The sequence below is a fragment of the Bos javanicus genome, chromosome 13 (assembly GCF_032452875.1).
Source record: "Bos javanicus breed banteng chromosome 13, ARS-OSU_banteng_1.0, whole genome shotgun sequence".
NCBI lineage: Eukaryota > Metazoa > Chordata > Mammalia > Artiodactyla > Bovidae > Bos > Bos javanicus.
Window position 1 is genome coordinate 57,899,868 of NC_083880.1, and position 65,462 is coordinate 57,965,329.

At 47.8% G+C, this 65,462-nt stretch overlaps 1 protein-coding gene across 1 annotated transcript; it reads left to right on the top strand.

Annotated features, from left to right (window-relative positions):
- The first annotated feature begins 1,246 nt into the window (after nucleotides 1-1,246).
- APCDD1L (APC down-regulated 1 like) lies at nucleotides 1,247-51,859 on the top strand. Its single transcript, XM_061437046.1, has 4 exons — nucleotides 1,247-2,006; nucleotides 42,005-42,143; nucleotides 44,480-45,032; nucleotides 48,609-51,859. Exons 1-4 carry the CDS (start codon nucleotides 1,751-1,753, stop codon nucleotides 49,371-49,373), a joined length of 1,713 nt encoding a protein of 570 aa, XP_061293030.1. The 5' UTR covers nucleotides 1,247-1,750; the 3' UTR covers nucleotides 49,374-51,859.
- The last annotated feature ends 13,603 nt before the right edge of the window (nucleotides 51,860-65,462 follow it).

Here is a 65,462-nt window from a genome sequence, read left to right on the forward strand (position 1 = left end):
TATAGCCTCAAACAGTCAGGGCCAAAAGAGCATGCAGTTTTTTTAAAACTATCCATAATTGTAAATTTTTAAAATTTAAAGGCACAAAGTTGCCACAAACAATCACCATTATGCAATTATAAATAAGCACACCCCACCCCCCACCCACGTTACCCCTTTCACCGAAACTTAATATGTGGCACGCGGCCTCTGTCTGCCGGGGAGCTGATGGCATCTCGGCTTCAGCAAGGCCACCTTGAGCCTCATGCTGTTCTCAGCAATCCATAGAGACCAGAAAAAAATGTCATTTTCAGGAAGGGAATTGATCGTTTCTCTCACATTTCCATTTGTGTAAGATCACGCTGTGGCCTCCTTCCACACTTGTCGAGTCTGTTCCTCCAGAGAAAAGAAAAGCTAAGGACATCCCGGGGATGGGGGGTCCCTGGCTGAGGGGTCCCTGGTGGAAGTTGAAGGGTTCCGGAGGCCCAGGGTAAAAAATCAAAAGACGGGGTGCTGTCTACTGACCCCCAGGGCCAAGCAGCCCACAAGTGTGGACAGGTGGGTCTCTTCAGAGGGCAGGTCAGCTGCCTGGACACGCACCCTGGGCACAGACATGTCCCCACGTGCCCAAGTCCTCCCCAAGGGACATCCTCCATCTCTCTCTCTCCCTCTTCCTCCCTCTTTTTCATTCTCTTCTTCTTCCTCCCTTTCCCATCTGCTTTTCTATCTGCCTCTCTTCTCTGCCTTACTTCCTTGTCCCTGTCTTTCTCTCTCCCTCTCTGCCCTTTTCTCTTTCCTTATCTTTCTTCCCCCTCTCTCCTTCTAGCTTCTCTCTTCCACCTCTCGTTTGGTTCTATCTACTCTCTCTTCTTTCACTGTTAAGGACAACACAATGAAAATGGACACCTTGATCTACACATCTCAGCCCCCCACCAACCCCGCCTTCACGACTTTACTTCCGTTCTTCTGGTGATCCCCGCAGGTGGGAAGCCCTTCAACTTCCACTTCTCCAATCCAAGTGATTCTGTCGCTTCTTCATTCATAAATCCAATAACTTGGGAGGTTCCTTCCCCAGATGCTACTCCTGTCCTTCAAGTCTTCCCTACTACTAAGTTGCTGCCTGGGGGAGCCCAGGCCCTCAGGTCAGGCCCTGAGGTGGCCTGACCCATCCATCTCCCTCCTCCTTCTCCCAGCTGCCTTGCCTCTGAGCAGCCACCCTCAGCTGACTCACTCAGATGGGGATTAGGGGTGGGGGCAGGAGGAGGAGTTGGGGGTGGGGGGAACCGCCCTGGTCGGCTCCACACTGTTTGCCCAGATGCTCTTTGGAGCAGAGAAGAGCTAATTACAGGGAGCGGCTGTGGGCTGCTGGGCGCCCCAGGTTGGCCACATTCACTGCGCTCCTGCACTCCAAGTTGACGCGACTTTTCCAAAAGTGTCTGGAAGGCCTGAAGAGAAGCCTTGGGGGTCTGAGGGCCCAGTGGGCACAGATGAGCTGCCCCCGACCCTCTTGCCCTTGGAGGGGACAACCTGCATAGGGTTTTGCTTTTGCGGAGGAGCGCACCGCAATGTCTGGCTTGGCCAGGACAAGAGTTTTCGGGAGGCCTCCTGGCTCACTGCAGAGACTTGGTGGGGAGAGGAAAGAACCAGGGCACGGAGGGGGGTCGACTGGGTTCTGAATGGCAGGAGGAGCTGCGCCAGAGGGCTGGGCGCACTGCGAGGCTGTGCGAGCAAGGCCGGGGGCTGTCTCCACCTCTTCTGGAAAGTTGGACCTATGAGTGCGCTGCTCTCCTTACAACTATCAACAGCCCGGGAGGGCGAGCGCGTGCAAGAGCGGAGGGGGGCGCAGGACCCTCGTGACTTCTTCGCAGGACCCCAGCCGGGCCGCCGCTGTCCGAGGCCGCCTGAGAGCCCTGCGCCGGCGCCTCTTCTCCACACAGTGTGGAGGCGCCCCAGGGGCCGTCCTGCCACCCTCGACGGGATGCCGGCTGCCATGCTCCCCTACGCTTGCGTCCTGGTGCTGTTGGGAGGTAGGTGCCACCCTCCCCCCACTGCCTCGCTGCCTGAGGTCAGAAGGGAGGGAGCTGCCATTTGACATTCCTTGGGCTTCCTGGGGACTGCAGTGTGGGCTGGTGAGCCAGGCCGGCAGTTCTGCGTCTTGCGCGCTCTTCTCCAGCCTCACCTGGCCGGGCACCTGCTTCACCTCCAGCCTCCTCCTGGACCCTGTGCTGGGAAGCCGGGCGCGGAACCACGTGCGCGCCCCTCTGTGCTCAGTGCCCGCGCAGCCTGACCTCCAGGGATCCCAAGCCCACTGGGAGCCCCTCAGCAAGGTGCAAGCTCCACGTCACTCAGACCTGGGCTGCAGAATCTGGTCTTGCCCACTGAATCCTAGATGGGCGGGGACTCAGAGCTGCTGTCCTACAGCAGAGCTACAGAAGAAGTGAGGGGAGGGCACAGTGACCCTCACCCCACCCCTCAAATTCTGGTGCCCAGCAGGCTTGGGGTAGGGGGTCAGGGGACCGGACCCCCGTAGAGGGGACAGCGTCGTCTCCAGAACTAACTGCTCTCCAGCTGCCTCTTCTTAGAGGGTAGGAAGATCAAAATTCTGTTATGCCCGCTGACCGTGGTGTACCACCATTGGCAAAGATGACAATAGTAATCACAGTGTGCCGGGCTCACCCCCAAGCACCCTCACCTTGTGAAGGATTAAGAATTCTATTCCTGGAGTCAGATCACCTGACTCAGAAGTCCAGATCAGCTTCATATCAGCCTGTGTGAACTTGGACAGGCATGTCCATCAGTTCTCTTAGCCTCAACTTTCTCATCTATCAAATGGGCTCATGAGATCCTCACCTCTGTCTGGGGTTATTGTGAGGGTTACAAGAAGGAGAGCAGGAGAAGCGACTAGCACACTGCCCAGCCCCGAGGTGTCTATCCTGCAGGAAGACACACTGCCCAGTTATCGCTGAGCACGCTTTTCTCCACTTACAGGCAAGGAGCAAAGTCAGGTCTCTCTGCAGCTCTTCAATCAGCCCCGAATTTCTCAGCTAGATATCTGAAGAAGAGATGAGCCGGGTCTGAAGGAAGGTCAAGGGAGGATGTGTAGGCAGTTTGAAGAGCTGCAGATGTATCTGCCAAAAGGGGATGTTTACCTCAGGGCTGGGGCGAGAGGTCGCACGGCTGTCCATGGCCAAGGAGTTCTCACTGGGCACAAAAGTAAGTAAGAGTGGAAAGTAAGAGTGGAAGGAAGTGGGCACGGAGGGGAAGGCTGGGCAAAGAGTCTGTGTGCTTGCCCTGTGGGCACAGAGCTGGGAGGGGGAGAAGGAGGAAGCTGTGTCTTCACCTCTCCTCCTCCCAAGTGGTTCCATCCCATGGGGATGGGATGGGCCAGCCCAGTAGGGCACATTTCCCCAGAAACCTGCAGCCTTGGTCACAGCACAGGGCCGTTGTCCTTGGCAGGCCCCGTGCTTCTGTCACGCCAATAAAATCAGCGCCAGTGTAGCCTCGCTCTTGGCTCTCTGGAGTCCTGCTGCTTCGCTCCCAGGTGACCTCTCGCCACCCCAAGTCAGACAGACTCCACAGGAGAGAAGCCGAGAGTACCCGGAGGCCTGGGTGAACAGAAGGGGCGGCTGTGGAGCCTGCGGTTGAGACCCAGGTCTCAACCTTGGGGTGACAGACCCGTGCGGGCTGCCTTCACAGCTCCTCGCTCTGAGCCGGGCCCCATTTTCCACTGAACCCTTTTCCCAAAGTCCTTCTCACCACTGGCTGCATCACCAGGCAACAAGTTCCTTGTGCTTTAGTGAAAGGAGACAGAACCCTTTTAATCCTTCAGATACTTAGATAATTGAGGTACCTGAGCAGAGGCAAGCCTGGACTTCATGTCTCCAGGTTCAAGAAACTACTGTAGGCACACCAACGGCCCCACCACGGGAATGCACCTTCTCACACACACACACACACACACATATACACCCCACCAGGGTTTCTCAGCCTCAGCACTGTTGATACTGTGGTCCAGACCCTTTTCTGCTGGGGGCCATCCCATGCCCTGGAGGACATGGAACACCATCTTTGGCCTCCACCCACCACACGCCAGTAACAACACCTCCCAGCTATGAAAACCATAAACGTCCCCAGAAGCTGCTGGATGTCCCCAGGGGCCACGATTGTTCCCGGCTGAGACCCACTGGTGTGGGCAGATCAAATTCAACTTTCAGATGAATCTGTCAAAAATCACCAGGTTAGGTGGATTTTGTTATTCTTGCTCTGAGCAATCAGGAAATCAAAGGCACAGTAGGACCTCAAGAAAAACAACACAGTTGAAGTAGTTTCTAATCTAGACGTTGATTTTTCCCGCTTGTCCACTCTCCCCTGGTCTCTGAAAATGTCCTCCCTGGGGATGACAGGAGCTGGCTGTGGGTGAGGGTGGCTAGTTACCGGCTGCAGCAGACCCTTGTCAAAACCCTGCATCGCCAGATGTGTCTTGTGCCAGTGCAGTGGCTTCCAGCTTTGGTTCACTCCTCAGCAATTTCTGGCTCTTAAAAATCTCCTTACTCAACAATTTATGCTTGAGGGGGAAAATGAAAAACCACAGCTTCTTTTTTTCCCCCTCTCATTTGTATTTCTTTTTTCTAATTTCAGCCCTGCTTTTATCTCTAGCCATATACTTTGCAATGGCAAGTTATCATTTAGAGACAGATTAACTAGGACAAAATCACAGGCTATTCCATAATAAATTACTTGTGGATATGGGGCTCTGTTTCAAAACTAAGAGTGAAAGCTGGGGAGAAAATGAACTTAGTAGATGGGTCCGAAAAATCAAAGGTGAAAGGAGATAGGTAATTGTATTCATTACGTAAAACAAAAAAAAGTTTTTTTGAATGAAAACTTCCTCTCACCGCTTGGATCATTGTGGCCAGCTATTTCACTTGTATTCTGACTGACGCTGGAATCTCCAAAGTCTAAATAATCAGCTCAAGACAAACAGAACAGCTTCGTTGGTCTCCAAACCATCTGGATGGCAAACTAGTAAGAAGCTATGTGTGAAGAACTATTTGGGAAATGTATTGGATACTCACTATGTTCATGGAAGCTGAAAGCCAAAATGAGCCCCTGCTGAGTCCCTTCGCTGTTCACCTGAAATTATCACAACATTGTTAATAGGCTCTACCCCAACGCAAAGTAAAAATTTAAAAAGGCAAAAAATAAAAGACCTGGTGCAGCCAAGTAAATTAATCAATAAAGTAACTAAAAAGAACCCAATGCCAAAAGAGGCCACTGAGTTCAGTTTGAACTTGAGGGCAGTTCAGGCTGAGCTGGGGGTGATCCGGGGAAGGAACTGAATTCTGAAGCTGGTGCCAGAGGTGGCCATGAGTTGTAGCCGGGTGGTAGGCAGTGAGACTGATCCTCAAACCAGAATGGGTTTCAGAAGTTTATTGCCCAAAGCCAGCCCCCGACCCAGAGTGGGGAGTGCAAGGGTCATGGTGAACAGATGTCCCAGAGAACGTCAGACCTCCCTGTGCGAAGGGCCACCAGGGGTTCAAGTGGGCTTTGGTTCCCTGGGGAAGCAGGACTAGTCCCCCAGGACCTCCACCTGTGCACTGGGAGGTTGGTCGGTCTTGGCTGAGTTTAACACGTCTTGTGTGCTATGGAGAGCTTGAGAGCAGCATCTTAGGAACTGAAAAGACCCGGGTCCCATCCTGGCTTTGTCACCTTCCAGCCCTGTCGCCTATGTCCCCATTAGCGAGTTGGGAATGATGATAGCCCCACCCTCCAGGGATACTCAGTCCCAGCCAGAGCCTCTGTCCTGCTCAGCTGTGTTCATACCCGTGCCTTCTCCTTTGAGCCCCTGTCCGTGGCCCCATTTCCTGTGTGACCCTCCTCCCCGCACACTTCACAGACAGGCTTTCTTCCTCCTCAGAGAAGGTATCACCAGCCACCACCAGGATACAGAAACACTCTGTCAGCCTGTCCTTCAGGCCACGCCCCTTTCCACCACAGCCTATACACACACACATGCTGTTCCTCTGCTTAGAATACTGTTCCCTGCCCCCAGCCTCCCCTTCATCTGCAGATTTGGATGTAAATCCCTAGTCATGAAATTGCTGCAGCAAAATATGTGTGTAAATTCTCCCCAGAGCCTTCCTTTCTAAGGGCTTGCACAGTCAACAACCTCCATGGAAGGGCTATGAGACCCTTTCCCCACATCCTTGCCAACCTTCATCATTACTTTTCTTTAAAAATCTTGCCAGTGGCAATGCCTGGTTATTTATACTTGCATTCCATCAGTTATGAGTAAAGAAGAATGTCTGTATATAACCCCTTTCATTGACTTTCCTATGACACCTCCAGTAATCTCCTTTGCCCATTTTTATATCGAACTTAAAAAAATTTTTTTTCTCCTTATTGATTTGTTAGTGCTTTTTATATAGAGAGAAGTAGCTGTCTCCCATATACATTGCCATTTTCCCTAGCTTTCTGTTTGTCCACCCAAACTTCCTGAAAGAGAATTTACTCTTTGTTCCTGGTCTCTTTCACATTTATTCCGCTGAAACATGCGAAGGCATGTGGTTTCTAAGCAAAATGTGCATTTTTTCACCCAAGAGGAGAATAGATGGCCAGATAGTCTTACTATGAATGACCACATATGGTGTCTGTGTGTGAAGGAGAAACTGACTTTCCTCGGTGGGGAGAGATACAGCCCAAGCACTATGCTAACAAGCATGTCATAAATGATACCCCATGATTCTTGCAACCTCCTGTGCCATGGGCACCATTCTACAGATGACAGAAGCAAGGCCACACACCCAAGGTCGTCCAGCCGGCAAGCCCAGGGGCTGAGATTTGCGGACCATCAAGCTTCCTGCTTCAGCTGCCCTCTCCTGAGGCAGTTCAGCTCAAAGCTCAGGCAAGAGGCTCCCTGCTCTGCTGCTGCTCGAAAGAACTGGGCTTTTGAGCCAAGTTTGGGCGCCAGGAGATCCACAGGCTCTGTGGCATCTGGGCTGATGGTTTACATAACACGACTTAATGGGGAAGATCGCAGCGCAGAGACCACAGGCATGCTAACAAGAACAGCGTTTTAAATCCCCAATTAAATGTTAATCTGAGAGTTGTTGAAGAGGGAAGGATCCTAATTGTCCATCTGCAAAGGCTGCAGAGCTGCTGGGCTCTGGAATTCGGCTTCCCACATTCAAATTCCAGCTGCTCCATTTGCTGCAGATTACCTCATCCTTCCATGCCTCAGTTTCCTCCTTCATGAAGTCGACCCCAAGGGACTACTGTGAGAAGTCGGTATTACTATCCATGTGGAGTGTTTAATACAGCACCAGGCACACAGCAGGGGCTTGGTGAGGTCACTCACATCACTGTTAAGGTGACAGACACTGCCCTGCAAGGTCCAATCTGGGGAATATGCTATCCTTCTCCTTGTGGGATTGCGGAGGGGGCAACTGCAAGGCAGTCTGGGATGTCAGGAGTGTGGCTGGGGAGGAGGGGTCAAAGAGGGTGATGGACAGAGTCAGAGGAGGACAGGGATGCAAAGTATGAAAAAGGAGTCAGAAGCCTGACTTCCTGCTTTCAAAGGCATGTGGGGGCTTGGGTTGCCTTTGCCTGGTAGTGGACCTGAAGTGCCCATCCAGTGGGTGGGACGGCGCCATGAATTTCAGGAAGGAGGGATGGCGGGGGGGTCTTTGTGAGGAAAGCTATGACAAACCTAGACAGCATATTAAAAAGCAAAGACATCACTTTGCCAACAAAGGTCCAAATACTCAAAGCTATGGTTTTACCAGTAGTCATGTATGGATTTGAGAGTTAGACCATAAAGAAGGCTGAATGCTGAAGAATTGATGCTTTTGAATTGTGGTGCTGGAGAAGACTCTTGAGAGTCCCTAGGACTGCAAGGTGATCAAACCAGTCAATCATAACGGAAATCAACCCTAAATATTCATTGGAAGGAGTGATGCTGAAGCTGAAGCTCCAATGCGTTGGCCACCTGAGCTGACTCATTGGAAAAGACCCTGATGCTGAGAAAGAGTGAAGGCAGGAGGAGAAGAGGGCAACAGAGGATGAGCCCTGGGTTGGGAACATCCTTTGGAGAAGGGAATGGTTACCCACTCCAGTATTCTTGCCTGGAGAACTACATGGACAGAGGAGCCTGGTGGGCTATAGTCCATGGGGTCGCAAAAAGTCGAACAAGACTGAGCAACTAACACACATACCCAGAAAACGGACTTGTGGACACAGTGGGGGAAAGAAAGAGTGGGACGAACAGAAAAAGTAACATCAACATAAATATACTACCGTGTGTAAAATGGATAGCTGGTGAGAAGCTAGTGTATACACAAGAAGCTGAGCCTAGGGGTCTGCAATGAGCTAGAGGGGTGGGATGGGGGAAAGGGAGGAAGGCTCAAGAGGGAGGTGATATGTATATAATTATGGCTGATTTGCATTGTTGTATGGCAGAAACCAACACAACATTGTAAAGCAATTTTCCTCCCATTAAAAATTAAATTTAAAAAAAAGTAAAAAAGTCAACATCCACTGGGCACCTGCTTTTGTTAAGCATTGTAGGAGCATTATATTACTTCTTTACGATTGCCGTATTGTTTGGACACTACAGTCATTGCCATTTCACACCTGAAGAAATGGAGGCCAACGGGCTAGGGTTCCTAAAAAGTTTGCAGACCAGTGAGCTCTTGGTTGCTCAGCAACCATCCACAGCATGTGAGATACCAACCCAGTAAGTCCACACAACTCACTGCTCCCTGGTGGCCCTAAGGTACTAATAGTCTGTCTACATGGTTAGCTCAGGGACCAGGAGACCCATTCCCCATCACAGAGAGGAACCAGGGAAGGTGGGATCCTTCACAAATGCCAGGGAGATCCATGGTGCTACCTGTTGGTCTCATTAACAGTGGAGGGTTTGTCCTGAGTAATCCTCTCCCGCCACCCCCTTCTCAAGCCTTCTTCTGTTTGAAGCCAAACTGCAGTGGACAAGTGCTGGGTCTGCCTGCCTAGGTTCCTTGCTCCCTTTTTCTGCTAACAGCAAAGTTTCCCTTACTAACTCCAGTTCTGGAGGACTTGTGAGCCAAGCTGCCTCCCCTCCTACCTGGGACACGAATCTCAGGCCTGTGCCCACAGCTATCCCAAGAGCTCAATGTGCATTACAAAATCTGAGCTGCCCTCTCCAAACCTCAATATTAAATTTTATAAAAAGGGAGAAGCAAAGCAGTCAATCACACCTAACCCTCTTCTTGCCCCCAAATACGAGTAAAAACAGAGCTCAACACAGAGATGTATTTAGCTTGGAATTACCAGTGACCACAGCAAAACAAAATTACTTGTCCTCTGAAATGTACAATTAAGAGTTGTTTTAACATGTGTTTTTGGTGGTTGGGTGTGGTTTCTAGATAGTTTGAAACTGAAGTCTACTGTTTGGTCCGTCAGCTCTAACCGGGTTCAGATGGGCTCCACTTTCCTTAGCAGCAACCCCCAGTTAACTGAAATGAAGACCAACTTGCCAGGGGGTGAGAGTGCCTGGGCTTTTCCAGTTGATGTTTGCCCTTCTTTTTTTTCTTACGATAGTTTTACATTTCGTCTGCCTTTTACAGGGAGGTCAACTTAAAGTAACCAATAAGACCTCAGAAAACTGTTAACCTGGTGATGGAGTGACTAGCTGCATTTTCCTGGTAAACCCCACCCCAAGCCTTCAGGGACTAGAGATGCCTGTTTGGGGCCAATTCAGAGATGTATTCATCTCTGCCACAGTGAAATGCCATCATGCTTAGCAGTGAATTCCTGAAAACTTCCTGATGCTGACTTCTTGAAAACTTGGTGTTCCAGGTAAAGAGCTTAAGCCCAGTCCCATTATATCAGGCTCTCCATTATTACTGCTGGCAGGGGCCTCGGGGAATAGAGGTTAGGATACCGAGCTTCCAGAATCCTTTAAGGGCTTCAACAAAACATGGAATTGCTTGGAATTTGCATATTCATCACCACAGAGCTTCTCAGAGTGTTTGAGGCCAGAGCTGCTGGAGTTCATTATTAAGAGGGTGAAACATAGTCCCCTGTTTACACAGATAATTTGCTCAGAAAGTTCTTTTTTTTAAATCCCACTTAACTACAAACTTCTTTGTCTCTCTCCTCCAAATTCTAATTTAGAACGAAATGAATGAATATGCATTTACTATGTTTTTGGATAACTTGGTATAATTTCAACTCCAATGATGGAAACATTTCTTCATTCAAGTATTCTTCAAGGGGTGTTCAGTGGATGCTGACAGTGTGCCAGGCACTGTTCCACGTCTTGGGGACACAGGCATGAACAAAATGGGCCTGGTATGGCCCTTTTGGGGCTTGCCTTCTAATTGAGTGGTGGGGTGGGGTAGGGGAGCGCAGACAATAAATAAGAAACAAGAGAATGACTGATGGAGTGGTACTAAGGAAAGATGGTGACTGGGGAAGTGTGGCTGCCAGAGGAGGTGAATTAAGCTGCGCAGTGGTGTGAGGAAGAGGGGGTATGAGAGAGGACTTGACTAGGTCTGAGGCCCAGGAAAGGAGGTTGAAGATCCCAGAGGTGAGACGAGCTAGAGGGAGGGGCGTCCAGGCCAGGGGACACCATGCTCCTGGGTCACATGCTCTGAGAACACGGGGGCCTGCTGTCTTGGTGGTGGGGTGGGATGTGGAGCAGAGCCTCAGGAGACCACGCCGGTGAAGGTCACAGCCAGGGACAGGTAGAGCGGAAGGCTGGGGTTTGGAGAACTCTGCCGGACACAGCAGACACACCAGCCCCACCTGCAGACGAGAAATGAACGTCCACCCAACCTTGGTGACTGCTGCTGAGGGTCTTGACCACAGCACCCAAAAGTGGTCCTGACGCAGGTGAAGGGCGTGAGCAGTCAACGGGGTCTGAAGCCAGGAGGAGGCCAGCCTCCCAGGTGGACACAGGATGGAGATGAGACTCCACAGAGGACAGGGAGATGTGAGAGTGGGGCCCGTGGCCTTGGTGAGGGAAGGACAGCAGCTGGAGGTGACGTCCACCAGGAGGTGATGAAGGTCAGGGCACCCTCCAAGGATGAGAGGTTTTGTCCGAGGGAGGAGGACCTGTGATCTCCAAGCAGTACCGGCTTAGGACCTGTCATCAGGGAGGCTGGCATTCGAGTGGAAACCAAAGTTCTCAGGGATGGGAGGTGTGGGTTTGGCTGGTCTCCACGTCCAAACTGGACTCCACGTCCAAACAGGCAGCCAGTTCAGGCAGACACCTTTGAACTTCCTCCTCCATCCCTCCCAGCCCCTTCAACCCTTTTCCTGGCCAGGTGTGTCCCATCAGCTCCCGCTGGACAAATGGCCTTTCTTTGTGCATGAGGGCCACTTCAGGATAACCAAGGGTGTGAACAGAGTCCTTCTTCCCTTCAAGAAATTATATCCTTGTTAATCAGGAATGCAGTATCTGAAGCCGCACTTAAGCATCGTCTAATAGGTCCCCAATTACTGAAGGGGTGCATTTCGGGGGGGCTGAAATTTCAGCCGCACCACCACCAGTCTGATTATCTTGCTGCTTCCCTCCCCCTACTGAAAACATTTCATTATTGAGCAACACACTTTCGAAGCTAGTTTACATTGTCTTTGCTTGGCTGACCTTATAGCTATTGAGTTGGAAAATGTGGTTTGTATTGTAAGGCCTCTTAATAATTTTTTTTTTTTTAATGAGGGACTTTTCCATTGCAAATGAGACAACACCATATTTAGCACAAAGAACGCCTCTGTCTGTTTTGAAACATAATTTTCATTAGCTAGGTTTTTCACCATAAAGAGGATTTAAATTTTGTTTTAAAAACAGTCTGCCCCCCACCCACCCACCTGCAACACGTATTTCTGTGTATCCCTCCATAACAAAGGTCTAGAAAGACAGGCAGATTGATAGTAATGGTCTGCTGGGAAAGGAAGGAGGTTGAAGACTGATTAAAGGGAATTCTGCTGCCCTGCCTTATTCCTTAGTAATGCCAATACACTAACCGGGGGTAGACAGAGTCCTGCCTCCACCAGCCCCGCAGGCAGGGGCCCGTGTTATGGGTTGAAGCATGCCCCGCACCCTACCCCCAAAATTTGTATGATGAAGTCCTAACCCCCAGAACTCCGTAATGTGCCCTTCTTTTTGGAAAGGGTCTTTACAGAGTGATGGCATTAAAGTGAGGTCATGGGAAGGGGGACTGTAATTCAAAATGGCCGACGTCCTCATAAAGAGGGGAACCAACTGAGGACGAGGGGAGGGAGTCGTCTACAAGCCCAGGAGAGAAGCCTCAGAGGGAAACCCCCCTGCCACACCTCCACCTGGGACAGCTGGTCTCCAGAGGGAGGGAGAATCCATTTCTGTGGTTTAAGCCCCCGGTGTGGGGGGCTGGGTGATGCTCCCCTGGGACCTAATAGAGTGAGGCATGGGGGTGGGCGGGGGTCCAGCATCCTCCTCCATGAAGTGGGGCATCAAGATTGCCCCGAGTTGGACAACAGGCCCAGCCCCCACCCAAGCAGCTCTCACACCGGCGCCCCCTCCCCAGTCCCTGTCTGCAGTCTGCACAGGAAGCCAGGCAATTTTGGAGGGATTAGGACCATCGCATCTCACGCACCTGGCCCCACACGGTAACCACGTTCCCCTATTCTGTCCTCGAAAGGCCCACTGAGACCTTAGCACTGCTGGCCAGGAGTCCCACGTCCCCACCAAGATCCTACGATCCCCCTCAGCTGGATCCCCACACGGGCCCCTCCTCTCCTCCGGGGCATCCAGGCCTCCGTGGGGCTTCTCGTAGGCGTGCCCTGCCCTAGGCCCTGCCTCTCCCTCCTCCCCCTCCTCCTCCTGCCTCCCCCTCTCCCCCCTGCCTGCTTCCTGGCCCCCTGCCGGCCCACCCAGCCTCCCTCATTCTGACACCCCTCCCTTCTCTCTGGATATCCCTCTTCGGTCATTTCACAGGCTTCTATCCCTCAAACCAGTGCTGGCCAACGGAAATTAGATGCTGGCCACGTATGTAATTTTTGGCTGCCACGTATTGCACGTGAATCCTAGCTCCTCGACCAGGGATGGAACCCATGTCCCCGAAGTGGAAGTGGAGTCTTAACCACTGGACTGCCAGGGAAGTCCCCATATGTGTAATTTTAAATTTTCTAGTAGCCACACTTTTAAAAGGAAAAAAGAATAAAATGAAGTTGTGTAATTATATAGTTTGATTCAGTGACTCGATGGACATGAGTATGAGCAAGCTCCAGGAGTTGATTATGGACAGAGAAGCCTGGCATGTTGTAGTCCATGGGGTCACAAAGAATTGGACACAACTGAACTGAACTCATAGTTTGATTCATATTTAAAGACATTCTTACTTAACCCAAGATATCCAAAATACTATCGTTGCCACACACAACCAATATTTTAAAATTATTGAGAGTTGGCATTATTTTTAAAATAATGTGCGATAATATTCAAAATTTGGGGCATAAAATTTCCATCAGAAATCATTATATATTTAAGCTTTATAAAATTTACTGTTGAAAAGGAGAGGCACATGCTTACCCAAGTTGTTCCAAAGCTTAAAAGTGTTCTTTTAAGTAACTGAACTGAATTTTAGTTTTGAAATATAAGCTAGAATCATGTTTCTCAGAAAAGGAGCGTTAGATAAAACTGGAGAAAATCTGAATAAAGTATGTATGGACTTTAGTTAATAATGATGCATCAAGATTGATTATGTAATCGTAGTAAGTGTGGGCTTCTTAGGTGGCTCAGTGGTAAAGAATCCGCCTGGCAACGCAGGAGATGCAGGTTCGATCACTGAGTGGGGAAGATCCCCTGGAGAAGAAAATGGCAACCCACTCCAGTGTTCTTGCCTAGGAAATCCCATGGACAGAGGAGCCTGGCGGCTATAGTCCATGGGGTCACAAAGGGTCGGACATGACTTAGTGACTGCAGCACAATGACAACACGCACTGCACTCACATAAAATGCTATTAACAGGGGAATTGGGGCTAGTGTAGATGAGGACTCTCGACTTTCTTCCCAGCTTTTCTGCAATCTGAAACTCTCCCTATACTCTCTCCTGCAGCCTGGATCCCCAGAGGGGTCCCTGTGAGCAGGTCTGAGTTCAGACCTAGCAACGAAAGTGAAAGTTGCTCAGTCGTGTCGGACTCTTTGCGACCCCATGGACTGTACAGTCCATGGAATTCTCCAGGCCAGAATACTGGAATGGGTATAGCCTTTCCCTTCACCAGGGGATCTTCCCAACCCAGGGATTGAACCCAGGTCTCCTGTGTTTCAGGTGGATTCTTTACCAGCTGAGTCACAAGGGAAGACCTTACACACTTGCAAATTCACACAGTGACTTTTGTTTTTCATATAGTTTGACTTGCCTACCTTTTTTTGTTTCACTCAAAGTAAATCAGAATCTTATTAACATCTCCTCAGTGCCACTCATAAGAAGCCCTTTCCCCTTTCCCTAGCCCCTGATCGCAGACATAGCCTCACCCATCCCTGCCTGGCGCCAGGAAGACCCCTGAGGGGTCCCCTGCTCCCCCACCCCTCTCTCCACTGCAGGCCCATGCTCCCTCAGTTGCTTCTGCCTGAAGCACCTCCAGGGCTCCTTTGCCTCCAATACGGCCCCACCTGCCCAAACCAGCCTGCTCCACCCAGGCAGTCTCCGTGCCCTGTGGGCCCTACTCTCCCTGCAGGCAGAGCTGCAGCTGCAGCAGCTTTCTGTCCTCCCCTTGCCCATTTCCAGCTCAGCCCATCCTCAGGGCCTTTGCACGTGCTGTTCCCTTAGCTTGAACTTACTTTCCACATATCATTTCCCCAAACTCCCCTGGACCCCCAGCCAGGGAGCCCTCCTGGCTAGCTTTCCCCTTCACCCCTCAAACCCATCCTCAGCATTTGTTGTGATATTTCATCCCTGAGATTATGTAAACACTATCTGTCCCCACTCACCCAGCACAGCACCCAGCATCCCACCCCCGCCCTCCACTCTGGGGACCCACCTCCTTGCCCCACCGCACACTGTTGATTTATCTGGGATCTGGCTCCCAGGTGGGGCTGTGAACCCCTCCAGGGCACAATGGGTTTTATTCTTCTTCGAGTCTCTCCCACACCTGACCCAGGGTTTGGTGTAGATTATTGCTAAATAAAAGCTGTAATTGCATACACTAAAATTTCTTTTCAGGATTCAGAAAATCAACCTGAACTCATTAACCTCAGGGGTAGCAGGACTGAATAGAAATGCCCCCTTGCCCTCCTCTGCTCATAAAAATATTCATAAAGCGTGAGCGTGGCCACAGCCTGCCTCGTGGCAAGCCCTGTGCTCAGCTCTCCACGGCCCCAGCTCTGCACTCTGTCCCTGTGCCGGAAGTGAGTGATGGGGCTGCATGATCACACAAGCAGTGACCCCAGGGCTGAGGGTCCTGACTCCTGCCAAGGCTGGAGGAGAGCAAGGAGATAGCACGTGTTGTGTGGATGGTCAGGTCAGTGCCGAGGAGACAGGAGACCCTTAGTAAATGCAGCGCATCACAGCCTGGCATTTGATGTTTGGGGTTACAACAGTAATCACATGCATGGACTGAACGTGGAGTACTTTGCCTGTGTTACCTCTTTCTGCACAGTGAGCCTCTGAACCCATTATACAGATGGAGAAACTGAGCTTCTCCCTCAAAGCCACTAACCTGGATTCCAGCCTGGATCTGCTGGGTCCAGTCTGGGCTCTAGCCACCATGGTCCCTGCCTTCAAGGGGCCTCAGCACAGGGGTGAAGCACAGGTGTGTGCTGGGGGCTAGGGAAGCACAGAGGCCCCCTCCTGCTCCCTGGGCAGAGGCATGCCTTCAGTAGGGACGTGATGCACAGTGTGGTTAGATGACACAATGTGATCCCAAGGCCCTGCCGTGCCTTCTTAAGACCACACCCCTTTCACGCACTGATGTGCAAGGGGGCAGCTGTAGACATTCATACACGGGGGGCTATGTGGGTGTCACGCTCTGCTCCCAGTCTTGAAATTCTTAATGCTTTCTGAACAAGGGCCTTGCTTTTTCAGCATGCACTGGGCCCCCAGTTTATGGAGCTGGTCCCAGTGGCCAATGTTCTTGCATGCATCTGTCAGGAGTGGCACGACCCTAGACAGAAGGGTCCCAGCCGCCCCCCAAGCTCAGTCGGCTGAAGATGCCCACGATCCCCAAGTGCTGCACAAACAGCAGTCATCGCTGGGAAGGTGGTAACCAGAACCTCCCTTGTTCCCTCTGGAGACAGTGAAGTGGGGCCACAGGCCAAAGAGGGAACTGGAGGGCAGGCTTGAGACAGGATCATGGGGAAATTGTCACTAAAAAAGTGACATCTGAGCTGAAGGATGAGAAGGAGCTGAAAGGTCCTAAAGAGCATTCCTGGGCCAAGGAGCTGCCAGGGAAAAAGCCCTGGGGTTAGTACAAGCTGGGCATCTTAGTTGTTTCTGGCGGCTGTTACCACATGGCTATTACCATGGACTGGGCAGCTTCAACCACAGATGTGTTTCTCCCAGTTCTAGAGCCTGGGAGGCCCAAGATCAAGGTGCCAGCAAATTCCATATCTACTAAAGGCCTACTTCCCTATCTGCCTTCTTGGTGTGTCCTCGGGGGGCTCAGGACTTTCTCTTCTTATAAGGGGGCTAATCCCATCCTGGGGGCTCCACCCTCATGACCTCATTTAAAATGAATGTCCCCAAAGGTCCCCACCTCCAAATGCCATTGCACTGGGGCGCAGGGCTTCAGCTTATGTATTTGAGGCAGGCACAAACATTGTCATAGTACTGGGTGTGATTACAAAAAAAAATTGGCAGTAAATCAGTGTGTGATGTGCCAAGTGCTGGGAGAAACTAAGAGAAAGGAATTGCAGACAGAGACTGGGTTTTGAAGGACTCGGAAATGGGAAGGATTTTAAATAGGTATTCACTCACAAATATGTTTTTATGACATAATGTTTGATAATTATTAATGCAAAAAATAAAAATAGAGCTTCCCTGGTGGCTCAGATGGTAAACATTCTGCCTGCATGCACAAGATCCAGGTTTGATTCCTGGGTTGGGAAGATCTGCTGGAGAAGAGAATGGCAAGCCACTCCAGCATTCTTGCCTGGAGAATTCCATGGACAGAGGAGCTTTGTGGGCCACCGTCCATGGGGTCACAAATAGACACCTGTGAGCCCATCTCTTACACCAAGAACCAGAACTTTACTAGTATCTCTGTCCTTGTATATTTCTTTCCTTCCTGAATTTTGTGTTTTCTGTCCCTTGCTTTTTTCAGGGTATGTGTACCCTGAATGTAAGTTTGTTACATATGTTGCTTGTTCTTGAGCTGAATAGTTATTAGGAGCTGTGCATGGTCTTCTGCACTTTGGTCACTCCCCATTAGGTCTCTAAGTTGTGTGTGCATGCTGTTCTACGTGGCTGCCTGTCATGCTTTTCCACTGCTGTGTTATATTCCAATATGTAAAACAGTCTAGATTATCTTTCTCTTCTTCAGTCTGTTACATCTGTTTTCAGTTTTAGGCTATTACAAGCAAGGCTCTTATAGACGTTCTTGTACTTGTCACCAGGTACACATGTGCAAGAGTTATAAAATCAGAGTCACGATCTGTTAATGCATCAGGAAACCACACTCAAGGACCCTAATCTGTGCGTTTTCTTAAAGGTTTTGTTTTGTTGCTGCTATTTTTAGAGAAATACCGATTTTAATTCAACATAATAAAGCAAACTCTAGGCATCATTTTTCAACCTAAAAATTGACAAAACTTTTGAAACAAGGGAAAATTTCCCCCATACTTGATACATGGCTCCAGTTACCAAAAGAAAAATGATGAAAATGCTAAAACATGAAAAGAGAAGCCTAATGTTTTTTAAGTATATGAAAAAACTCCCACAAAACCTGTCAACATTGTTCTACAAAACAGCACCAGTAAGAAAGGCATGGCTGTCTCATGGTAAGAATCAATATTGTTTCCTAAATCCCTTGTTTCTGTAATTTGCATGTGTGAATGCTGCTTGCTGATGTAAAATGGATTTCTGACTGTGAGCACCAGCAAACATTTGTAAAGCCCACTGGTCTCACACTGCAAACTTTTAAGATGCTCATGTATGGGAGTGGTTTTATAAAACACCAGGGTTCCCACTAATCTTTACCTACACTTGCTATTTGGGGAATTCCTGATTTTTGCTCATCTTGTGAGTGTAAAATGTTACCTCATTGGGCCTTAATTTCCATGGCCCTGACAGTTAATGGGCTGGAATGTCTCTACCAAGCTTTATTTAACATTCTGTTTTCTCTTCTGTAAGATCCTGGCTTGTGTCTTGCATCTCTTTGTCCATTGTGTTGTCTTTTCCTTAAGGTCTATGGGACTTCTTCGTGTTCTGCACATCAGCCCTTTGCTGGTTCTCTGTGTGGCAGGTGTCTCCTCCTAGTTGGTGGTCTTCCTTTTCACTCCCTTATTTGAGTAACAGGAGTTCCTAACTTTAATGTATTTATTTGCTTGTCTTTCAGTGTAACACTTTTTGCATCTTGTTTGAGAAATCCTTCCCTACCCTGAAGTCATAAAGATATTCTTCCATATTTTCTTCTGAGAGTTTCAGTACTTTGCAGTTTCCATTTGGCCTTCCCTGGTGGCTCAAGAGCAAAGAATCCACCTGCAATGCAGGAGACATGGGTTCAGTCTCTGGTTTGGGAAGATACCCTGGAGATGGAAATGGCAACCCAGTCCAGTATTCTTGCCTGGAGAATCCCATGGGCAGAAGAGCCTGGTGGGCTACAATCTACGGGGTGGCAAAAGAGTCAGACGTGACTTAGCGACTATACAGTAACAACAATTTACATTTAAGTTTTTTATCCATTGTAAGTTGATTTGGGGGCTTGGCATGAGGAAAGGGAAGAATTTCTTTTTATTTTCCATGTGGATAACCAAAGGCTATGTATTGAATAGCCTTCATCCTTGCTGATCAGCAGTCCTGTCCCTTATCAATCTTCTGAATTTCATGAGTCAGTATCTGAAGGATCTATTGTATTCTTTTGGTTAATTTGTTTATCTCTTCACAGAATGTTCAATGCTATAATTACTCTAGTTTTCCATAAATCTTGGTCTCTAATACAACACACCCCCATTTCTTGTTTTTCTTCAATTTCTGACACCTTCGCTCTTTCATATAAATTTTATAACCATCTCGTCAATATCCTAAAATAATAAAATAAAATAGAATCACCTATTGGGATTCTGATCTGAATCCATTGTATCTATGGATCAGTTTTCAGAGAACAGGCATCTCAATATTTCCTACCCATGAATATATATCATTTCTATCTTCTTTAATATCTATCAATGTGTTTTTATAATTTTCTCCAAATATGTCTTGCACATCTTTATGAGACGTAGTCCTAGGTACCTTATACTTCTTATTACTATTATAAATGGTATCTGCCCCCTCCATCTCTTTCTTGCTGTTATAGAATGTAATCAATTTTTTTACATTGATTTATTTTATCCAGCGATCTTGCTAAACACTCTTGCTGTTTCCCATCATTTTTCTGCAGATTTTTACTTCTATTCTAAGATAATCATATCATCCACAAATAGTGACCATGTTATTTCTTATTTAATCCTTAAATCTTTTATTTCTTTTTTTATCCTACTGCTAGGACCTTCAGTAAATGTTGAGAGTAACTGACATCCACTGTGATGTCATCTCATTTCTGATCCCAGCTGGCCAGTATTTTACTATTCAGTTCAGTTCAGTTCAGTCGCTCAGTTGTGTCCGACTCTTTGCAACCCCATGGATTGCAGCACACCAGGCTTTCCTGTCCATCACCAACTCTCGGAGCTTGCTTACTATTAAGAGATATTAGGGTAATGCCCTTAATCAGCATAAGGATATCTTTTGATAAGGATTTTTTTTTAATTGTGAAGAGGTGTGGAATTTTATCAAAAGTTTTCCTGCATCTGTAAAGAAAGCTGAGTCCCGAAGAGTTGATGCTTTTGAACTGTGGTTTTGGAGAAGACTCTTGAGAGTCCCTTGGACAGCAAGGAGATCCAACTAGTCCATCCTAAAGGAAATCAAGTCCTGAATATTCATTGAAAGGACTGATGCTGAAGCTGAAACTCCAATACTTTGGCCACCTGATGCGAAGAACTGACTCATTTGAAAAGACCTGATGGTGGGAAAGATTGAAGGTGGGAGGAGAAGGGGACAACAGAGGATGAGATGGTTGGATGGCATCACTGATTCAATGGACATGAGTTTGAGTAAGCCCCCGGGGTTGGTGATGGACAGGGAGGCCTGGTGTGCTGCAGTCCATGGGGTCTCAAAGAGTTGGACGTGACTGAGTGACTGAACAGAACTGACTTTCCTGCATATATGAGTCATATCATGTGGTGAATGACATTTATAGATTTTTCTAACATTAAACACATTGCGATAGACCCCAACATAGACATAATGCATGATCTTCTTATATACTATGTATTTCAGTTGCTCATTTTTCAAAAATATTTATTTGTCTATTTTTCCGCCTCAGGTCTTTGTTGCGTGGGATCTTTTCTGGTGGCACGTGGGCTTGGTTGCCTCTGCAGCCTATGGGATCTTAATTCCCTGATCGGGGATTAAACCCACATCACCTGCATTGTACGACAGATTCTTAAGCACTGGGCCACCAGGGAAGTCCCTTGCTAATAGTTAATTTAGGACTTTTGCAACCAGGTCCATCAATGAGGTTGTTCTGTAACTTTCCTTTTTCACATCATTCTTAATTTCCCTTCCTCACACTGTCCTCAAAAGGCTTCAGGGTTTCTCTCTCCTGAGTGTCCTTTCCAAAACCGGGAGGAGAAGCAGGACCCCAGGAGAAGCAAGACCCCACATGTCTTCATGTGGACATCAGTTTTTGCAGACACTGGAACTGTAAGCTATGTGAACATAGGAGACAGTCTCTTCCTTTTCTTTCCTTGGTCGGTCCTTTTACCCCCGACTACCTTTCATCCCTGCCTCTTGCTGTAAAGTGTTGCAGTGACCATGGGCACTCAGGCATCAGCTTAAGGAGAAGTTGAGCTGGAGATTCTTTTACTTAGTGAGATGTGTCCATGTGTCTCAAAGCTACTCCCCTGTGTAGTTATAGCTGGCTGAGCATGTAGGGGGGCTGGCTTCCAAGAAGACATGCCTCTCACTGGACTCCCTTCCCACTGTGAGGACGTGAAGGCATGTGTAAATTTGTCCTCTAGCATCAGAAGTTCAAGGGTGGAGGAGAGACAAGGCGCGAGCCGCCCAGAGCTGGGGCGAGGCTAGGAAATGTTTCTTCACATCTCCTAGCCTGTAGGTGAAAGCAGCTTAACAGAGGTTAGGGTTTTCCAAAGTTTGATGACAACCTGGAAAATACTTGCTATTATAAGGAGCTGTGAAGCTAAAAAGAAACATTTCTAAACTATCAATAGCCAAAAATACACTCAACCAACAAAAGCAAAAGAAAGACTGAAAGGCCTTTCCACTCTTCCCATAAAGAATGAAAATACAAAGTCTTTGTCATATAAAGAGGGAATCGAAGCTTGTACAACCCAGACGATGAAGAAAGAAACTGCTGTAGAAGATTCAAGTCATTGATTAGTGAAAATAGTATGTTCTGGGTTTTATAATGTGTGTTCAGTTCAGTTCAGTCACTCAGTCATGTCTGACTCTTTGCGACCCCATGAATTGCAGCACGCCAGGCCTCCCTGTCCATCACCAACTCCCAGAGTTTACTCAAACTCATGTCCATCGAGTCGCTGATGCCATCCAGCCATCTCATCCTCTGTCATCCCCTTCTCCTCCTGCCCCCAATCCCTCCCAGCATCAGAGTCTTTTCCAATGAGTCAACTCTTCACATGAGGTGGCCAAAGTATTGGAGTTTCAGCTTTAGCATCAGTCCTTCCAATGAACACCCAAGGACTGATCTCCTTTAGAATGGACTGGTTGGATCTCCTTTAGAATGGACTGATTGGATCCCCTTGCAGTCCAAGGGACTCTCAAGAGTCTTCTCCAACACCACAGTTCAAAAGCATCAATTCTTCAGTGCTCAGCCTTCTTCACAGTCCAACTCTCACAACCATACATGACCACAGGAAAAACCATAGCCTTGACTAGACGAACCTTCGTTGGCAAAGTAATGTCTCTGCTTTTGAATATGTTGTCTAGGTTGGTCATAACTTTTCTTCCAAAAAGTAAGCGTCTTTTAATTTCATGGCTGCAATCACCATCTGCAGTGATTTTGGAGCCCCCAAAATAAAGTCTGACACTGTTTCCACTGTTTCCCCATCTATTTCCCATGAAGTGATGGGACCAGATGCCATGATCTTAGTTTAACATTTGTCAACTGTATAAAATTTGTAATCTCATATGATTTTTTCCTCATTTTCAATCAATATGTACTTTTATGCCAATTTTGAATTTTTGTATAAATTTGCAGCCCTTTTCTTTGGAGGGTCTTGTAAATTGAATAAACTTCAGGCTCCACAAAACCTGGATCTGCCCTGTGTACACAAAGGACCACGGAGGAGCTCGGGGCTGCCATTTCCTCCTGCTCTTTGCAGGAGATTATGTAACATCAGAATGATCTGCTGCTTTAGCCTTTAGTGGAACTCTTTTGTACAAACACCCTAGCCTGGGTCTTTGTTTATTTGGGGGATGGTGGTAAATTACTGTTCAATTTCTCCGTTATAGAACTACCCATATATATATATATATATACCAGTATGTATAAATGCTAGATCATGGACTTTTTTTAATGAGGTATAGATGATTTATATTGTTGTTGGATCAGAAGCTTCTTTTCAATATTGCTGCAGGATCTGTAGTTATGTCCCCTTTCCACTCCCAGTATTATTAATTTCCCTCTCATCTCTCCCCACCCATCCACTATGCTGCTCTTTCTTTGTTTTTATGATCAGTCTTACCAGAGATGATTCCCATTTATAAAGGATTTTAGAGAATGAACTTGAGCCTTGTTGATTGTCTTTCAAAGCTTTGTTTTCTACTTTATCAATGTCTGCTTTCTTTTTTTATTATGATTATCTCTTTCCTTTATCTTTCTTTGGGCTTACCCTACTTTTAATGTTCTACCTTTTTCAGTTGGATAAGTATCTTTAACTTGCAGACTTTCTTCTTTTAAGTATAAGCCTATAAGCCTACTTTGAAGACTTGCTTTCTCCACATATGAAATGTGTTTTTATAGGGACTATTTTCTCTTTTTGCTCAGTTTTTGCTCTATTTCTTTATTTTATCTGTATTTCTTAATTGAGGTCTGACTGTTTCAGAAGTATTTTAAATTTACAAACACAGATTTTTTTTAATTGTTTTTATTTCTGATTCTTATTTTATTTCGGTTATAGAAGTGTCACCTGTATGATACCAGTCCCTTGAATTTGTTGAGACATTCTGTGGCCTCATATGGGTCAACTTCTGTAAATGTTCCATGTGTGCTCAAAAAAAAAAAAAAAAAAAGGTGCATTCTCTAATTGTTTGGCCCAGTAATAATGTGTATATACATTTAAACAATACATACAAATGTGCACAGGTACATGTTTATGTGTACTGTACACACACCTGTATAAAATGAATCATGTTTGTTGTGTCTTTTTAAGTCTTGTGTATCATTACATTACTACTCTTGTCTGCCAGACCTATACACAATTGAAAGAGCTGTGCTAAAATCTTTCATTAAGATGACGGATTTTTCACTGTCTCCCTATATCTGTAGCAATTTTTGCTTTGTGCATTTTGATGCTGTTTTATAGTCATATCTTCCTGGAAGATTGGATCTTTTATGGAGTGATCACTATCCTTAATAATGCTTTTTCTAGTAATCCTATTTTATCTGATATCAGTTTCCTTTTATTTTGTATTTGGTAAGGACTTTCAATCCTGTTACTTTCAACCTTTCTGTGTCTTTACACATCAAGTATATAAATAACATAAAGCAGAAGTTTTAAACATCCAATTTAATAGTGTCTGTTAACAGGTTAGTAAATGAGATTTGTTTTATCTATTTAGTTTTCAAAATTGTGCTTTTTATGTTTTTTTTTTTCTATTTTCTTGTATTTTTTTTAAACAAGGGTTGTAGTTTTTTTTTTTTTTTAATAAGCTTGGGTTCTGTTTATACCATTTTTTCTTTCTTCAAATTTAGAAGTTATATAATACTATTTATTATTTTAGTGGCTACTTCTGAAATTATAGCATCTTAATATCTTAATCTTTTTCCTGATAGTACAAGGAATTTAGAACATTAACCTGATCATTTCTCCTCCAAATTACATGCTACTGTTTTCCAGTAATTTTGTTGATGTCCTTTTTTTAACCCTACAAAATTACAGATCATAAGTTTATTCAGTTTTTTTTTTTAGATTTACAACATTTTCAAGTTCTTTGTTCATTATATCTTCTTAAAAATTAGATCTTCCTTCATCATAAATTCCTTTGCATAGAAGATCATTTCATACAGTCATAAACACTCTTAGTATTGTTTATCTGAAAGTGTCTTTGTTTCATCCTTAATCTTGAAAGGTTGTTTGGCAGGGTCCAAAAAAGATCTTCACAACCAAGATAATTACAATGGTGTGATCACTGACCTAGAGCCAGACATCCTGGAATGTGAAGTCAAGTGGGCCTTAGAAAGCATCACTACAAACAAAGCTAGTGGAGGTGATGGAATTCCAGTTGAGCTATTTCAAATCCTGGAAGATGATGCTGTGAAAGTGCTGCACTCAATATGCCAGCAAATTTGGAAAACTCAACAGTGGCCACAGGACTGGAAAAGGTCAGTTTTCATTCCAATCCCAAAGAAAGGCAATGCCAAAGAATGTTCAAACTACCGCACAATTGCACTCATCTCACATGCTAGTAAAGTAATACTCAAAATTCTCCAAGCCAGGCTTCAGCAATACGTGAACCGTGAACTTCCTGATGTTCAAGCTGGTTTTAGAAAAGGCAGAGGAACAAGAGATCAAATTGCCAACATCCGCTAGATCATGGAAAAAGCAAGAGAGTTCCAGAAAAACATGTATTTCTGCTTTATTGACTATGCCAAAGCCTTTGACTGTGTGGATCACAATAAACTGTGGAAAATTCTGAAAGAGATGGGAATACCAGACCACCTGACCTGCCTCTTGAGAAACCTATATGCAGGTCAGGAAGCAACAGTTAGAACTGGACATGGAACAACAGACTGGTTCCAAATAGGAAAAGGAGTACGTCAAGGCTGTATATTGTCACCTTGCTTATTTAACTTCTATGCAGAGTACATCATGAGAAACGCTGGACTGGAAGAAGCACAAGCTGGAATCAAGATTGCCGGGAGAAATACCAGTAACCTTAGATATGCAGATGACACCACCCTTATGGCAGAAAGTGAAGAGGAACTAAAAAGCCTTTTGATGAAAGTGAAAGAGGAGAGTGAAAAAGTTGGCTTAAAGCTCAACATTCAGAAAACTAAGATCATGGCATCTGGTCCCATCACTTCATGGGAAATAGATGGGGAAACAGTGGAAACAGGGTCAAACTTTATTTTTTGGGCTCCAAAATCACTGCAGATGGTGACTGCAGCCATGAAATTAAAAGACGCTTACTTATTGGAAGAAAAGTTATGACCAACCTAGATAGCATATTCAAAAGCAGAGACATTACTTTGCCAACAAAGGTCCGTCCAGTCAAGGCTATGGTTTTTCCTGTGGTCATGTATGGATGTGAGAGTTGGACTGTGAAGAAAGCTGAGCGCTGAAGAACTGATGCTTTTGAAGTGTGGTGTTGGAGAAGATTCTTGAGAGTCCCTTGAACTGCAAGGAGATCCAATCAGTCCATTCTAAAGGAGATCAGTCCTGGGTGTTCATTGGAAGGACTGATGCTAAAGCTGAAACTCCAGTACTTTGGCCACCTCATGTGAAGAGTTGACTCATTGGAAAAGACCCTGATGCTGGGAGGGATTGGGGGCAGAAGAAGGGGACGACAGAGGATGAGATGGCTGGATGGCATCACTGACTGGATGGACAAGAGTTTGGGTGAACTCCGTGAGTTCGTGATAGACAGGGAAGCCTGGCATGCTGCAATTCATGGGGTTGCAAAGAGTCGGACAGGACTGAGCAACTGAACTGAACTGAAAAAAAAAATCTAGATTGATGGCTCTTTTCTTCTTCTCTTCAGAGTTCTGCAGATTCAATTGTTGATTTATTTTTATTAATCCTGCTTAGTATTCACTGTCCTTCTGGGTACCAATGATTTGGTTCTTTTATCACTTCTAGAAAATATTGAGACATTTTTTTCCTTCACCTATTGCTTGTTCTGTAACTTTCTTTTCTCTCCTTCCAGGAGATATTATTTAGGCTTTCTCATTATAGCTGCTATGTCTATTAAAGCCTTTTTAAGTTTTTAGCCCCCTCTCTTTCTTTCCTGAATTTTGGGTAATTTCTTTGCATCTATTTTCCAGTCCACTAATTCCTTCTCCAACAGCATCTAATCTATCCCATGATCTAAGTACTAAGTTTTTATACCAACAAGTACATTATTTTATTTCTTAAAGTTCCATTTGATTCTTTTTTGAATCCGTTCGGTCATTTCTATAGGTTCATGTCTGTTGTTCATTTTTTTAATTCCATATTTTACTTCATTAAATATTTCATACATACTTTTATTATGTGATAGTAACTCCAATATCTGAAGCTCTTGGTATGTTAGCCTTTTCTTTCTGCTAACTCTTACTCCATAGTGGATTGTTTACTATGTATTTGGTGATCTTTAACTGGGACATCATGGACAATTTTGGGACCTAAAATGATCATGCTTTCCACAGGAGAATATTCATATTTACTTCTCCTAAGTGTCAAGGGGCACCAGCAACCCTGTAAGTCCTGGTTCCCTGCCCCTAAATGCTGACTTTGGCTTCTGCCCTCAGTAGAGTCTCCACAGGTCCCACTTCAGCTCATTCAGGGGACCAGAGAATTCAGAGGCTTCCCTGCAATTCAGGTGAGAAATGATGGCTTTACCCAGAGTGGTGGCAATAAAAATAAGCATAAGGGTATGAATCCAAGTTAGTGGAGTAACTGCTTATTAACCTGTGCCCCTTTATTTAGCAGTATTTTATAATCACACACAAAAATATGTGTTTGACCACAAACTTTCATTAGCTTCTAATTTCTCTTCCATTGTTCATATGTTAGATTTGCAAAAAGTGAAAAGTCTGATAATATCCAGTGTGGTCAAATGTGTAAGGACATGGATACTTTCATATACCACTGATGGAAGGTAAATTGAAATGGCATTTTTAAAGGGCAATTTGGTCAAATCCCATCAACATGTTAAATGCACATACAAATTTCTTTGTTAGGAATTTCTCTAAAAGACACCCATAAAATTTATACCAAGATGTATTAAAAGGATGTCCAACATGTTGTTGTATGTTTAAAAAATTGACCACAATCTAAATAACTATCTGCAGAGGATTGGTTAACTAAATCAAGATTCATCTATATAATGGAATACTGTTTCGTTTTTTCCACAAAGAGAGAAGGCTAAGATGGAAAGATAGCCCCAATAATTTAAGTGTAGAAAGCAAAATGCAGACTGATGTGTATAGGAAGATTGCATTCATAAAAAAAATTTAACAGCCAAATAAAAAAAACATTTACATTTATATGCAGAGATTGGCGTGAATGCATTTTCTGGGAGGATGCACAAGAAACTTAAAATGATTCACTTTGGAGGGAGCAACAAGGGCTTCAGGGTGGAAAGCAACTTTCGCTTTTCATTTTACACCTTTTTTATACATTTTGAAAATTCCGCTGCAAGCCACATATTGTTTTGTTTGAAGAGTTTAGCCTGTTTTTATTGGACTCTTCTTGATTAGGGCACCACTTTCCCTGATTATTACCTCTTCTGTTTGTGCCATTTCATTATTTCCTCAGATTCTTCCTTCAAAGACTTCCTTCAAAGTCTCTCCAGTTCTAAAAGGCCAGCCTTCCTCAAAGATTTCCAAAATCCATTATTAATTTAAAAATATAGATTCCATATAATATACATAGTATGGTCCTATTTTTTTCATATATATATATATATGAAAACATATATATATATGAAAAAATATACATATATATGAAAACATATATATATATAAATGTTTCCCTGATAGCTCAGTTGATAAAGAATCCACCTGCAATGCAGGAGACCCTGGTTCAATTCCTGAGTCAAGACAATCCGCTGGAGAAGGAATAGGCTACCCACTCCAGTATTCTTGGGCTTCCCTTGTGGCTCAGATGGTAAAGAATCTGCCTGTAATTCAGGAGACCTGGGTTCGATCCCCAGATTGGGAAAATTCCCTGGAGAAGGGAAAGGATACCCACTCCAGTATTCTGGCCTGGAGAATTCCATGGACTGTATAGTCCATGGGGTCCCAAAGAGTCGGACACGATTGAGTGACTTTCATTTTCACTTCACTTTCATATATATATTTTGAATATGCATACATGTGTGTGAAAAGAAAAGTCTAGGAAGATTTAGGACATGGAAACAACCTAGATGTCCATCAGCAGATGAATGGATAAGAAAGCTATGGTACATATACACAATGGAGTATTACTCAGCCATTAAAAAGAATACATTTGAATCAGTTCTAATGAGGTGGACGAAACTGGAGCCTATTATACAGAGTGAAGTAAGCCAGAAAGAAAAACACCAATACAGTATACTAACGCATATATATGGAATTTAGAAAGATGGTAACAATAACCCTGTGTACGAGACAGCAAAAGAGACACTGATGTATAGAACAGTCTTATGGACTCTGTGGGAGAGGGAGAGGGTGGAAAGATTTGGGAGAATGGCATTGAAACATGTATAATATCATGTATGAAACGAGTCGCCAGTCCAGGTTCGATGCACGATACTGGATGCCTGGGGCTGGTGCACTGGGACGACCCAGAGGGATGGTATGGGGAAGGAGGAGGGAGGAGGGTTCAGGATGGGGAACACATGTATACCTGTGGCGGATTCATTTCGATATTTGGCAAAACGAATACAATATTGTAAAGTTTAAAAATAAAATAAAATTTAAAAAAAAAGAAAGAAAAATGTATTGTGCGCCTGCCATGGGCCAGATATTGTGGTAGAGGATCAAAGGGGACCAGGGTCCCTGTGCTCAGCTCTCTTGACAACCCAGACTCTAGAATTCAGGGAGTCACCTGTGTACCAGCAGGGTAATGGCAGTGTGCTCTGTGTGAGGTGATGTGGGTGAGCTTGTACATCACCTTCATGCTTTTCTGTATCTTCTGTTTATTTATCTATTTATTTTTTGCCCTGTGTATGGCATGGAAGAACTTATATAAAAATAATAATTAAGCCATAAAACGCAATCTATCTATCCCTTTGGTCTTGTCTCTCTTCTCCAAACCCCTACACTCGTCAGTGCAATCACTGAGACATTGATGCTAAAGCTTGTTTTGTATCTGGATATCAAATGTAAGTGGGTGTCCCGTGTTGTATCTGCATACACAACCTGCTCTCAGCGCTTCTGCATCTCTGGCAGGGATGGGTGGGGGTGGGGGCTCCTTGGCCCTTGCCTGCCCCTTCCAGCAGGCGGCTTGCCCTGGGACTCTGCCTCTGTCTAACTTGACCTCTGTCCTCCGCCCATGTATGTGCTGTGGACAGGTGTGTGGCCAAGCCAGCTCCTCATGACTGGCTCTTCCTGGATGTCCTGTTGGCTCCTTAAATGACACACGCCCAAAATGGAACTCTCCCCAGGCCCCCTTCTCAGGAATGGACTCCCAGACCCCAGTTTCCCGGCTGAGAACCCACACAGACACACTCCCTCCTCCCTGTCTTCACCCCACATCTCAGCCGCCCTGGCACCTCCTCCTGAGAACCCCTCTTCCCCAGCCTCACCTTCGTGCTGGGATTTGAGGTGGTCTCCCACGGGTCACTGTGAGCCGCCCCACCACCACTGCATACACTCGACCATCCTGACCACAAGCCCGCAGAGCCTTAGCGCTTCGGTCCCTAGCCGCTGTCACTGTGAGTCACCAACAGCAGTTGGCCATATCTGATTCTCCTGTCCTATAATAGGGTCAACCTTTCTCTCCAAATCAACTAACTCATTTTCACTTATTTTAAAAAGTAATCTATCCTTGTATGCTTTAGCCTCGTGCTAACAAAATTCCAGGCTGGATGTGTCAGTTATCGAGCTGAATCGAAATAAGACAGGTAAACTTCAAAGGTAAACTGTCCATCACCTACCCCTGTGCCACCCAGGTGGGCACAGTGCCCTTGGGAAAGCATGCCTTTCAGAATGCCCACTGGCTCTCCTCCCGCCCCCACGAGGCTTCCTCACACCCCCAGAGTGAGGGCGGGCAATCCTCCATGCAGCTCCTGCTGCTCCCTGCCTCTCCCTCTCCTGCCCGCTGGCTCTGGCTCGGCTCCGTGTGCTCTCTGCTGCTCTCTGCTTGGGGACTAATGACTTCCTGCTCAGCCGGCTTGCTTTTCACACCTCCCCACCCCTCCAGCCTCTGCCCAGGGCCCATTACGGCCCTCTCCACCCATCAAGCCGCTCCTGCTCCAAGACTCTCAAGGAGCAGAGGCGGCAAGGCTCCTCTTGGCAGACCGGACCAGAACTCCCACCTCTGTCTCCCGAGTGCAGAACATCAGGCCGTGTGCCCCCTTGTCAAAGCACCTTTGCTATCCCGTGGCCAGGCACTTGGTAGGTGCAATGTGGCGCAGAGACCTGGGCCTGTGTGTGAACTTGGAAGGACCGTGGGGTTTGCAGGGAACACAGTTGGTTTGGATTTGGGGCCTTTCCACCCACCGACTCGTGTGACAGAAGTTAGACACTCTCAGACACTCCTTTTTGGAACCTCTGTTTCCTCGTATGTGGAATGTGGGCAACCCCAAGACCTACCCCAAAGGCTTGCTGTGAGGACCCCACAGATAAATAAACGTGGGTTCTGCAGACTCTAGAGCTACAGGAAACCTGTGTCTTGTTGTCAGTATGGTAACTAGACGCCCAAAATTTAATCCACTGTGGTCACACAGTTAGCCTGACTGTGTCCCCTGGGTGAGCTGCGAGCTCCCTCCCCGGGATGCCTCCCTGGGATGTGAACCCTTGATCCAGGGTGGCAAGGAAAGGTGAGAATTACAAGCCTGTTTACTTAACATTTAAGAAGCCAGCCCATTTCCTGCACCTTGCCTGCAACACTTAAGCCAATATTTACATCTTTGGGATTCTATTTGTATGGTAATTTAAAAATAGGGTTTGGACTTACAGCTCACCTTTCTCCTGAAACTCCAAAAGCACTTTAATTTTCTAGACAGTAAAATAATGCAGTAATTAAATATTACCATTTCTTTTAAAAAAAATAAAATCTAGTAATGCCTAACAAAATGGGTTTTTCAAAACATGATGTAGGTTTTCCCACAAAACTACACTCTCGGGAAATTCCTGATTTTGAATGTATGGAAGAGACCATGAACTCCATCTCAACACAATGTAAGAAAAATTGACTTGTTAAATTGCAATAATTTTCTTGCATTTAAAATCTCCATGCTTCCCAGCGTAGCTGACCCAAAGGCCCTCCCATGCGCGTCTTTGGGGAAAGGCCGAGAGGAGCTGGGATGGTTTGTTTGATTGTTTATGAAGCTTCCCGGACCCCTTTCTCACGGTTCCAAATTGGAGCGTTTGCTCTGCCTTGCAAACTTCTTCCAAAGGAGGCCAAGCTTGGTGACCCCGTTACCCTCGCCCTTGGGTCTCCAAATGCGTTCTTGGTAGGACTGGAGCCCAAGATTCCCCCACGTGGAAGAAGGCATGGCCCCCGGAGCCGGCCTTCCAAGGGCTCCTCCACCAGCGCCAAGGTGGGCGGAGAGAGGCCCTGGCCCTCGGCTGAACGCCGAGGCTGGAGGAGACGGTGCTGGGTTTCAACCGAGGCCGCCCAACCGCCCCAACCAAAGTTCAAGAGGGCCCCCTTGTGGACACTTCCAAGAACAGCCCCGTACGTGGTATACTTCCCCAACGCCGGGGGCTGCGACCCGGGACCCCCCCACACCTCCGGACCGCTCTCAGACCCAAAGGCACTCAAGAGGCGACCAACAGTCTCCAATCCTCTCTCCTCGAAACCTAAGTATTTCTGTGAGACAAGAGGATTCTTGGCCCCTCCAGGCAAGACCTGGTGGACAACCAAGCTTCCCAAGGTGCCTCCCCAAGGTGCCTCCCCAAGGTCCCTTCTGAGCCTCTTTGCGGGAGTCTTCACGGCGAGGACACAACATCTTCTTTCTTACTGAACGTGTCAAAGCCTTGTGATTGCCTTGCCAAATTCCTGTCCTATAGAACAATGGAACCTTCAGTCTTCTGCCAGGAGAGCGAACAAGGATGCAATGCAACTGGAGACTTCTAGACACACGTTCTGTTTCGCAAACACGGACTTGTAACTACAGCCCTCAGGGCAGCACTAGAATGCTCGGTGGGACCCAGGCAGGTTCAGAAGCCAGCAGAGATCTCACACTCCAGCACAGCACCCCACCCCCACGCCACTTGTTACTCCCCTCAAAGCATAGGGCTGGTATCTGTGGAGAGTATTGACCAAATTTGGTATCTGCTGCATGCATGCCCAGTCATGTCCGACTCTTTGTGACCCCATAGACTGTAGCCTGCCAGGCTCCTCTGTCCCTGGGATTCTCCAGGCAAGATCACCGAATTGCCATTTCTTCCTCCAGGGGATCTTCCCAACCCAGGGATGGGATTCACATCTCTTATGTCTCCTGCATTGGCAGGTGGGTTCTTTACCATTATCAGCACCTGGGAAGACCCTTCGCTCCCCACTGCAGTCGCCCAGCGGTGGCTGGGACAACCCCACCCCAGAGGCTCTGGGCCAAATGTCAGGCGTTCTCCTCCTGGGGTCATCAGCCACTCTTCCCTGAGAGAAGGCAGGTGCTGATGAGGCTGAAGCAGGAAATTTGGTATAAATTATGAATATCTACAGGGCCAACGTGCAGATCTGGGAACACAGGCACTCAAGTTGAGCTCAGGAGGACATGTGTCCAAGACACCAGAACATCTGGGTGAAAAGGGAAAAGCTCCCATGAATCACCCGGACGCCTCGGCTGCTTGGAAGCAGCTGGACCTTGGCTGGGAATTCCTAGTTTTCATCCGGGTGGAAGACCCGGCCAGAGAGAGGAGTGATTAGCATTATCATGGGGCTCAGGGAGTTTTGATGGGAACGGTTTTAGTACTGGAACATTCCTAAGCAAACAAACAAATTAAAAAAAAAAAAAAACCTGGCTGATGAGCCAGGCCTGGTGGGCCAGACTCTGTCTCCCAAATCCCCCCTTCCCTTCCCATCCCATAAGCCCTGCATTTTCTCTCCGCTTAGCAGGAAACGCTCAACACAGGCCTTGGGGAGAGATCTACGTGGTCAGCCAGTCCCCTCGACAACATGTTTTCAATTTTGGAAACACAAGCATAATAAAACAGTTGCCTTCTCCAAGCAGCACCTATAACGTCCACCTTTTCCACCCATCCCTTGGTCCAGCCCAAACTGGAACTTTTCATGCAAAACAGGGGAGACAGTGACAAACCAAGCTACGTTCCTTCCACAGCCTTTCAACACACTGACATCTGAGTCTGAGGCCCTCCTGCATCTCAGAAGCTCAGAATCTGTTTTCCTAGGCATGCGGTCCCTCCAGAATTTCTGCTCCCTCAGGAGGGACCATGTCCTGAGGGAGCAGAAAGTTGCTCGCTCAACTCACCAACTCTCCAAACTCACCATGCAAAGGCAGGCACACTTCTCAGTCCCGGGAAGCTGCAGGGCTGGGGAAGCAGAGTGTCCTTTTTCTAGAGCATGCCATTTCTGAGTTTCCCAAAAATACAAAGTCTGTCCTGTCCAATCCCTCCCCCGCAACGCCCCTTCCCTCTGGCCTTGAAGGCAAAGACCCTCGGATCAGATGGATAATGAGATTCAATTACGGCCAAATGAGGGCCATATGAGGGGTGTGAGGGCTGGCCGTCCACACCAGAGGGGGAAGTTTAGGCTCCTTAGAATTCAAAGTTTATGTTCATATTTCTGTGACTTGCTGGTACCGGCACCGCATGTCAATCTGTGACCTTCTCAGGGGAGTTTAAACGGAAACCCTGCGTGGCCTTTGTGCCGTGGCCGCCTTGCAAAGCACGTCTTCTGCTGTAGCGACGCGGTGACGGCTGCCATCTCAACAGCCGGATTCCGAAGCTTGTTGGCCAAACGTCCCCTGTGTGCCGTTGCACGCCAGCATTTCTCAGAGTGTAAAGGGCGGCCGCCTCTAATCAAGAGAGGTTATTTTGGGGTGGGGATTTTTATTGAAAATGTGCGTAAGCTTCCAAGTACAGACATTCTAGGTGAATTACCTCAAGCTCAGGATTTTGAAATAAACCAGAGGGTTTCAGATTTTTTTTTTTTTTTTAAGCAAGAGAACACTTTTTTCAAAGCAGATCTTAATTAGCCTCCCAGGACATAAACCAGAGCAAAGGGTGGGGGGCCTTCGTGGGCTGAAAAAGGCCGGGGTCCCACTCACTGGGTCTCCCCTTCTCTCCTGAAAAAAACATCTCTGGTTTTTGGAAACCAGCTTGAAAACCTCTGATACAGTGAAATCTGATGCAGACATCTCTGTACTATCCAGTACAGAAGGGGCCCCTGAGCCCCTGAAATGGGACCCATCTAAACTGAGCTGTGCTGGAGTGTATATGCACACCCGACTTCGAAGACTTGTGTTTGAAAGAGCGTATAAAATATCTCACCGCTAGTTTTTGTATTTATACATGTTGAATTTATTACAGACACTTTCGGGTCTGGATAAAATATTGTTAAAATTAATTGCACCTGCTACTGTTTGGCTTTTTATAATGTGTGACTCACAGTATGTGTCTATTGAGCAGTGCTGTGGAGCCAGGCTGGAGCCTGCCCTGGGATGAAGAACCATATCAGGGTCCTAGTTTTGCGGGGCAGGCCCCAAGGATCAAAAAGGCTTTAAAGCCAAGGAGCTAGCATCAGGTGCTTATGCCAGATTTGACCCATCCTCAAAACTCTCGGCAGGACTTGAGGCTCAGACTTAAATCTCCCTTTGACTACTTGTCTTTCCTTTCTCCCTACTTGGATAAACCAGGATTCCCTTCCTGCTGGGAACTCCCTTACTTATTATCCTTCTACCCTCAGCCAGATTCTTAGTGATCCCAACAGCTGCAAGCCTTCTTTTTCCTCACTTCCATTTCAAGCCTGACCCTATTAGCCACACACATGATGGAAATCACCAGCCAATTTTTAGGAGGGGAGGCCCCAAGGGATGGGCGAAGTATCAACAAGGAATTTATGGGCATTGATCTCATGGAGCATGAGTCATTCATTCATCCATTCAACTAAAAGCAGCGACCACGACTAGCATTTACTGAGTGCTAACTATGTGAAGGCATTGTCCTAAGTGGTGTCCATGTCTTGACACAACAGATCGTTAGCATCCACTGGACACTGTCCTAAGGGGCTGGGGAGTCGGCAGGGAACAAGAGAGATAAGGGCCTGTCCTCATGGAAAGGAGGGAGAAAGAAAAGAGGAAATAAAGGACGAAAAGAAAGAAAGAGGAGAGGGAGGGAGGGCAGGAGGAGAAAGAGAGAAAGAAAAGAGGGAGGGAGGGAAGGAAGGAAGGAAAAAGAAGAGAGAGACTTGGGGTGTCTGGAGTGACACCTCACTAGCAGTGAGCACCCAGCACCCAGATCTTGGTTTCTAAATACCATTCTCCAATAAAAGGAACCAGGACACCTTGGAGAAATACGTACATAATGAGCCTAGAAGATCTAGTGCCAGAAAGTGAGGACATGCTAAAACAAATAAATAACAAATGCATTTAGAAAGGACCCAGGAAGTAAGTCGATAGTGCTCCTGAGGGCCACAGGGATAATTTGAGCTACAGACTAAATAATGATAGCAATGGATCGTAACCTGTAAAACAAATATCGCTGAGTTCACACTAATACAAATAATAATCGAATAAAGAGATAAGCAAGGAGAAGAGAGCGTGCTTCTTTATAGCACAATCCCAGTTAATAGATTCAGAAAGAAGGGTGGAACTAGCAAATGACCATTTGGAAAACACCACAGTTATAACCTGTAAGTAAGAATCATCACTGGTCATCAATAGATGCTAAAGTTAGCAGGGGGAGTATAATGGCAAACAAGATATTTGCATGATCTCTAAGTATATCCCCATAAGATAATTATTAATTACAAAGAGGAAAATAGTCATTTAGCAGATGCCTCCTTAAGTGAGTGGTCAAAGTTAATATCACCAGTGCTTCCTCAAGCAATGCACTGAGAAGGGCACAAAATCACTTCTTTGGGGTTTGGGCCCAAACCATGTAAACTGAATGTAATCATGAAGAAATATCCAAAAATCCTAAATTGAAGAACACACTTCAAAATAACTGGCCAGTACTCTTCAAAAGTGTCAAGTTTATGAAAAACAAAGACTCAAGAAGCATTTCTGATTGAAGGACTAAAGAGACCTTACTGTGGACTGCGACTGCAGCCATGAATTTAAAAGACACTTGCTCCTTAGAAGAAAAGCTATGACAAACCTAGACATCATATTAGAAAGCAGAGACATCACTTTGCTGACAAAGGTCCAAGGAGTCAAAGCTATGGTTTTTCCCTGAGTCATGTACAGAAGTGAGAGTTGAACCATAAAGAAAGTTGAGGGCTGAAGAATTGATGCTTTCAAACTGTGGTGCTGGAGAAGACTCTTGAGAGTCCCCTGCACAGCAAGGAGATCAAACCAGTCAATCTTAAAGGAAATCAACTTTGCATATTCATTGGAGGGACTGAGGCTGAAGCCAAAGCTCCAATACTTTGGTCACCTGATGTGAAAAGATGACTCGTTAGAAAAGACCCTTATCCTGGGCAAGATTGAAGGCAAAAGGAGAAGGGGGTGATAGAGGATCAGATGGTTAGATAGCATCACTGACTCAATGGACATGAATCTGAGTAAATTCCAGGAGATAGTGAAGGATAGGGAAGCCTGGTGTGCTGCAGTCCGTGGGGTCGCAAAAAGTTGGACGTGACTGAGCGACTGAACAACAACAAAAAGACGTAACAACTAAATGTGATGTCTGATCCTGCATTGGATTCTGGACCAGAAAGGAAACATTACTGGGACAACTGGTAATATCTGCATAGAATTTGTAGGTTAGGTCATAACATGGGATCAATGTTAATTTCTTGGTTTTGACCATTGTACTATGTCTATGCAAGATGGTAACCTTTGGGGAAATCAGGGCTAGTAGAGCTCGCTCTACTGCTTCAGCAATATTTTTGTAAGGTATGAAATGATCTCAACTTGCAAAGTCAAAAAATAAAAGTAAATTAACAACAGTAAGCAGGTAAGTAATTGAGAGAGGTGATGAGTGCTGTACAGGTGAGAAGAGAGGTAGAAAAGAGCAAAAGGGAAGGTTTGATGTCAGCCTGCCAGGAATTCCAATTATGCTGAGGCCGCAGCAAGCGGAGAGCACCCAGCTCAAAACAGAGGGAGGATGCTCTGGCCAAGAAATAGCTCTGCAATGGCCCCGAGGCGGGAGAGTCTTTGCTGCTCATCCCCAGGAACACACAGTGGAGAAGTATGGTGGGGGCTTATGGATGGCCTTGGAAGACAGCCAATTTTGAAGGGCCCTGGAGATCCTAAGGAAAAGCATGGAATGCTACTTCAAGTGTATTAGGAAGTTTTTGGCCATTGTGTAAATTTCCTTTGAGACACTTATGATTCTTTGAAATTACAATCCATAGTGGGTCTCCTTGATTAATGCCAGCCTCCCCGAGAGAACAGGAACTCTGGCCATCACGTGCTCCCTTACAAAGCATGTAACGGCCATGCAAAGTTCATGGTAGGGGAGGGGAGAGAGAAGAGAATGGACAAAGGGTATGGTCCTGGGAGGCCTGGGTGGCTTGGTATGGGTTGTGAATTGAATTGTGTCCCTAAAAAGATGGTACCAGTAAATGTGACCTTATTTGGAAAAAGGTCTCTGCTGATATAGATGCAGTCGTACTGGATAAAGGTGGACCCGAACCCAGTGACTGATGTCTTTATAAGAGAGGAGAAGGAGGTTTGACTACAAAGACATAGACACATAGAGAAAAGACAGTCATGTGAAGACAGGGAAAGAGTAAAATGATACACTTAAAAGCCATGGATGCCCTGGGCCCCCAGAAGCTGGAAGAGGCAGGAAGGACCCTCCCTTGGAACGTCCAGAGAGAGGCAGCCCTGCCCACACCTTGATTTCAGACTTCTGGTCTCCAGACTGTGAAAGAATAAAGTCCTGCCATTTTCAGTCTCGTAGTTTGCTGTCCTTGGTCATGAAGGCTCCAGAATGCACAGCCATGTTGGGAAGAGAGGTGATAACCTTGGCCTCTGCCATTCTGTGCACCCCTTCGGGCTACTGACCACATCTACATATTAAATAGTTGCTTATTAAATATCATTTACGTAAAGTGTTACTTAATTTTTAAAAAAATCCAATGCAGACCAAACCCCTTTTAAAACTCAGTCTTATCTTTGTGGGCTGTGAAAGCCTGATTTTGCTACAGTAACAGCCGCTGCTTTTTAACACCCTCTAAAATCGATGTATAACCACTGGAATAAGAAATGCTCACCACTGCACCTAAAATCACCTGGCACACCTCCCAGAACCTCGGAACAAGCCAATTAGGATAGAAAAAAAAAGCGAGTGTTTTTCTTTTGCTTTTTGCCCCCAACAGAAAGATATCTGAAGACCTGATATTTCTCCATCTGCTCTGGCTACGAACCGCACGCCTTCCCTCCCCCGCCCCCTCCCCTATTGATCCAGACCCACGCGTCTCATGATCTTTGAAGAAAACAGGACGGTGCACCTGGGTATAAACCGGCTCCCAAGACTCCATTTTTCATCTGGAAAATGAAGATAATCACGTCCACCTAACAGAAGTGTTGTGAACAGCAGATAAGAAAAGGGCACATATTTTTTATTTTACGAAATACCCCCGAATAGGCCAATCCACCGAGACAGAAAGCAGATTAGTGGCTGCAAGGGTTTGAGAGGAGAGAGGCGTGGAGAGTGACTGCTAATGTGTGCAGGGCTTCCTTTTGGGGTGATGAAAAGATTCTGGAACTCGACAGAGCTGATGTTTGCGTGACCTGGTGAACATCTTAAATGCCACTGAATTTTAATCGTATGCTTTAAAGTGGTTAAAATGGTAATGTTTATGTTAGGTGTATTTTACCCTATTTTATTTGTTAATTGAATATGAAGCACCTGCCTGGGGTAGCCAACTCTCCATCCTCTGAACCTCAGTTTCCTTGTCTGCAAAATGGGGGCACAGACGGAACCTGGGCCATGGGAGGTCTTGCAGATGGTCCGTAGGAATGGCCGGCACATGTAAGCACTCCATCAGGGTGCCGACCGGCTGCCTCCTGGGTGCTTATGGGGTGAGACCACCTCTTGAGACCACAAAGTACCAGTGCTCAAGACAGGCTCCGAAGTCGTCTTCTCCACTAAGGCCCCAGGCAGGCTCCACGTGATGTCTGCGGTGCAGCCCACTGCTGGCATTCTGACTCACAATCACACAACAGGCTGGAGCACATCAGATCTGAAACCCCAGTAGTCTGGTCTGAGCAATTGGACGCTCCGGATTTCATTCTGCAGGTAATTTCAACGACACGATCTAATTTCAAATGTCCTGCTCTATGAGTGCAAAAGCAGCATAATTTTTAATTAGTGGGTAAACAGTAAATAATGGATGGCGGCAAGTGGACACCACTGTTAATTAAAAATCCATGGTTGATAAAAATCAATTTGGCCCACGCATTTAACTCCGTCTATCAGGTCCCTGAGAAAAGTCGTGCAAGCCAGCCCATGGCACCATCTGCTTTCCGCTGTGGTTTCCTGAGCCCAGACTTTTCTAGGGGAGAAGAGAGGGAGAGAGAGAAAAGAAAATCTATAAGCAGCCTCCAAAGCTGGGACTGGAAGCATTTCACGAGTTCATTTCTCATCGGTTGGTTTCATTTTTTGTAACCTTGAAGTTGAAGCTCCAGCCAGGAGGCAGTATCACGCTCCACTCTGAGCTTTTTACCAAGAAGGGCTCCATTTTGTGTTTCGTGTGTACATGTTCTGAATACGGTGAGATCCCACCATATCTCATCATCTCCTGAATTAATTAAATCCCAAATTTTCGCAGAAAAACAAGACAAACTAAAAGACACTTAGTGGGAAGATGGTATCTGAGGATTCATGTCAAAATACAAAACGTTTTTGGTGTCCAAAAAAAAAAAAAAATAGCATGTTGTGAACCCAACGTCTTCTTGGGAGCTCAAGAAGAAGGTGTGAAGCGTGGATACCCTGGCGTGTGTATTTCAGCTCCAGACTCGCAATCAGCTTTGCTGGGCGTTTGGCCCAACTCAGGCGCCTCAGCGTCCTGGCTCTGGTCCCCAAAAGACTAGATGTGCCCGAGTGAGCACAGAACTACTCTTTCAAGCCTCTCCTTGCATGGAGTTACTCTGAGGAGTGGCCCTGACAGCCCTTGGGGTAATCCAAGTGCCCCCTGTCCCTGGGGACACCGCAGCGCTGGTGCACCAGCTGTCTGTCTCCATCTGTCTTATTTGGCTGATTGAAGTCCACAAATCAGGTGTAGGGCACAGCAGGAACATACAAGGATCCAGTGCTGCAGCAGCATTTTCACTCGTTCATTCCTTCAACCCCTTCCCCTGCCTGTGATTCAAAAGGAGCCACAGTTAAGCTGACAGGCCAGAGCCCACGGCCTGGCTCCAAGCCTGGCTCCATCCCCTGGGGCAGGCCAGGCCTGGGGCCAGCTGAGCCCAGTTCACTGAGCCCTTGGCTCTGCCCATCATGGGAAGTCGAGACTAACACCATTCCCTAGGGTCATCGCGATGGTGAGCTAACGTGTAAAAATATGTATAAAATAACATAATAAAGATGTCCAGAGTCGGTACCCAGCTAAGAGGGGCTGCTGCCGCCTCGTGTCGTTGTCACCATCAGCGTCATTCCAGCTTTCTCAGCCAGTCCCATGGGAACCCAAGAGTCTCCCAGGGAGACCCCAGACCTCTGGCAGGCCAAGGGGGAGCAGAGAGCTTGGGGGCTCCAGAAGACTGCTGTGAAGGGGCAAGGAGGGGACCCCAAGCCTCCCGGCCCGAGCACCTTTCCTGAACCTGGTGTGGTGTAGGGGGAAACACCCTAGGAAGGCTGGCGATGGAGTGGGGCCAGCGGGTTGCAGCAGCTATAACATTTGGACGCTGCTACCACCAAGCTTACAGCCTCCCGCATCTGGGCCACGTCAAGCCTGCCTCTCTGAGTGGGGTTGACAGTTTCCAGGGGAGTTGCTGCTCTTTAGCAGATGAAGGCCCTGGTGCTCTCACCTCCGGGCCGCTCCTAGAAGTGAAGATCTGGCCAGGCCTGTCTGGTCTCCACCAGATGATCATATCTGGCAGGGGAGGGAGGGGTCCCTGAAGAGGGTGGGGGGCCCTCTTCCATGAGGCCTCTGAGTCCCCCACCCCCAACCCCACCCCCACCGCCCCTCTGTTGGCCTTGTGCTTCAGCCCGGGTCCTACCACACACATCCTGAGCATCACTGTGTACCCCAGTGCCTTCCTGGTCCACCCATGTGGGGATGGACAATGCCTGGGCCTGGCACCACCGAGAGACCACGAAGGGAGTGGCCGCGAGGGGCAGGTGCAGGTCTGGCTGCTCCAGGGGGCAGAGGTCAAGCTGAACCTGGGCTCGTAAGGGAGAGGATGGCAGTCCCACTGTCCGGCTTCTCTGTCTGGGTCCTGGCGGCCTCCTGCCCCTGGTGCAGGGCCTTTCCACAGCCGCCCAGTGGCACTTGGCCACAGGAGGAGGTGCAGGTGGGCACAGACTCTTGCCTAGCTCTCTGCTGCATCCTGAGCCAGGAGAGGGGTGCCAGTCAGCTAGAGAACTAGGGTGTGCCCAGATCGCTGACCTGGGTCTGTCTGCTTTGCAGCCCGCACTTCAGAGGCAGCTGGGATGGCAGGGGCGGGCCATCTGCACTGGGAACCAAGCTGCCAGCAGCCCCTGCCCAGCAGAGCCCTGGTCACCGCGCTGCTGCCCCCACGCCTGGACGGGCCCTGGATCTCCACTGGGTAAGACCTGAGGGTCATACTGAGCATAGGCCCGTGGGCCGGGAGACCTCACCCTGAACACGGAGGTGTTCACATCTGTGAAACGGGCACAATTCATCTGGTTGTCCAGAGGCTGCCCAGGCATGGGCTTGCTTGTCACCCTCCCCAGAGTGAGCCTAGGAGGCCAGAAGGAGCCATCCACCCAATTCTCCCTTTCACCTGATAGTCTCACCTGACATTTCTGAGGCCCCACTGCTGCTCTGAGGGGTGGGCTTAGCGCTCTGCCCTCACTGGTGGGGCAGCCAGGAGAGTCCTCCCCGCTAGGGTCAGAGAGAAGGCAGGCAGCGTCCTCACCCACCATCCCCTTGGGCCAGTCCCACTCTGGGGTTAAGGACTGGACTTTGCATGTCCTCCATGCACCTCCTGAGGTCAGGGGGAAATTCCACTGCCAAACATCTGCTAGCAGCTCCCTGGGGTGGGTGGGGACTTGAGATCTGCAAAGTTGCTCTGGATGCATTCCCAGGCTCTGCCCCCACCTTCCACAGGCCAGGTGGGATTCAGGCATCACTGGCCAGGGTCAGTGTGAGACAGAACATGGGGAGGAAGGGGGCTGGCTGCAGGCTGTTCTTGCCCTGGGACAACAGCATTCCAGATAGTTCTAGAAGCTTCTAGTATTTTCTTCCTAGAAAGTCCTCCATTGTACCCTTCAGATAGGGTCTGTTGCTTTCTGGGAGCAGCATAGGGAAGGACCCAGAGTCTGAGAACCACGAGGACATCTAGTGCGACCTGCTACCTTCCCTTGGGCAAATCTCCCCACGCTGGAGTGTGAGTCACTTCTCTCTGTGTTTAACTACCACCTGTACTGATTCTTACAGGTGGTATTTCTTCTTATGATTCTTCTTAAGAAGAATCTTTATGATTTCCTTACGATTCTTCTTTAAACCAACTTGCTTTTGTTGGTATAAATATATTCATGTATTTTTACAGCTTTATTGGGGGATAATTGGTACACTGTACACATTTACAGTACTGTGATTATGTTTCAAAGGAAGTGTCATATCACTATGGATATGGAGAGCTGAGCCACTTGCCATAAATAGGAGGTAACCCTAAAAAGAAAGTCTGAAAACAAAACAACATCATTAGGTTCTCACCCGAGTCTCTCACTGCCTGCCTGAGGCCCCGACTCTGTTTGCTTTGGGAGAAAGGGGAGGTTGGTATTAAAGACATAGGATAGAAAGAAAAGGCTGGTGAGAACTTTTCTCCTGCTCCAGCAGCCCCAGTACGAAAGATACTGAGAAAATAACAGTCCAGGTACTGCCTATTTGTGGGGGGACTCGCCCACCGTCCACCCCAGCTGAGCCCCCATGGGAAAGTCCCAGATGCTCCCTGGCCCCAGCCCAGGATGTGACAGGGTCCAGGAGTCCTGTTTTCATCACCGGCAGAATAAGGCCTGAGGACCAGGGCTGGCTTTGTAAATAAAGCTTTACTGGCACACAACCACACCCATTACATACAGTACTGTCTCTGGCCACTTTGGCTCCAAGACCACAATCTTGAGTAACTGCAACAAAGACCACCTGGCCACAAAGACAAAATAGTTATAGTCTGACCCTCTCCATGAAAAGTGTGCTGACCCCCCCAGTTTAGACCAACAAGTCTGTCACAGACTTGGATGAAACCTGGTTTGGGGTGGGGGGGCAGTGGTGGTCAGCTTGGCAAATGGGGAGACAATGTAAGTGCTCATCATTCATAAGTCACTCAATGAGGACCAGGGTTGGGGGATCCAGTGTGTGCCTGGTCCTGGAGCAGGTGCCAGGAATCCACTGGGGAAAGAACAGGCAGGACCCTGCCTCCTGGAGCTCAGAGCACAGGGTTCCCCACACAAAGCAAAGGAGCCCCCATTTCTTAAACCCCTCCCAGGTGCCATCACTGTGCTGGTTGCTTCCTGGGAGCCCGGCCTGTGGATCTGATGCCTGAGTCCAGAGGAAGAAGCTGGGCATCATCCCGGCTCACACTCCTCATGAGGGACTGAAATGGAATTTGAACCAGGGACTCTGGCTGCAAAGCCTGTGTGTTTCCTGGACCAATGGGGATCCCTGGGGGACCCAGGCCAGAAACGGGGAGATGTCGGCTGAAAAAGGTGCTTAGGACCGAATGGAAGGAAAGCTTCTGTTGAGACCATAAGGCAAAAGGGGAAGGCCCCCAGCATGCAGGGTGGGGCTGAGGGCAGCTGGGGGAACTGAGCCTGCAGGCCTGAGAGGAAGGCTGAGGGAGGTGGAGCCCGGAGCCGCCCTGGGCTTCACCATGCACGAGCCCAGCTCACTGCCCTGCACTCTTCTCCCTCTGCCCCGCAGCTGCGAGGTGCGCCCGGGACCCGAGTTCCTCATCCGCTCCTATACTTTCTACCCCAACCGCCTGTTCCGCGCCTACCAGTTCTTCTACCGGGACCCCTCGTGCAGCGAGCCCACCCACTCGCTGCTCATCAAGGGCAGGGTGCGCCTGCGCCGGGCCTCCTGGGTCACCCGCGGCGCCACGGAGGCCGACTACCATCTGCACAAGGTGGGCGTCGTCTTCCACAGCCGCCGCGCCCTGCTTGACGTGGCCAGGCGCCTGGACCACAGTAAGGCGGGCGGGGACTGCGCGCACCGCCTGCCCCCGGCGCGGGCCTGGCTGCCCGGGGCCCTGTACGAGCTGCTGGGCGCCGGGGCTGAGCGTGACTGCGCGGCCGCCCTGGGCTTCACCATGCACGAGCTCAGCCTGGTGCGCGTGCAGCGCCGCTTGCAGCCCGAGCCCCGGGCCGCGCCTCGCCTGGTGGAGGAGCTCTACCTGGGGGACATCCACACCGAGCGGGCCGAGCGGCGGCACTACCGGCCCACCGGCTACCAGCGTCCGCTGCAGAGCGCCCTGGTGAGTCTGGGGTCCAGGGAGGGTGAGTTCTGAGAGCCTGTGGGGCCTCTCCCTGCCTGGAGCCCTCTTTCCCCGCGACTCCAACCCCACACTGGTCTGCCGGCCTCAGGACCTTTGCACATGCTCTTCCCTCTGCTTGAGGCCTTTCCTCAGGTCTGGAGAGGACTGGCTTTTTCCAGCAGGAACTCCTGGGTTGCCTTCTTGAGTGTGGCCCTCCTGGACTCTAGAGGGTTCTTTCCTGCCCCTGCTGGGACGGTGCAGGTCCCTGTCTCTCAGGTCTCTGCTCAGTTGTCCCCTCCCATCCCCACTCTGCACACACTCAGGGCTGCACTGAATTTGCAGTTGACTGCCTTGCCCCAGCAGCACTGGATCCTCTGCAAGGGGGAAGCCCTCTGCCCCTCTGTGTCCCCACCCAGAGCCCAGGGGCTGGCACACTTGCTGGGCCCATAAACGTTGCTATATGAACTGGGGGGTTGGGGGGCACTGAAGCCACAGGGCTACAGGGCTTTGCTGCCCGCTTTCACAATTGGAAGAATTTTTAATTCTTTTGAGTTTACGTTGAGGTTAGTAAAAATGAAGTCAAGGTTAGGATGCTGGGTTAAGACTGTCTGTAAGAGATACCCAAGGGATATTTTTCAAAAGTGAAAATCATTCAGGTATCCTTATCAGGTGTTCTTTGAACCCACAGGCAACCCTCACACATTCAGCGTGTATTGAGTGCCTGCTGTATACTAGACGCTTAAGGAATTAAATCAAATGAGGCGAAGCATCCACTGTGTATTGGGGGTGGGGGTGGCGGGAGGCAGGGGCACCCTCTGCTCTCTCTCCTTCTCCCTCTTCCCTCCTCCCAACTCAGGATCTGGGAGGAAGCACAATAAGAAGTTCTCGCAATCAGAAAATTAGCCCGAGTTCTTTTCATGACCTCGAAACAATTCTGTTTGCCAGCCAATGTTCCAGGCCGCTCTGATGTCCATCCTTCTCAGAGCAGAGCAAGTGCTGGTGGTGGGGTGGTTACTGGCACCCATCACCTCATTAGGAGGGCAGTCTGCTCCAGACACAGAGAGGAAGGACCCCAAGGTGTGGAGGATGACACCGTCCCTGGGGCCACACACTCTTGCCCTTCTGTTGCCTGACCACCCAGGGTACCCATGCAATCTGCAGCATGATTGCGAAGCAGGACACACGTGCATGGGAGCCTGGGACGGCAGGCCAGATGTGCAGACATTAAATTAAACGTCTTCTCACCAACTGCCCCCCTCCCCATAGAAAAAGAAAAAGGAAGATAATTTCAAAGATGGATACACTGCAGATAGACTCCCAAGTAACGAATTAGTCATTACCTTAAGCTCTCTGGGTCCCAAGCCTTGCCCACAACCCAAACCAGATGGTAAATATGAACATTTTTAGAAGTTAATTTAAAGCCAATTTGATCCCCAAATTCATTGCCTGGATATAGAGTCCTAATCGACCAAAATCATCTAAGCCCGGTGTCACCTCTAGGGGTTAATTAGAAACTGTTCTGTGTTGTTGGTATAACTTTATGTAACAAGCTTAAATCAGAAGGCGTTTGGCTTGCACACAAGTGTGAATTCTGCTGGCCAGAGTCTTGTGTATTAACACATGCAACTCCGGACCTGTGCACAGTGATGGAGGCTTTTTGAGGGAGATGGGTATTTCCTTCCACCCTCTTCCAGAGCACCGGAGAAGGAAATGCTCTCTCTCCCCCTCTCTCAGCTTCCAGTCGTGCTTGTTCTCCATTTGTCTCTGCCATTGCAGAAGACTGGTTGCCCCAGATCATCAGCCAGCATCCCCAGATAGCCTGTATGCAGAAGATATCCTTTGAGGGAGAAAGGCAGCCCAGAGATTATTTTGATATAATACATTATGTCCTGTCCATACACATTAGTGTAACAACAATTGGAATGTGGGTTAAAATGCCTAAATTAGAGGAGACTCTTATCAGCCAGCACTCCAATTACCAGCACTCCAGCTAACTACCCAGCTTTCTTGCTTCTTTGTTATAAACACTTCTGTAGCCATTTATTTAGCAGTGCCAAGTGCCTTCAGGTCCTCTGGGTCAAAATCCCCCAAAACAAAAAGAATATCATTTTCTGTATGATAGAAGTAGAATTCCGGGCAAGTGTAGGTTCATCATAGAAATAAATAAGAAAAAAAAAAGTTCTCACTCATCCAATATTTCCTTTCTAAATCAGAACTCCCAAATGCCTCTTGTTTGGCATGAGACTCACCCAGCAGCAATCTGTGGAAATATGTTTTTTTGTTTTTTGTTTGGCAAGAAAAAAAAATTGGATCTGTTTTCCCAGCTGGACCCTCAAGAAGCATTTCCCTTCCTGGCCCTGTTGTACGCCCTTGGCCCTGAGTCCCCTTCTGGAGCAGCTAAAGCTAGAGTCCCCTTCTGGAGCAAGCTAAAGCTTGCTTTGACAAGAGGCTGTTCCAGGACATTTACCTTTCAGAATGATGCTCTCAACTAAATTCTGGGCAGCAGCTCCCTTTAAAAAAAAAAAAGAAGTCAGTATCTTGTTTCTTCTTGGCCTGGACTGAGCTTTTTCACTCCAAAAGCAGACTGACTCCTCCCACGCAATTTGGTTCAGCATCTGCTTCCTGTTGACGTGTTTTACTGTAAACCCAACTCATGAGAATTTATAAGGCAGAGGCAACTGTAAATAAGGCCAAAGCGAGAGGAAAACAAACCCACAGCCTCAGACAACTGAGGACCGTGCCCTCACGTGACAGTGCAGTGGGGACTGGGTTTCCAGTTCTAAACAACACAGGAATGAACATCTTTGTGTCTCATCACTTTGCCAACTTTTCAGCCACACCTCAGCACAGACCCTCAGCAAGCAGGTCTTGGGGCATGAGAATTTTAGCGGCTCTAAAGTAACAGCGCGTGGAATGCGCTCAGCACAGCTCTTGGCCCTTAAGAAGCACCTAACAAAGAATGAGTTGGGAGTGAAGGGAGTAACTACAGGCAAGAAGGATAGTAAATGTTAATGGTCAGGTTTTAGGACCAAGCAGGCCAGGTATGGGAAAGGACACCTCCTTTCAAATCCCAGGATACAAGTTCCATCTCTCCTTCCTTCCTTCACCCAATACACCTGCTGTGAACAGGAACCTTGCGCGGGTGGGGGTATAACAGCCAGGGAGAGACGGTCTGGCTCTCTGGAGCTTACTGTCCAATGAAGGGGTAGGGGCGGAGAGAAGAGGAAAGAGGGGATGGTGCATCTCTGAGGGCCACCATCCAAGGCGAGGTCAGAAGAGGTCTCTCTGAGGCCGGTCTCTGAGCTGAGACTTAGAGGTTGGGAAGAGGGCAGTCAGGCCACGTGTTGGGGCGGAGGGGAAGGTGGGGTCCAGGTGGAAGCAGCAGCAGGTGCAAAGGCCTAGAGGATGGAGGAGCTGACAGAGGTTCAAGAAGAGTAAAGTGACCACGGGGCTGGAGGCAGGAATGAAGGAAGTGATGGGTGCGGGGGCGGTGGGTGGGATTACGAGCCAGCCCACTCCAGGCACACCCTGGCACCCCACCTCTGACGTCACCCCCTTCCCCTTTGTCTCTGCCAGCACCATGCCCACCCCTGTCCAGCCTGCAGCCTCATCGCCCGCTCTGACGAGCACCACCCACCCGTGCTGCCCCCTCAGGCGGCCCTGCCTCTGCGCCTGGGCGGCCACTGGGTCAGCCCCGGGTGCGAGGTACGCCCCGCCGTGCTCTTCCTCACCAGGCTCTTCACCTTCCACGGTCACAACCGATCCTGGGAAGGATATTACCACCACTTCTCAGACCCCACCTGCCGGCAGCCCACCTTCACTGTCTATGCGGCCGGCCACTATACCAAGGGCACACCATCCGTCAAGGTTCGAGGTGGCACTGAGCTGGTGTTCCAGGTCACAAGGGCCCGCGTCACCCCCATGGACCGGGTCACCACGGCCATGCTCAACTTCTCTGAACCGAGCAGCTGTGGGGGCCCGGGGGCTTGGGCCCTGGGAGCTGAGCGTGACATCACTGCCACTAATGGGTGCCTGCCACTGGGCATCAGGCTGCCCCACGTGGAGTATGAGCTGTTCAGGATGGAGCGGGACCCCCTTGGGCAAAGCCTGCTCTTCATTGGACAAAGGCCCACCGACGGCTCGAGTCCCGACACTCCGGAGAAGCGGCCCACCTCCTATCAAGCACCCCTGGTGCTCTGTGACAGCGTGACCTGGGGCTTCTCCCCGCAGCACGGGGCTCGGCTGCAGACGCCTGTCCGCGGTGGGACACCACGTCCCCACGTGGCCCCTCTCCCTGTCCTACTCCTGGTCCTCAGGCCGGCCTTCTTCCAGTGGTTGTGAAATAGGTATATACTTCCAGCTGGTGCCTCAGGACACTCGTCTGGCCCGTGGACTCCCTCCTGGCCATAGACTCCTACACCCATGGCTGTCCTGGACAGTGATACTGCCTGGCTGCGTCAGCTCAGCACCTGCAGGGTCTGCACCATGGCCAGCAACTTAAGTCACGACCACAAACTCAGGCCTGGCAGCAAAGTCACCTGCTCCGAGTTTCTACATGCTCACTCTGATTTTCCTGGGTAGTCCGAGGAGTGGACTACGCCCATCTCCCTGCCCGATGGTGCCTCAGTTCTCTCCTGGAGCCCCAGGATTCAGTGAACTGGGAACACGGTTCTCCGCGTGCATGCTGCCACAGTTCTCCTGAGTCTGTGGGATGCTGTTTAAAGATTATTAATTTGCATTTAGCAATACCAACTCAAAACCAAGCCATGAATTAAAGATGCTGCTTCGGGCTTTCAGCACAACTCAGCTCGCCGGCAGGGGCTCGTCTCTCTTTGGGGGCAACTCAGCTTTCTTGAGTTGTGACTGCTGGCGTTTGTCTGCGCCCGCCTGTGCTTCTGCGAGTCAGGCCTCAAGCTGTCAACAGCATGTGCAGAGAAATTGAGCCCTCCTGGGCCAGGGAGCAAATCAAGGCGGCCCCATCTGAGCCTAGAAGCTTGGCCTCCCTTGCCCACCCCGTACGCCAGTGCGTGGAGCTAGCGGCCGGGGCCAGGTCTTTGGAGGAAAGCAGTGTTTCCAGCCTTTGGAAAGTAATTAATACTAATGACAGCGGTAACACTAACGTGCTCTGTAATTAGGCCTGCACTGGCATCCTCTGTTTTCAAGATTCCCTGTGCTTGGCTGACAAGGAGGGAGAGAAACCTCCGGTGCATCTCTGGGACCATCCGAGGGTCACTGGGCTGCCCAGCAGTGTCTGGAGGATGAGCTGGAGAGCCACACCGTGCCCAGCCTGCCTGCTGCAGTGCTGCTGTGCCCATGCTCTCAGTTCAGAGGGAGCTGTCATCATGGTGGGGACAGGCTGTGCCTCTCCAGGGACCCTGCCTGTGTTCCCAGGGCCTCATCTGTACACCGCGAAATTAACTGGCCTCCTGGTGGGCTCAAGGGTTTCCGGGACGCTGTGCTGATGAGTCACACCCTCCTTCCTCTGCCTGAATCCTAGAATCCTATCTATCTATGGCTCTTATCGCAGATCTTGAACAATTGTCTGTGAGGCTAATGATGCTTTCAGAGGGAGGCCCTTGTCCTCTGTTCAGCAGTGTGGGGTTCAATCAGTCTGCTGAAATTGCTAACTTATCTACCCATTCTTCTTTATAAAAAAAAAAAAAAAAACCACCAAGTTAATATTCTCTATAGGTCTCAGAGAGCTATGAGTGTTCCTGGCATATTTACCAAAGTACAAGAAATAATTAGATTATTTACAGTCTCAGACTGCATCACAGTGGGGGTTGCGTGTGTCTATGTTCCTGGTGGGGATGAGGGTGGGTGGCGGGAACATGTCCATGGCTGAGCAAGTCTTGTATCCGAGGCTTGAGGCAGCCATACTGCCATTTATCATCAAATTTGAATCTTTTAATAAAATTAAACAGCCTGAAAAATGTTCCTGCTGGTTATTAAAGTCAACCAAGGGGATTATGGTTCTAAAGAAAGGAAGTGAAGTATCTTGTGGAGAACATGTGAAAGAGAATAAAACCAGTGGAGGTGAACCCTGGCTCTCTCTGTGTTGCTCCTTCAGTTCACACCACTGCCCTGTGCTAATTAAAGCTCTCCAGGGGCTTCCAGCACACACAGAATAAAATCCCAGGTCTGGACATACCACCGGCTACCCTGGCTGCCCTGGGTGTGCTTCTGTCTCCTGACCACGCCAAGCTGTTTCGTGCCCCAGGACCTTTGCACATGTCATTGTTGCCACCCGGTGCCTCCTCCCCCAGATCACAGAGATGCGACTCCTTTCATTCACATCTCAGACTGCGTGCCACCTCCTTGGGGAAGCCACATGAATATTCCACCCCCCACCCCCAAGGCAGCCTCCGTTTCCTGCTCTCCTCTCTATCCACCCCATCACTCTGCTTTATGTTCCTTATAATGCTTGCTGATCACTGTCAGATTTATCCATGTTTATTCTCTGCCTCGAGGGAAGGACTGAATCAGTCACCGGGATCTTTTCCAACTGGTACAGCCATACCTGGTGCTCAGTAGCACCGGGATGCATATGGTTGGGTGAACCAAGGCTAGTGATCGCAGTTAACCTTCACCAGCAAAGAAGGCACTGCCACGTGCCTGGTGAGGCATCCCATGAGGGGGGCACCCCACAGTGTAGAGTGGGACTCTGCAACTAGCAGAGAGAACCCAGGCTTGGAGGAGAGAGGGATCAGCCCCAGGCCCCCACAGCTGAGCCCCAAGAGCCTGAGTGCAGAGCTTCTGACTCGTGGCATCCTACTGGGGCACCGGTTCCTGGCAGGGGTGGGAGTCATGACTGTGTTTGAAGAAAGCAGTTCAGGGCTGCTTTGGAGGACATGACTGAGCCTCCCCTAATTAGGAAGCCTATGCTGAGGAAGAGAGAAGGTTCCTGGCCCCAGGGACGAGATGGAAGCACCCTCCCATCCTGGGCTTCCTGGTTCTGGAACATTCGATGTGTGTGTGCTAAGTTGCTTCAGTCGTGTCTGACACTTTGCGACCCTAGGGACCATAGCCCATCAGGCTCCTCTGTCCATGGGATTCTCCAGGCAAGAATACTGGAGTGGGTTGCTATGCTCTCCCCCAGGGGATCTTCCTGACCCAGGGATCGAATCCACATCTCCTGCGTTGGCAGATGGGTTCTTTACCATTAGCATCACCTGGGAAAGCCCACTCATTGCTGACAGAAAGTTCCAGGCTCTTTTCTCCAGGGCAAGAAGCCAAGCTTCCCAGACTCTGGGCTCCAGTGAGGGGTGGGTTTCTACCCAGAGGACTGAGGGGACTCTTCCAGGGCTGGGGACCCACCTTATCATTATGTCTGGACCTTCCACAGAGAACTCAAGATAGCTTTAATCAGAAGAGGGGAAAGTAAAGCCAACAGTTCTCATTCAAAACAAAACAAAATTAATGTTCTCCATTGTATGTTCAGTCACGTTTTAAAAAAAAAACCTGTGCAGTTTATAATTTCATAGCACAGGCTCCCAGGAGGGTAAATGAGCTTTTTTCTTTTTTAATAAAAAGTTTAAATTGTCTACAGCTCTCAGAGGCCTATTAACTAACAGATGCTGATTATCAACAGAAGTTATTTCTTTGCTTTCTCTAAACGAATGTGCTCAGTCTCCCAGCGGTGCAGCTGGCCTGAGCCACGCAGCTCAAGGTGACGCAGTGGCTCTGGTCCCTGGGGCCCGTGACGCAGCCGGGAGCGGGGAGGGGCAGAGCCTCCGGCCGCAGGGAGGGACTAACATCAGTGCCAGCCCGGCCTGGACCCCCTCCCAGCCATTAGTGGAGCCGGCTGGGGAGGGCTGCTCTGCTCAGAGAGGGTCACCTGGGCAGCAGTGTGAGACCCCCAGTCTGTTCCTTAAGGCCTTAAGTGACAGACAGCCTTTGCCTTGTCATACATAACCACCATCACACGGACGTGAGCCCAGGAGTCAATTACCTGCCAATATTCCCTAGGACTCAACTTTTCATATTCGAGGCCGGCCCTCCTGTGACCCCCGGATTTCCCTGAGACCCCTTTGGCCACCTCCATCCTCCATCAGCCCCAGCCAGCCGCCCCCCTGCTGTCCTGAATGTGGTCCCTCTCAGGTTCTTTGCCTCTGATCCCCCCTCTGCCTGGAGCATTCTGCTCACTTCACCCCACTGTGTCACTGCCCACCAGGGCATCCTTTTTATCCCACCACAGCAATTTTCAGGATCTCAAATACCCTATTTGTTGGTTTCCTTCTTTCTTGTCAGCCTCTCTCCTCTAGGGGCTTCCCTGGTGGCTCAGATGGTAAGGAATCCGCCTGCAATGCAGGAGACCCAGGTTCAATCCCTGGGTTGGGAAGAGCCCCTGGAGAAGGGAAATGGCAACCCACTCCAGTCTTCTTGCCTGGAGAATTCCATGGACAGAGGAACCTGGTGGGCTACAGTCCACGGGGTCGCAAAGAGTTGGACACAGCTGATTGACTGACACTACTACTCTCTCCTCTAGAGGATGAGTTCCTTGACAGCCGACCCTTGTCTGTCTGGTTCCCCACTGTCCCCCTGGGTGTGAAACAGAGCCTGGCACAGAGTAGGGGCTCAATAAACACTGGTTAAATGAAGAAATGCTCTGAGAACTGCCTGGAAGTGCTCTGCATTCAAGCATCAAGATGATAACCACATTCCTTAAATACCAGCTTGGAATTTTGTTTTTTTTAATAAGATGGACAAAGCAGAACTCTGTGAACTTGAAGATACCTATTTTGTACTAGCCAGACTCTCTCTAGGAAGGACATTAGGTACAACTGCTGTTCCAGGAGAGGGGGTCACAGCACCCAACACAGGATCCCCTGAGAACCCACCTCAGGTTTTTCATACTTAACAGAGGTCATGGAGCCTGAGGACACCCTCAGCCTCACACATGCACCTTAGACTCCATGTTCTTGCTGCTCCGGTTCCCTCACAAGCAAAATGAGCTGAAACCTGATAATAATTCCTGGAGCCACCCATCTGCAACAGGAAAGACCATAACTGGCAAGTGATTCAAGAGGAATCAACAACATAGTCTAAGAGGAATGGCTTTAAACTAGGAAACTTGGTGAGGTTGGGTCTTTTCTCAGTGATGTCACATTTATTTCCTAAAGGCTATTAATTAATAATGTACTACTCTTCCTCCTACATCTGGTATTTTTTTAATACCTTAGGAGAAAATAAATTAACAAAAAACTTAGGTGGTTTATTGCTTGTGTTAAAATCAGCCATGTCTGCTTAATAAGACCTATAAATATTGACTTAGCATCCACCATGAAGGTCTGCCAAGCTTCTGGCTAAAGTGGCCAGGTAGAACACATGCTTTTCCCTCTACTTTCTTCTGAAATCCCAGTAAATGTCAGGAAAAGAATAAAACACCACAAAATCACACAGATAAAAAAGGAAAAGAGACAATAGCCAACAAGAGGAAAATTCTGGGATCTGGAACACGGATGGGCCCCTTTCTGTAGTAGGCTACGAGAAAGTCAAAGAATAGAGCTGGCGGGTTGGCTGAGAGGTGGAGCTCAGAGGTGCGTCCACTGTGCCCTGAAGGCTAAGGAATTGGTGGGCCAAGGCAACTCAGAAGCAGGACAGCAGTAGGGCTGAAAACCGGAGGACCATTTGCAAGTCTATAAAAGGAGTTTTGCCCCCCAGATCCTGTCCCTAACCCCTCTAACAACCAGCAGTTTAATCAGAGTATCTTTGGACGTGGAAACTATTTAGGGCCAGGACAAGGTATAAGCTAAAAATGAAGTGAAACATGAAACAGTGAAGCTGTACATTCTCTTCCTTGTTAAGGGATGATGGCCAGACTTCTGCTGCCAGGCAGGAGACTGTAAGATTCCTCTTTAGAGAAATGAGCCCCAGCTAAACCAACTACAGGTACTGACAGCTAGAAATTGCTCAACAAGGTATCTGTTAGGTCCCTAATGAGTTAGCTTTCATTGAAACCCACGGTTCAACAAATCCCACCTTCCCCCATGCACCTTCCCATCAGCTTTTTAGTGCTTCACTAAAAATACCTGCTTCCCTGGTGGCTCAGTGGTAAAGAATCCACCTGCCAGTTCAGGAGACACGGGTTTGATCCCTTGGTAGGGAAGATCCCCTGAAGAAGGAAACGACAACTCACTTTGGTATTCTTGCCTGGGAAATCCCATGGACAGAGGAGTCTGGTGGGCTACAGTCCATGGGGTCACAAAAGAGTCAGACGTGACTTAGCAACTAAACAACAAAAAATAAATACCTAAGGATGTCAAGAATCACCAGGCATTTGAGAAAACCTCCAAAGTGGTAGAGACACAAACCTAGCCCAAAGCAAGTAGTAGGTAGTAGATAATGCAGGGGATAGACCCACAACAAAGACGATACTTTGCTCAGTGAAAAGCACGTTAACTTTTTAAAGACCACCACCATTTTTTAGTCTCTCTTATAGAACAACAGAACAGAAGCTTCTAGAACAACAGCAAAAGAACTATAATATCCTCAATGAAAAGAAAGCAGCATATACATCTAGCAACAGCAGCTGGCCATAAACAAATAAGAATAACTGGAAAAGAAAGAAGTCTTGAAAATGATAAATACATTAACAGAAAGAAAAAATCAAAAGAACATTGGAGATTGAAGAATTTCTGCAGAAATAGAAAAAGGATCACACATTAAAACGGCCTCTGACTTCTTATGGGCAACACTGGAAACTGGCAATCAGTGAACGATGCTTCAAAATCCTCTAAATGATTCCCAACCTTGATTACTATACCCACTACAACTATCAACCAAGTAGGAGGGCAGAATAGAGCACTTCCAGAAATGTGAAATTCTCAGAAAAATGATCTCACCCTTACTTCTCCATTAGAAATCTGCTAAAGGATACATGCTGCCACATTCTTCAGCAGGTAGTAAAACAAGAAGGAGAAAGCAAGAGACCCAGAAAACAAGAAACCCACCCAGAAAAGAACAAAGGAAGCTCCCAAGATGAAAGGGAAGAAAGGGCCCTCCTGGGATGAGAGCTGGGCAGCAGGCCTAAAGATATCAGTCCAGAGAATAGCAAGGGATGCAGAGGTCCTAGGAGGGAGCTTTCTAAGAAAACACACACACATAAAAATCACAGGCTACCCAATATGCGAAAGTACTAAAGAGAGTTATACTTCTGTCAGAGTTGGAGGCTGAATTCATTAGAGATACATAGACTAAGCAAACAAAACACTAAGATGCAGTTATTCTGGGGGAGGGGGGAAAGGTCCTGGATACATACACTCATAAAACATACAAGGCAGAGCTGTGAAGGATATTTTCCTTGGAAGGGAAGCTATGACAAACCTAGACAGCATATTAAAAAGCAGAGACATCACTTTGCCAACAAAGGTCCATCTAATCAAAGCCATAGTTTCACCAGTAGTCATGTACAGATGTGAGAGCTGAACCATAAAGAAGGCTGAGCACCAAAGAATCGATGCTTTCAAATTGTGTTACTGGAGGAGACTCTTGAGAATCCCTTGGACAGCAAGGAGATCAAACTAGTCAATCCTAAAGGAAATCAACCCTGAATTTTCCCTGGAAGGACTGATGCTGAAGCTGAAGCTCCAATACTTTGGCCACCTGATGCAAAGAGCTGACTCATTAAAAAAGACCCTGATGCTGGGAAAGATTGAGGGCAAGAGGAGAAGGGGGCAACAGAGGATAAGATGGTTAGATGGCATTGTTAACCCAATGAACATGAGTTTGAGCACACTCTGGGAGATTGTGAAGGACAGGGAAGCCTGGTGTGCTGCAGTCCATGGGGTCACAACTTAGCAACTGAACAACAACCATGCATAAGGGTACTTGCATAGCCAGTATGATGGCATGACACGCAGAGAGGGACAGGAGAGGAGACTGTGCTGTAGACAGTGGGTGGGGAGAAAGGTTATTGGAGCTAAACCCTTATCTTCCTTAGAAGGAAATCAAGAAATAGTATCTAGACATGAAAAATCAAGAAAAAAGCAGCACATGCACACTATTCAGAAATATAGAGGTTAATTACCAGAAGAAATTAGTGCTAAAAACAGCTGCCTCTAGGCAATGGAAGCCAGGAGTGATGAGGGTCTGCTGGTTTTCATTATGAGCCTGTTAGAACTATTTGGCTGTTAATACTATTAAATGAAATGCTCGGGTTAAAAAACAAAATTAAAAATACCACAAGGCCAAATCCAATGACAGAACCTAGAATGTCCCTTCAAATTGCTTTTAATCCAATAAAGGGACAGAGAACTGGGGACAGCAGTGGTGGGCTTGGGAAGGTGCCTTAGAGCCGGCAGTTTCAGCCAATGTCTGTAAACCTGGCTTGTCCTCAATGTCTGAGACTTAGGAGAAATACTGAGGGTATGATGGGGCCACAGGCTTCCCAGGTGGCACTAGTGGTAAAGAACCCACCTGCCAATGCAGGAGACGTAAGAGATGCAGTTTGATCCCTGGGTCAGGAAGATCCCCTGGAGAAGGGCATGGCAACCGACTCCAGTGTTTTTGCCTAGAGAATCCTGTGGACAGAGGAGCCTGGTGGGCTACAGTCCACAGGGTTGCAAAGAGTCAGACATGACTGAAACAACTTATCACACACATGACAGGGACACGGGGACTGGATGGCTATCCTTTGATGACTTTATCATTCCTAACGGAGTTTGGAGTCACGTTTAGAACTGGCGATGTGACTGCAAAGAGAGGCTTAAAATACGACAGTGGGCCTTGGCTTGATTTTAGAGTCCTGCCCCCATACACATTTTCCTAACATTTTTGAAGAAGCATAAAGGTACATTTTTCCAGAAGTCCATAACACTCATTTTGTGTTTCTCCAAAGTTTTGCTATTTCTTTGCTTCTTTTTTTTTTTTTTCCCAACTACAATTTTATTTTATTTTTAAACTTTACAGAATTGTATTAGTTTTGCCAAATATCAGAGTGAATCCGCCACAGGTCTTTGAAGTGATCTTAGTGGTCAAATATTGCTAAGAAAACATAAGTTCAACTTGAAAAAAAAAAAAAAAGGAAGTCAAGACTCTGGGTACGATTTCTGAGGGCATTCCGTGTCTGATGCAGTGCATCCCATTTAGGACCCGGCAGGTTCTTAGGGAGCAGATTTGTCTTCTAAGCAGTGATGAAAGTTAATGGCAAATTGGTGTGGTTACTTTTTCAGCACAGCACCTTCTCTTGTTTAAAAAGGCCTCACCTAGAGATTGTCATACTGAGGTGAAGTCACTCAGAGGAGAAATATGACAGCCCTTATATGTGGAATCTCAAAAGAAATGATACAAATGAACTTATTTACAAAACAGAAAGAGACTCACAGACTGAGAGAAGGAACCTATAGTTGCCAGGGGGGAAGGGATAGTTAGGGAATTTGGGATGCACGTGTATTCTCTGCTATATTTAAAGTGGATAACCAACAAGGACCTACGGTACAGCCCAGGGAACTCTGCTCCATGTTGTGACAGGCTGGATGGGAGTGGAGTTTAGGGGAGAATGGATAGATGTATATGCATGCCCGGGTCACTTTACTGTGCACCTGAAGCTATCACCACATTGTTAATTGGCTGCACTCCAATACAAAATGAAAAGCTTGGAAAAAAAAAAAAAGAAAGCTTCCATTTCACAGCTGGGATTTTAACCCTGTATGGATTACCACCATTTTCAGTACCGTTTATATGAGGAAGCTTCGCCCCGGACTAGGAGGCTGAAACGCATCCTCTTAGAACGCCATAGTCAAAGAACCCCAGGAATGTGATGTGTGATGTTCAGACCAGTGCAGTAGTGGGGCTGCTGATTCCGGTCAACAGTCCAAGCTCCATTTGTTGGCCACACAGGGTGATTTCCTCTCCCACCCAGTCCACTTCTGTACTCTTTGCAGTGATTTTCCTGTTAGTGAAATCACGTAGATTCGTATTTGCACATTCATAAATGTGTCCTCAGCATCTTCATTTTTGTCATTCTGTCATCAGCCCCTTGTGGGGTGTGCCTTTCAATGTCACTGCTGATCCTTTACCCCATGAAAAGCTGCTCAACCTCACACACAGAAACCCCAAATTAAAACTCGGAAACCACGTGCATGCTTCTGATGAGCAAAGATCAAAAAGGTGGGCAAGGCAAGATGCTGGTGAAGGAACAGGAGGAAAGGAGGTAGTTCTGGGGCGACATGCCCCCATGTCCTCCGTAAGATGTAGAGTCACGGGGTCAAATTTTACACGCAGGCGTCCTTTCCCGTGGGGCTTCCCAAGTGGCACAGAGGTAAAAGAATCTGCCTGCCAATGCATGAGATGCTGGAGACGCGGGTTCTATCCCTGGGTCAGGAAGATTCCCTGGAGGAGGAAATGGCAACCTACTCCAGTATTCTGCCCTGGAGAATCCCATGGACAGAGGAGCCTGGCAGGCTACAGTCCATAGCGTCACAGAGTCGGATACAACTAAGTGACTACGCACGCACACAACGCCCTTTCCCAGGTCTCTTTCAGGAACTCTCTCCTGATATTCCAGCTCACTTACAGGGGCATTTGCTGCAGCTCTGTTTGCAGCAGTGAGACTAGAAATGACTTAGGTGCACCTCTCAGAGGGCTGGTTGAGAAAAATCACGCAGGGGAGACCCATGGAGCCATTCAGATGTGTGTGGCCACGAAATGATCTCTAAGACACTCTATAAAGTAGCGCTCAGGACAGGGAGGGGAGTGTGTGCTGCTGCTTGTAAGAAAACACAAGGGCTCTGCACACACAGGAGCACACAGAGGGCCTCTCTGGGGAGAGCTGAACAGGAAATGGGGTGTGGGGAGCCTGTGGAGAAGGGAAGCGGGTTTTGGACTGGAGGACACTGAAGAGGAGCTGTCTACTCTTCGCTCTTGCATGAAGCCTTACCGTTTGCATGTGTTCAGTTCAGTTCAGTCACTCAGTCGTGTCCGACTCTTTGCGACCCCATGAATCACAGCACGCCAGGCCTCCCTGTCCATCACCAACTCTGGAGTTCACGCAAACCCACGTCCATCGAGTTGGTGATGCCATCCAGCCATCTCATCCTCTGTCGTCCCCTTTTCCTCCTGCCCCCAATCCCTCCCAGCATCAGTCTTTTCCAGTGAGTCAACTCTTCGCATGAGGTGGCCAAAGTACTGGAGTTTCAGTACTTTTGAAACTTTGCATGTGTAACTTCCTCCAGAGGTCAAATGTTCTCATTAATGTTTTAACATGAAAACACTGGAAGATGGAGACTATCTGCCACCACTTAAAAGACCAACGCCACCCCAGTGTGCAGGCTTGGAGGAAGTTTACACCAGTGAGTAATCAATAAGTCAACAACAAACTCCTCCCCTGACAGGGAAACACAGGGCTGCAGGCCTGGTCACCATGCTGAAGCTCTCTGGGCAAAAAGTTTCCTCATCAGCAAAATGAGAAGTTTGACCTAAGTCGTTCTGTAAGGCTGTTTTCGGGCACAAAATATCTGATTGTTCATTTAAACCAATTTTGTGTTCCCAAGGAACAGTAAGAAAGCTAGTGATGGGCTCTAGTATCTGGTCTAAATGCTCTTAGGCCATCCATTCCAAATAATTTTACACTGAAGCATCCTTCAAATACATTCAGAGCACAGAATTTATTGAACATAACACGGAGACGGCTAGTACGGAAAGTTCACGCCTCGGCAGGGCAGGTTTCATCAGGCTGACATGGAACATGTGAGAACATGCTATGAATGGCTCCTTTGATCTGGACACTAAGGAAACCCACCCCCTCCCCTTTGGGAGGTGGAAAATCAGCCACGAAACCATGCATTTATTACACATCAGATAACCAACACATACCATGGTAAAGAGTCCTCTCCTACACCAACTTTTTAAATGCATTCCACGTCAAAACGGGTCATACAACTTAAAATACATAAGAACGATGAAAATGAAAGCATTCTAAGACATGTCTTAGAATACTCAATCCCCAAAATGTTAACATATATCGAAGTCAGGATAAAAACCCTCATCACAAACTGCAGAGATCTTTTTTTTCAAGACAGGGAGATGTAAGCTATGGAAAGAACAGCATGTGTTACTGAAACTACTTATTTTCACAGAGAGAGAGGAGGTGAAGAGAACATTTAAATAAAAATAGATCATTTTGAGTTTCTTATAAGAAGTTCCAAATGGCAGGAGCTTATAAATTGTGTTTTTATAAGGAAACGCTAGTAAGAGAAATGAGAACCAAATGCATTTTGCGTGTTTCTCTCTACGTAGAAGAGTGAGTCAGTTCACTGAGGCTGCTTACGAATGAAAAACACAAAACGACAATCATCCCTGTTGAGTAGTTTCTCAGCATCTCACTCAGGCTCTGACACTGAGAAGGTAAACTGACCGATGTTTGCTGAGTGAGGGCTGGTGAAGAGCAAGCGGCGGTTCTTGTGCACATGGTGTCAGTGGGACAGACAATAAACTCTGACCTTTGAATCCAAAGAAAATTATCAATGGAAAAAAAGAGATATTTTTAAATGAATGCTGCACTAGAGGCTCACAGATGAATTTAGTTTACTTCTAAAATACAAAGGAAAGATGGCAATGCAGGCACCCAGTTCATAAAAAGAACCAGACCTTTCTGTATTACGTGGAAAAATGTCGAGTCGATGTGGGAAACACACACGCTAATTTATTATCTTAAATCACAAAAACTATGCATTCTTGTTAGCACTAAGCCTTAATGAAATCGTGTTAAGATATCTGATTTGTCTCCCTTAGTCGGCAGTTGCTGAAGGGCAATGAACAGATAATGTAACCTTTTCTGTTCTGGCCAGACTTGTTGGGCGTCAGTCAAACAAAACCCTCAGGGGCTACAGCCGCACCTGCGGAAGCCAGGGCCAAGCTCCCTTGGCTCAGGACACAGAGGTGGGCAGGACAGGAAGCCAGCACCTGTCCTGCCCCCGCATCTCTGAGCCCAAGGATTAAACACACATCCACCCTGCGGTTTGACAGAGTAACTGTAACAGGGCATTGTCACAGGATCAATGTTTTCTGGTTTAAAAATAAACATCAGTATTTATTCAGCAGCAGCAGACTATTCATATTACCCCACCATACTGTTTTATTCAACTGACATCTTTTAATCAAAGCAATCCATATCATGGCAACATTCCCAGGTATCATAATTGCAAGTATTTATGGCAAGTTAGATGATAATAGCTTTATTTCTGTTGCTAGTTCTTTCTTTCTTCCCTCCCGATTGGGTTTTCTAATGAGTTATTTCCATTAAGAACACCTAAAATCATTATAGTCATTGAGACAACTGCTCACCCACCTCTACCAGCTTCACTTTTAACTATTACACACAACTGTTTATGTGTGTTCATGTCTTCTAAGTTTTCCAAAATACCTCTGTAATGACAATAAAAGTGAAATCTTTGCTTTTCATGGTGGGGTTACAGTGAACAGAGGGAGGTCGGGTCTGCCGACTTGGGGGTGGGGGACCTTGTGCACCCTGACGTTCCTGGAGGCCGAGTTTCATGTGCACCAGGTATGCGGCTGACGAAGATTCAGACGCAGGAGGAAGTGGGTTAGTGAATTTATCTTGCTGGGGGTGCACTTCCACAGCCTCCCTGGCCTGCCTGTCAGCTGAGGCGCTTTAGTGGGGTCTGCTGTGGCGGCCCCCCTTCGGTGATTTCCCGGAGGGGTCTGGGACCAGCGGCTGTGCGGCTGTAATCCCCAGCAGGCCCCTTCTGTGATGCTGGTTTTTAATGCTGGTTTTTGCTTCACGTTTCACTTACAAGTTATGTAAAGCCTCCACGGAAAGCCTCATCATCACCTTGTGAGACAGACTAGTCATTTTCTTTCTCAAGCCCCCAAATTCATTCCCCAGGAGCATCACACAGCAATCTTCAGGCAATGAGAAAATGGAAAATGCATGTATCTTCACTGTCTGAAGTGTGTTTAGTTTCCAAAAGAAAAATAAAGAAGCATCTGAATGAGAGTCGTGACTCCGTCTGCTTTGTATGTAAAACCAACTACAGAAGGGATGAAGGCAAACACAGACAAGGTGCCTGAAGGGCCCGTGTTGCTGAGATGGGCCCCCGCTAATTCACCGAGGCCTTTCTTACCGCCCCTCTGAGGGGTTTTTGAAGCTGAAACAGCGTCTTAGAGACTTAGGCCCTCGCAGGAGGCTTCCCAGAGACTAACTTCGTTCCAAACTAGAGGTTCTAAGAAGTCGTTCCATTTAACCTCATGGAGGCTTCACTTCCTCTTGGGCAAAACAGAACCCTTGCTCCCCAATGTATCCCAGTTGTCATGAGGATTGAGTCAATGAAGGAGCAGAGAGGAAATGCTCTGCGCGGGGTGGCGAGGGCATCCTCACAGCAGCGACTTTCCTTGCAAGGTTACCATCAGAGAAGCTCTGAAGAAGGCTTTTAAAAAACAAGAATATTCTCCAAATCCAACTAGGCTGGGAACTCTGAGGGACCCCACTTCTCATGGGGCACAGGGGGTCCCGAGTGCCCTTTCTGGTCTTGTGGGACCTGCTCGCCCAGCTGGAGTCATCAGTCCAACAGTGTGGCGGACCTCCTGAACACAACCCCATTCCTGCTCACATCTCAGCACCAGCGACTGCCACCCAAGGTTCACTGTGCAAGGTCTCCAGAGAGGGAACTCTGGTGAGTGAATGAATTACTTAGGGCTCCTCCTGCTCCAGCCCCACAGCCTCAACAGGAAGGGGCCATGAGACAAGCTGCTCCCGCCCCAGGCCCCAGCGAGACGCATGTCAGTGAACTGCCATCACCCACAGGGGGTGCAGTGGCCTCTCCACCTGCCAATGCGGATGTGACTCAAGTGTTCAAGGTGACTTTCAAGTCCACATCCACCTCTCTCGGTATTTTTTTACCAACAATTTCACAAACAAACTGTAAACAAAAACTTGTAAATGAGCCAGTTCTTTAGAAAAGGAACTGAAAATGATAAACGGCATTCTATATTGGCGTGGATCCTGAGTTTGCAAATATATTTTTGTGTGCAAAAAAAAATAGACACCATTTGAAAAATGTTAAGCTACTTACATATGGTATATATGCTACACACACACAGCCTGTTTGCAAATTAATTTGAAAGGCTATTTAGCTGTGAGCTATCACTGCATTCAGTTATATCTGACTCAACACAGCCTGCAAGTCCAATAGCGATACTTTCCAATAGCAATTCTTTTCCTGGGATTCGTTTGAAAGCATTTAGGTTTTCACGGATCACTGGAGGTTCTTCATTTTTTCCCCCTTCTGTGTTATATAGGTATAAGCTGTCTCTCTAGGCATAAACTGTCCACTGGTAAAAATCAATTTTGATTTTATCAGTATTTATTACCGCTGGTGCCAGCAGTTTAGACGACTAGAGAGAAGGAAAACATGCAAACTAGGAGGAGAAAAAAAAAAATTAAAGCCAGGTCCTCATGCCTACAAACAACACAGCCTGCTGATCTTTAAGAGGTATTCCCTATGGTGCCAAGGGAGCCTAAATTATCAATTATCAATCAATAAAAATTTATAGGACTCTGTTACTGCTTGTAATCTCTTTTGTTATCTGTGAGCTCGGGGGTGGGTATTTCTAAACCAGGGAGGGCACTGCCCTCACAGGTGCTATGAGCAGTAACTAGGGCTGCAGGCACTGGAGCAGCCTGACCGTGCCCGCCCAGCCTCCCTTTCCAGCCGACACTCCAACCAGCTTCAACCTAGCTTGTTCCAAGCCAGTTTATTCCAATGACTTGACTCTCACCAGCTCAGGACAGAATAGTCTACGGGCAGGACCACCATCTACCTGCCTCACTCTCAATTTCCAGGAAAGACACCCAAAATCTGCACACTCTTCCAGGCTCAAGATCTTGAGTGTCCCTGGCTCTTAAAATAATGAACCAGAGCGGTAGCTGACCAGGGTCACTGACATGAGGTCTGGTCTTCCCATCACTACCTTCTCTCCCTGGTGGGGGTTCCCTTCTTCCACTCAATCAGAAAGTTCAACAAACTAACAGGTGTTCACCAAGTCCTAACCCCTAAAACGGCCAAGAGGTTTAATAAGATGACTAGTTAGAAGAGACAACCTTGGATTTTAAATTTTGATTTTAGGTCACACACACACAAATAGCCCACATCCTCTGAGACGCAGATTTCCTTTTTCTAGATGTACACAAAATACTAAGTCATTTTCAAATACCTGAAACACAGGTGCCCCAAACACTCTTTTTGAGAACTTAAGACACTTGATACAGGCACCAGCAAATTTGTCTCATGGGCCAGATCCCAGCAGCTGTTCTTGTGAATAAAGTTTTATTGGCACACACGGCAACCTCCTTGAAGGAAAAGTCTTCCGACTCCTGATCTAAGGAAATGGGACTGCACTACAGCCACAAGCACTATTTGTGCGTGCTCAGGCACATCCAACTCTTTGAGACCCCATGGACTGTAGCCAGCC

Bases quoted from the DNA above. Each gene is read 5' to 3' on its own strand.
- APCDD1L (XM_061437046.1), top strand. From the start codon at position 1,751: ATGAGTGCGCTGCTCTCCTTACAACTATCAACAGCCCGGGAGGGCGAG. The intron at 42,144-44,479 runs GTAAGACCTGAG...TCTGCCCCGCAG, and splicing joins GGGCCCTGGATCTCCACTGG to CTGCGAGGTGCGCCCGGGAC. The intron at 45,033-48,608 runs GTGAGTCTGGGG...TGTCTCTGCCAG, and splicing joins GTCCGCTGCAGAGCGCCCTG to CACCATGCCCACCCCTGTCC.